This window comes from Triticum aestivum, chromosome 3B (assembly GCF_018294505.1).
Source record: "Triticum aestivum cultivar Chinese Spring chromosome 3B, IWGSC CS RefSeq v2.1, whole genome shotgun sequence".
NCBI lineage: Eukaryota > Viridiplantae > Streptophyta > Magnoliopsida > Poales > Poaceae > Triticum > Triticum aestivum.
Window position 1 is genome coordinate 489470918 of NC_057801.1, and position 72089 is coordinate 489543006.

At 46.4% G+C, this 72089-nt stretch overlaps 2 protein-coding genes across 2 annotated transcripts; one reads left to right on the plus strand and one right to left on the minus strand.

Annotated features, from left to right (window-relative positions):
• Positions 1 to 29083: 29083 nt before the first annotated feature.
• Positions 29084 to 33109, plus strand: LOC123070535 (serine/arginine repetitive matrix protein 5). The gene is made up of 6 exons (XM_044493783.1): positions 29084 to 29727; positions 29828 to 29879; positions 30184 to 30282; positions 32429 to 32493; positions 32602 to 32772; positions 32852 to 33109. The coding sequence occupies exons 1-6, from the start codon at positions 29146 to 29148 to the stop codon at positions 32918 to 32920; spliced, it is 1038 nt and encodes a 345-aa protein (XP_044349718.1). The 5' UTR covers positions 29084 to 29145; the 3' UTR covers positions 32921 to 33109.
• A 176-nt stretch (positions 33110 to 33285) lies between these two features.
• On the minus strand, positions 33286 to 37093 carry LOC123070534 (methionyl-tRNA formyltransferase). Its single transcript, XM_044493782.1, has 10 exons — positions 36884 to 37093; positions 36618 to 36815; positions 36430 to 36532; positions 35670 to 35740; positions 35490 to 35594; positions 34962 to 34995; positions 34639 to 34739; positions 34036 to 34095; positions 33776 to 33973; positions 33286 to 33704 (listed from the first exon to the last, which is right to left on the minus strand). The coding sequence occupies exons 1-10, from the start codon at positions 37004 to 37006 to the stop codon at positions 33612 to 33614; spliced, it is 1086 nt and encodes a 361-aa protein (XP_044349717.1). The 5' UTR covers positions 37007 to 37093; the 3' UTR covers positions 33286 to 33611.
• Positions 37094 to 72089: the final 34996 nt, after the last annotated feature.

Consider the following 72089-nt stretch of genomic DNA (forward strand, 5'->3'; position numbering starts at 1 on the left):
GTGAGACCTCACTGGATATATCGATTGATCGGTTTGTGTGGAAAACTATGAAAGACCTAGCTATATACACACATACATAGAGGAATATCGATCGTTACGCATGCACGCGTGAGAGATAAAGAATGCCCGATATGATGGAGAGGGGGATGTGTGTGGGTGTGTGCCTTCATGGGAGAGCGACCTGAAGAAAAAGATTGCATGCGTGTGATAGATAATGCCGACTGGTAGTGTGTGTGCATGCATGCATGAGAGAAAGTTAGTGGTACAATTATAAAGAGAAGACTACTGTGTGGGTGTAAAAGAATAGGTGAGGTCATAATCAATGTAAAGTTGAATTCAAATATTTGAATAAGAGATTCTGATGTTTGAAACCCATGCATGCATGAATATAACGGAGATCTGCGCGGTGTGGTTTGGAAACGAGCATGTTGTAATGTATACACATTGAACAAGGTCAGCCTGATTTGAATTTGAGATACCGATGACAGACATCATTTGGCCATGTCGCATCCGTGCATGGACACACTATTCTAATTGGAGATGATGGGCGGCTTTCGCATCACATATCTATATCTATACCCCTATATATATATATATATATTATATATTATATTTTTTTTATATTTTGTGCGGGTAACTTTAACTTTGAAAGATGGTCATCGGATGAGGCGAATCCGATGGTCCAAAGATGGCAAATTTGAGCACTACTGGTCGTTGGATATCATCTAGATTCCACCAGATTTCGCCACATGTGTAATCTAGAAGACTCCATGGTTGAACTTAAGAATAATGCACAAACATCAAAACACAAGCACTTCTTATTTGTTCTAGAATCTTCCATATCAGAATTGCCCAAATGTTTTTCTACATGATTTGCCATTATTTGTTTTTACTTTATTTCTTACAACGAACAATTCCATGAATCTTAAAATAGATTAGCTTTCTTATAAAAACTAGATGATTTTGAATGAAATGAACTATAAGAATTAAACGAACATCTACATCATGCATATATGACTCAAAGCTTGCATGCTATAATGTGGTATTTATTCATAATTTGGTTGCCAAATCTCATGCGTGCAATGCACGTGTACCTTACTCTAGTCTAAATGGTGTTTGTGTGTGTGTTGTGCGGTGTTGAGGTGCAAATTGTCTTTTTTTTTGGTACACGTTAAGCTTGTTCTTCCGAAATTTCAAGCCGCGCCTTGTTATGCCGAAAATTCAAGCTAGCGCCTCTGTCTATCGTGCTACAAAACTCCCGCCTCTTCAACCCGCGCCTTGTTAGCCCGAAATATTTAAGATATATCTTTGTCTCATTGTGCTCCGACAACTCCCTCCATCTCAACCCACGCCTTGCTATTCCGAAATTACAACGCGCGCGAAAACTCCCACCTCCTGTGAAATCCCGACATGCGAAATGCCCGTGGTAACCCTGAACCGAAAGAACCGCCTCAAATCGGTGGGGGTACTTTCATAACTTACCCCACATTTCGGACAAGCGCGTCTCTAAGCCATGGTTCCCCACTGCCATCCCATCCGCCCACCCATTCGTACACAGAGGCCACGAAAACCCGCGACGAAACCCCACACCCTGCTACGTCCGCCACCCAGCCGGAGCCTCTTCCCCGACGATGTCGTCCACAGCAACACCTTGACGTCCCTCATCCACCGTACCGGATGAGGATCCGTCGTCGATCTCATCATCCCGTCGGTTCAGCCACCCCGTCCTCCACCTCCAAGGAGCTGCCCTGACGTTCCCCTCATCTTTCGCGCCACCTCCATTCCCACACCGTCGTCTTCACCTGCACCACCGGAAGAGCATCATCATCACTGTTTCCTCGGATGAAGCTGTGGCCTAATAGGCGCCACCAAAGAGGTTGTACACTAATCGCCGCATTTTCTTCTTGATTCGATCTCACAGTGCGGCTGGCGCTCGGTCCCGAGCCGACACGGCGCGGCTCCATCAACGGCGGCGTCGCCGGCCACTTCCTCCACGACATCGCTCCCTCTGCGGCGACGTCCACATTAGTAGGAGCTGCTGCTGCTTTAGCTCTCGCTCGCGCTGCTGCTCTGCTATTGCTTTCGGTCCCCTGCCTAGTCTGCTCTTGCTATTGCTCTTGATCGCATTGCTGCTCTCGCTCTTGCTCTTGCTTGCGATGCTGCTCCGATTTAGCTACACTTCAGTCGACTGAATCCACTTTTGGGTCAATCGATTTTCAGGGGGGGCTCGCCGGGTTGAAGGAAGAACCAGCCGCAGCGGGGAGGGGGCTCACCGGAGAGGTACCCCACTATCTATCTTAGGGTTCAGGATGGGGGCGGTGGTTGCCGGCGGTGGCGGGGCGTTGGCGGGGCGATGGCGTGGGGATCGCCAAAGAAAAAGCTCGGCACGGGGGGCCTAGAGGGATGGCCGTGGCGGTGGCAGACCGACGGTGGGGAGTGTTTTCGGGGCAGGCGGGGCGGCGCACCGCCGGCCGCGGGCGGCGGGGGCTGCTGTTTGGCCGGTGCTGGCTGGCGGCTCAGGGGGGTGGAGGTTGAAGATGAACCGTGGGCCCTTGATTTCGTATCCAACGGCTGCAAAATCGACTTACCAGAGATGAAAAAGTCAGTCGACCAACGTGTAGCCTCACCTTGCTAGTGCGTTCAGTTTCGACAGCAAAATTCAGTTTCGACAGCAAAATTCAGTTTTGATAGTTAAGTTCAGTTTCGACAGTTAAGTTCAGTTTCGACAGTTAAGTTCAGAGATGAGCGGCTGATGTATTTTACATCTAGCACTTTGTGGTTATGTATTTTACGTCATGTATTGGAGATGCTATTAGAATTCCACTCAGGTTAACATTGTTCCTTGTCTCTCTTGTCCCGCTTCAGCCTCGGCGTTGTACAACTCACCGGAGCTGCTCCAACGATGAAACCCTCCATCACAACGGAGCAGTACCTCGGGCTCCATCTCCAGACGCCTAAGATCTTCTTCCCCTCCTCCGCCAGCCAAGCCAGCCGGAGCATCCTCACCGGCCAACCCAATCACGCTGAGATCGACATGGCTTCGCCAAAGAGGTTGTACACTTGTTGCATCTCTTTTTTACTCTACATGTTATATATATTGTCCACTGAGCACTCGTAGTAACATGAAATATGATTATTTTATCCTACTATATGACAAGTAGTGAGGTACGAGGCAACTTAGCTATCCGTGATGGACTCTCTTGAACGCCATCATTATTTATCTCTGCGCGTTTGAGCTGTGCATTTGTCGATGGGCCTCGGAGTTGAGCTAGTATGTCAGTGGCCTGGGTCCAAAGTAATAGAAGTAGCACAAAAACATTTTTTTAGTGTAGGATTTTCCTTGCTCAAGCCTTCCTACTAGAATCACCAGTGCTTGAAAGGAAAAGTGAATGAAAACATAGGAATTGGAAAGTTTCCTATGGTACTACTTTTCATGAATTTGGTGCAAAGGAATGGAGCAAAGGAAAACTATAGGATTTGTTCCTTTAGTGTCTCATTGAAAGAAAAACCGTAGGAATTCTAATTTCCACTTCTCCTCCTTTTCATATTCCTATTCATCAAGCACAAGACTAAGAGATAGTAGCATAATAGCATTATAACCGTACATTTTCTTGTGGTTTGACTTAATCTCACCATGCTTTTTTTTGCATCCTGTGATCTTCCAATTGTTGTGAATCAAACACCTAGATTGGCAGAAATCCTGTGTTTTTAAATTCTCTGTTTTGCACGTGCATTTCTATCCTATTCCTATATATTTCCTATCCCTGCATTGTTAGAATTCTCAAATTCAAACAAGCCCTTACTCAATTACTTCTGTTACAGATATGTGTCAAAGAAAACCTTGTGTGGTTTGTCCTGCTCCTGCGGCGCTGTGTTCCACCCCAGCTCAGCTGCTCCAACGACGGAAGGGTTCACCACAGCAGGGATCCGCTCTCTAGACTGTCTTTCGCTGCCTCAGATCTTCTTCCCCGCTGCCGGTAGCCACGACAACTACATTACCATCATCAACTGAGCAGTGACCTTGAGGACCACACGGGTCCTCAAGAGAGGTCGCACTCTTCCGTGTCTGCTTACGTTATGCGTCGCTTAATATGATGACATGCTACATTATCCTCGTGTTCACCTATTAGACTCCGAGTCAGGTCCAAACTAATGCTGAAACTTGAGTTTTTAAATGGTTGTGGGGTACATATTGGGGCAACAATCAGTACTATTTGTCTACTATCTGGTTAATCTCCGGTGTCTACTATGATTTTCATGTTGGGTGCAAACAAACATTAAAGGAGCCATTATCTGTATTTTTTTAACTAAAGCTATTATCTGCCTGCTATCATTGGTTTTGGGTCTATCCACAGTTTGCTACCATCACTCTGGATTTGTGCATGCACTCCTTACATAATCTCACTATGTTTTATTCCTATGCATGCCAGTTATTGTACACAATGGAACTGATCATGTAGAGCAAAAGAGACGAGCCTTGTGTGGCAATAAAATTTCATGCATACGTCGTTCCATGGTGGGCGCAAAGGGAACCCCCCTCCACCCATTTCGGATCGTAATCAAGAGGAAGATAACTGTTCTGAGGGGGATTCAGAAGGAGAAGACCACTCCTATTTACCCCATGAGGTCTTCGCTCTAACTTGGCATGCTGATGTTGGTAATATCATGCATATGGTGCCTTGCATTGCTTACTGTATACATTAAAGATGTCATCTGCTTAGTTTAGACATGCTTTGTGTCAATGCCATCTATTTAGTTTCTTTATCGTATATGTGAATCATGCAATGCCATCTTGTCTAGCCAGGCATCATATATGTGAATTTTTCAATGCCACCCTGGTTAGCCAGTCATCTTTTATGTGAATTATATCATGGCATAATTTTTTTATTACATGTTAAATTTGTCAAAATTTTAGTACATTCAATTACTCTTCCTGTGCATCAGCCATTCGGCACGGTCATGGAAAAATCTGGAGTGGAAACAAGGTCTTCAGAGCAGACAATGCTGTCTGACGAAGCGCATGTGTTGTTGGTTACCGATAGCTCCTCAGAGGAGGATTCAGAGACAGATGACCAGTCATATTTCCCCCCGAGGTGCATGCCCTAACTTGGCAGGGTTATGTTGCTCATATCGTGCGTATGGTATCTTGCATTGCTATGTCATTTGCTTAGTTTAGACATGCTTTGTGTGAATGCCACCTGTTTAGTGTCTAATTACCATATATGTGAATTATGCAATGCCATATTGTTGCAAGACATTATATATGTGAATTATGCAATGTTATCTTGTTGCAAGGCATTATGTATGTGAATTATGCAATGCCATGTTGTTTAGGCAAGCATCATATATGTGAATTATATCATGTCGTCCTTTTTTGTATTTCTCATTGCTTTTGTTGACAATGTTTGTATATTCAACTGCTCTTCCTATGCATCAGCCATTTGAATTGGTGATGGAGAAATCTGGAGTGAAAACAAGGTCTTTAGAGCAGACAATGCTACCTGCTGAAGCAGGTACCTTGCTGGTTACAGATAGCTCTTCAGAGGAGGATTCAGAGGCAGATGACCAGTCCTATTACCCCCCTGAGGTGTATGCTCAAACTTGGCAGGGTTATATTACTCATATAATGCATATGTTGTATTGCAATGCTTAGTTTTTACATCATATACACAATATCGAATGCCATCTCCTTAGTTGACACATCATATATGCGATTTCCCTCTACTCACTTCCTTAGTATATAAATCATATATTTGAATTATGTCATGCCATGATGTTTACATAGACAACTTGTATCTGAATTATGGCATGCCAACCCATTTTCTAAAGACATAATATAGTTATATCATCTCATCTTGTTTACATAGTCATAATATTTTAAATTATGTCATTCTATCCGTGAATTATATCATGCCATCATGTTTCAGCATGTTTGTGATTTATGGCATGCCAACCACTTTAATAGACACATCGTATAGTTATATCACGTCATCCTGTTTACATAGTCATCATATTTTGAAGTATGTCATTCTATCCTGTTTAGTTAGCCATCATACATTTGAAATTGTGTCATGCTATCCTGTTTAATTAGCCATCATATATGTGAAATTATGTCCTGCTATTCTGTTTGCTTAGACAACATAAATGTGAATTATTTCATGCCCTGTTTTCTTCCCTACTATCCATTGCACCTGTCTATCTTACAATGTCTGTACATTCAATTACTTTTCTTGTTTATCAGCCATTTCAATTGGAGGGAGTGATGGCGGTATCTGTGGGAGTAAAAACACGGTCTTCAGAAAAGATCGTGCTACCTGTCGATGCAGATAGAACCACGATTGTACTTGCCCAAGAACTAGCTGACGAGGATACAGACCCGGGGTAGGGTCATAGGCTCGACCTATAGGTCCTACCCAAGGTCACTACCCTGGAAGATGGAAAGACCAAGAGTCAATAGAAGAGCACCAGTCTCATATGTCGAGTGCAATCCACTCGACGGTCACGCTACTCGACGGTCACTACCTATCGTCACTCGACCATAAGGAAGGTCACTCGACCATATCGAAGACCAGTAGTCGGAAGAGTATGCAACGGCCAGATATTTACTCCTTAGTCTTCATGAGCATTAAGAGTACTTAATGCTGGCGTTACCAGTAATGCCCCTTACTTTATGTACATTAGTTCCCTTGTAATGGAGTGGGGCTGGGGGTCCTGGCGCACTCTATATAAGCCACCCCCTCCTCTGGCACAAGGGTTCGCACCCTCTATAATACAAGAAACATAATCCAATCAACCGCCTCCGGGCACCGAGACGTAGGGCTATTACTTCCTCCGAGAAGGGCCTGAACTCGTAAACCTCGTGTGTACATCTTCGCCATAACTAAGATCTTGCCTCTCCATTCCTACCCCCCTTTCTACTGTCAGACTTAGAACCATGACAGTTGGCGCCCACCTTGGGGCAGGTGTCTTAGCGACTTATTGGTGAAGTCGCAAGTTTTTTCGATCACCATCATGGTTTCCGGCGGCGAGATGGTTCAAGGCCACAAGATCCGTCTCGGCGCGCTCGTTTTCGTCATCGAAGACTCGGTGTGGCTTCAGGAAGCTCCGCTGGACGTTGAGGTGCTCCCCGTCCGAGGGGCGACGCACTTTCGCACGTGCGTTTGCGGCGTCCTTCTCCGGCAGCCGTCGACTCAGTATTAGTCGGCTCCGGTGGTGTTTTCTCTCCCCGCTGTTCGCTGTCGCAAGCGGTCCGGTCGATCATGGCTTCAGCGCTGGGTGAAACACGTGGTGGCTCAGCGCTTGACCACCCATCAAGTCGCGGCAATCGAGCCCGATGAAACCCTCCACGACATGTTTGATCTGTCGACTGGCTCCGTGGAGACTGCATCCGAGTGCGATAGCAGCGATCCTGCAACCGAAGTCCTGATGGTCGATGGTCCTCACAGCCCGCCTGGGTTCCACCGTGAGGGCGACGGCGATGGAGGCGGTAATCCATCGCACGTCCATGAGGAATACCGAGCCGAGCCCCTCTCTTCGCAGCAGAGGGAAGAACTTCGTCGCCGCAACATGGATGCACTCCATACGCCCATCGTTGGAGAAACCCCCGAGGCTCGGGCCTTGGAGGAGGTGCGCCTAGCCAACTTGGCTGAGTGCACTCGACTGGATAACCTTCAGTGCGCCCTTGACGAGCACGCCCAGGAGCGGGTCCATGAATCCAGTCGACGACAGCTTTTCCCACCTCCACCTAAGGTATACCGCACTCCGATTCAGAATCTCACAGCTGCAGCCCGAATAGCAGAGTCGATCCAGCCTTCCCAGTCGGAAGCTAGCAGAGGGCTGATGCAGATCCGGGCCCTGCTCAGGGCAGCAGGAGAGCAGAATACAGCAGTATCTCAGCCACGGAATAGGATTCATAGCAGATCCGTTGCAGCGGACACGGGTCAGTCGGCTCACAGCCCAAGATCGCCTCCGCTGCGTGAAGGCCGTGGGCAGTATGATCATCCACTCGACCGTGACAATCGTCGTTGGGGACCCACGTCTCCTCCGAGGAGTGCATCATATGTGCCTCGGCGGAACGATGATAGGCGCCATCACAGTGGTGAGCGCAGGAATTCAGTCGACCCAAGGGAACCGGGCTTCGACGCGAGGTCTATCCTCGTTCAAGGCCTGGTCGACCGGAACAGAGCACACAGAGAAGACCCTGGCAGAGATCGTCCAAGTGGCAGCCGAGTGCATGTTTCTGGTCCCGAGTGTTTTAGCACAGCCATCAGGGCAGCAGTGATACCTCCCAACTTCAGGCTGGCATCCAGGGTCAATAAGTTCACTGGTGAATCCAAGCCTGAAACTTGGCATGAAGATTATCGAGTGGCTGTGCAGATTGGGGGCGGTAATGACGAGATAGCGATGAAGCATCTCCCACTCATGTTGGAAGGGTTAGCCCGAGCATGGCTAACTTAGTTGGCTTCGAGCAGTATTCACAGTTGGGAAGAGCTATCCCGAGTGTTCGTGAGAACTTTTGAGGGCACGTGCAAGCGACCTGGAGGATTGCCTGAGCTGCAGCACTGCATGCAGAAGCCGAATGAGACTTTGAGGGAGTTCATCCAGAGATGGTCCACTTTGCATCACACCGTCGAGAATGTTTCAAAGCATCAAGCTGTGTGCGCCTTCAAGGAAGGCGTCAAATACAGAGAGTTGGTCTTAAAATTCGGTCGGACTGGGGATATGACTCTGGCTCGAATGATGGAGATAGCCACCTGGTACGCTAACGGGGAAGAAGAGGATCGACTGTGTAGCGGGAAGAGCAAACCAGTCGGCCAAGAGACCGGTGGAGGTAACTCCAGCCGGAAGCAGAAGCGCAAGGCTGAGCCGGCGGCGCCTGGAGAGATTGCGGCAGTGAATCAAGGGAATTTTAAGGGAAAACCTAAGGGGTCCTGGCCCCCTAAGAAGGTGAAGGATAAGGAAGGGAATGATGTGCTGGATTTTCCGTGCCACATCCACACAAAGAAAGATGAGGAAGGTAATCTGATTTACCCAAAGCATACCACCCGGCAGTGTCGACTCCTAATCCAGCAGTTCCGAGAGAAACAACCCAATGAGAAGGAGAAGGAGTCGGACCAAGGTGAAGATGAAGAGGAAGACGATGGTTATCCCAAAGTCAATTCCACTCTGATGATATTTGCTGACGTTGAAAGCAAGAGTCAATTGAAGGTCATCAACAGGGAGGTGAACATGGTCGCTCCTGCGGCAACGACCACCTACCTGAGATGGTCTCAGACAGCCATTATGTTCGACCAGTCTGACCACCCTGCTCGCGTGGCCACCCCTGGGAGGCAAGCTCTGGTGGTCGACCCCATGGTTGGGGGCACTCGACTAACCAAAGTACTGATGGACAGTGGCAGTGGTCTGAACATCCTCTACGCTGAGACCTTGAAGGGGATGGGCATTCCGATGTCCAAGCTTAGCGAGAGCAATATGAGTTTTCATGGTGTTATTCCTGGAAAGAAAGCCGAATCACTCGGCCAAATCGCCCTTGACGTGGTTTTCGGTGACTCAAAGCATTACCGTAAGGAGAAGTTGACATTTGAAGTCGTGGATTTCCAGAGTGCCTATCATGCCATTTTGGGTAGGCCAGCGTATGCACGCTTTATGGCTCGACCATGTTATGTGTACCTCAAACTGAAGATGCCTGGCCCCAAAGGTGTGATCACAGTTACAGGCAATCGACAGAAGGCTGAGGAGTGTTTCCAGAAAGGCTCCAAGATCGCCGATGAACAAATGGCAGCAGATGAGTTCCATGAATATCAGAAGAATGCAGATCCGAGTGATTTTCTCAGAGCCAAGAAACCTGCCACAGATTCTGCATTCCAATCGACTGGTGAGACGAAGCCAATTCATATTCACCCGACGGATCCCAATGCCGCACCAACCCATATATCAATAACACTCGACAGCAAATAGGAAGAAGCACTCGTCCAGTTCCTCCGTGAGAACTGGGACATCTTTGCATGGAAACCTTCTGACATGCCAGGTGTGCCCAGGGGACTGGCCGAGCACCGTTTGTGCCTCGACCCCAAAATAAAACCCGTCAAAGAACACCTTCGGCAGTCTGCCGTGCAGTAGAGGAAAGCAATTGGCGAAGAAGTGGCTCGACTGTTGGCAGTAGAGTTCATCCGTGAAATCTATCACTCCGAGTGGTTAGCCAATGTAGTCATGGTTCCCAAGAAGGATAATTCACTTCGTATGTGCATTGATTTCAAGCATATCAATCGGGCCTGCCCGAAAGATCACTTCCCTCTCCCTCGCATCGATCAGATTGTTGACTCGACTGCGGGGTGTGAGCGCTTGTCTTTCTTAGATGCATATTCTGGATACCATCAGATCCGACTATATGGTCCCGATGAAATAAAAACAACCTTCATCACCCCATTCGGGTGCTTTTGCTATGTCACCATGCCTTTTGGTTTGAAAAATGCCGGAGCCACATTCATGAGAATGATTCAGAAGTGCCTGCTCACTCAAATCAGTCGGAATGTGGAAGCGTACATGGATGACATTGTGGTCAAGTCTCGCAAAGGTTCCGACCTATTGACTGACCTTGCAGAAACCTTTGCCAACCTGAGAAGGTATGATATCAAGCTTAATCCGTCAAAGTGCACGTTCGGAGTTCCAGGAGGAAAGTTACTCAGTTTTCTCGTTTCCGAACGAGGGATCGACGCCAATCTAGAAAAAGTTGATACCATCCTCCGAATGAAATGCCCCGTACGAGTGCATGACGTTCAGAAGCTGACTGGTTGTCTGGCTGCCCTGAGTCGGTTCGTTTCTCATCTCGGTGAAAAGGCCTTGACTCTTTACCGATTGATGAAGAAGTCTGATAAGTTCGAGTGGACAGATGAAGCTGAAGCAGCGTTTGCAGAGCTCAAAACCATGCTTTCCACCCAGCCGGTGCTCGCTGCGCCAATCAGCAAAGAGCCTTTACTGCTCTACATTGTAGCCACTGGACAAGTTTTCAGCACAGTACTCACGGTCGAGCAAGAAGAAGGAAAAGCTTACAAAGTTCAACGCCCAGTCTATTATCTCTCTGAAGTTTTGACTCCATCCAAGCAATGATACCCACATTATCAGAAGCTTGTCTATGGAATTTACATGACCATTAAGAAGGTGGCGCATTCTTTCTCTGACCACTCCATTATAGTCGTCAGCGACGCGCCACTATCTGAAATTCTGAATAACAGAGACACAACTGGTCGAGTGGCAAAATGGGCGATTGAACTCCTTCCATTAGATATCAAGTTCGAGGCAAAGAAGGCCATCAAGTCTCAGGCAATTGCAGATTTCCTTGCCGAGTTGATTGAGCAGCAATTGCCGACTCAAGTTCACTCGGAGCATTGGACTATGTTCTTTGATGGCTCCAAGATGCTGAATGGTTCAGGTGCTGGAGTAGTTTTGGTATCCCCCCCGCGGAGACAAGCTTAGTTACGTTCTCCAGATTCATTTTGATTCCTCCAATACCAAAGCCAAATATGAAGCATCTATACAGGTTGCGTATGGCCATTTCACTCGGCGTCCATCGCCTTATGGTCTACGGCGACTCAGATTTGGTGGTTAACCAAGTGATGAAGGAATGGGATGTCAGGAGCCCAGCCATGACAGGTTATTGCAATGGAGTGAGAAAGTTGGAGAAGAGGTTTGAAGGTTTGGAGCTCCACCATATACCCCGACTGAAAAATCAAGCTGCAGATGAGTTGGCCAAGATAGGCTCAAAGAGAGAAGCCATTCCCCGAAACGTGTTTCTTGAACATATCCATTCGCCTTCGGTTCAGGAAGATCCTTTCACCGAAGAGTCACCGCAGCCCAAGAGTGCCACGGATCCGACTGAAGTTGAAGTCCCAGCCGTGGTCAACTTAATCATGGAGGTTTTGGTCATCACTCCCGACTGAACAGTACTATACATTGCATACATTCTTAGGAAGGAACTCCCAGAGGATGAAGAAGAGGCTCGATAGATCGTCCGGCGGTCTAAAGCCTTTACTGTGATAAAAGGACAGTTGTTTAGAGAGAGTGTAACTGGAGCCTGCCAGAAGTGCATCACGCCCGAAGAAGGCCGAATGATCCTAAACGATATTCACTCGGGGACCTGTGGTCACCATGCGTCCTCTCGGACCATCATAGCCAAAGCATACCGAGCCGGGTTTTATTGGTCGCACGCTAACGAGATGGCAAAGGAAATAGTGGACAAGTGTGAAGGTTGTCAGTTTTATTCCAACATGTCCCACAAACCTGCATCAGCTCTGAAGACTATTCCACTCATCTGGCCTTTCGTTGTTTGGGGTTTGGACATGGTTGGACCTCTTAGGACAGGCAGGAGTGGATTTACACATGTGCTGGTAGCAGTCGACAAGTTCACCAAATGGATCAAAGCCAAACCCATCAAGAGCCTTGAAGCAAGCACAGCCGTGAGTTTCATCAGAGAACTTATATTCAGGTATGGCGTCCCACATAGCATCATCACGGATAACGGATCGAACTTTGATTCTGAAGAGTTCAAAGCTTTTTGCGCCTCCCAAGGCACGAGGGTCGATTACGCTTCGGTCGCCCATCCCTAGTCGAAAATACAGGCGGAATGAGCGAATGGATTGATTCTCAAAGGGTTGAAGCCTCGGTTAATGCGTGACCTCAAGCACGCGGTAGGGGCTTGGGTCGACGTACTCCCATTGGTGCTTTGGGGGTTGAGGACAACCCCCAATTGGTCGACTGGATGGACTCCATTCTTTCTAGTCTACGGAGTCGAAGCCGTTTTGCCGAGAGATTTGCACCACAACGCTCCACGAGTCGAACTCTTCTCAGAAGAAGAAGCGGAGCAAGCTCGACAAGATGCAGTCGACCTCTTGGAGGAGGAAAGAGAGATGGCCTTGATCTGGTCGACCATTTATCAGCAAGACTTGCATTGATTCCATGCCAAGAACGTAAGGGGTCGTGCATTCCAGGAAGGGGACTTGGTCCTCTGAGTGGATCAACAAAAGCCACACAAGCTCGCCCCCGCTTGGGAAGGCCCTTTCGTCATCACCAAAGTGCTCCACAATGGAGCGTATCGTCTCTTCAACATCGAACACAATAAAGATGAGTCACGCGCCTGGAATGTGGATCCGCTCCGCCCTTTCTATTCTTAAATGTTTAGACCGATCAGATGTAATAAGAAATACCTTTTAGTTTGACTATCAAAAGACATAATTTACTCCTTCCGAATAGTTGCTGTTTATTTCTTTTGTGTACATTACCTTAGCCGCAAATCTATTTCGCCTGAGTCGAATCGATAGAAATCCTACCGAGTGATGAGTCTGCCTCTCACTCGGGGGCTTAGCTGCAGCCCAGTGCTCGCCTAAGTGATAAAAATCCTACCGAGTGGTGAGTCTGTCTCTCACTCGGGGGCTTAGCTGCAGCCCAGTGCTCGCCTAAGTGATAAAAATCCTACCGAGTGATGAGTCTGCCTTTCACTCGGGGGCTTAGCTGCAGCCCAGTGCTCGCCTAAGTGATAAAAATCCTACCGAGTGGTGAGTCTGCCTCTCACTCGGGGGCTTAGCTGCAGCCCAATGCTCGCCTAAGTGATAAAAATCCTACCGAGTGGTGAGTCTGCCTCTCACTCGGGGGCTTAGCTGCAGCCCAGTGCTCGCCTAAGTGATAAAAATCCTACCGAGTGAAGAGCAATCCTCTCACTCGGGGGCTTAGCTGCAACCCAGTGCTCGCCTAAGTTTGAAAAAATCCTACCGAGTGAAGAGCAATCCTCTCACTCGGGGGCTTAGCTGCAGCCCAGTGCTCGCCTAAGTTTGAAAAAATCCTACCGAGTGGTGAGCGAACCTCCCGCTCGGAGGCTTAGCTGCAGTCTCGTACTCGCCTAAGTTTCAAAAAATCCTACCGAGTGAAGAGCAATCCTCTCACTCGGGGGCTTAGCTGCAGTCTCGTACTCACCTAAGTTTTGAAAACCTTACCCAATCGGTCGACTAGAATGTCAAGACCATTGCTGAGTACTTTGCTGATGAGCTGATCAATGTTGCGCAAGGATCACCAGATCAGTCGATCGGAACGTCAAGACCATTGCTGAGTGCCTTGCTGATGAGCTGATCAATGCTGCGCAAGGATCATCAGATCAGTTGATCGGAACGTCAAGACCATTGCTGAGTGCCTTTCTGACGAGCTAATCAATGCTACGCAAGGATCACCCGACCGGTCGACTGGAACGTCAAGACCATTGTTGAGTGCCTTGCTGATGAGCTGATCAATGTCGCGCAAGGATCACCCGATCGGTCGACTGGAACGTCAAGACCATTGCTGAGTACCTCGCCGATGAGCTGATCAATGTTGCGCAAGGATCACCAGATCCGTCGATCGGAACGTCAAGACCATTGCTGAGTGCCTTGCTGATGAACTGATCAATGCTGCTCAAGGATCACACGACCGGTCGACTGGAACGTCAAGACCATTGCTGAGTACCTTGGTGATGAGTTGATCAATGCTACTCAAAGATCGCTCGATCAGGCGACTGGCCATTCTTCTCCAGAAGTTGCATTAAGCAAATGGACAATAATTTGAGAGAAGGCGAATTTCATTTGAAGACAGACGCAATATGTGGGGTGATAAATCCGAAGTTTCTTAACCGCAAAATAAAGTGCTCGAGCATCAGGCCCGAAGGAGTTTTAACGATTACAAATCCACTCGGCATTCCGAGGCAAATAAAAGTGGTGACATAATGTTTTTTAATCACTTGGCGGGAGAAAGACTGGCCGGGTCGCAGAAGCTGTCAAGGTCGATGCTGTCGGCGATGCGAGTGGCTGCCTCAAGGAAAGTGTCCATGAAGTCCTGGAAGGAGTGCTTCTTGGTGTTCGCCACTTTGAGAGTTGCTAGCTTGTCTTCCTTGGCCTCCTTGCAGTGCACTAGGACCAAAGACAAGGCGACGTCAGCCCCACAACACAGAGAAGATTTCTACCACTCTTGCACTCGGTCTGCGATCTGGTTTAGCCGAGTCATCAAGGACTCGAGGTCTTGAGACATTTCCGCCTCAAGCCAGAGCTCGGCGTCCACTTGGACCATCACCACCTTTAGCCGAGCCAGATAGTCGACTACACCATCCAAGCGCGATTCCAGTCGAAGCAAGTTCATCGCGACTTCATCTTTCATGGGGCAGTTGATGGGGTCGAGACCTATCTCGACCCGTCCAGTTTCAGCATCGAAGTCCTGACAGAGTTCTGTTTCATCACAATGAACAATGAGTCGACAGTATTGCAAATCCCAGTCGATGACAGTTATTTAACTGAATAGACATACCTTCAAGCTTCAGGACAAGCTTTGCCGCAAGTTGTTCTAAATGAGACTGTAGCTTGCCGATCTTGGTCCTGAGGCCCTCAACTTCAGCGGTCAAGTTCTCCTTGACCTTCCTCAGTTGCTCGACTTCACGATTAGCGTCCGACACAGTCATCTTCAATGTCCCGTTCTCATCCTCCAACTTGCCAACTGAAGCCAGCTTCTCGTCCGCAAGCTTCGTCTTCTCGTGCGCTTCCTTTTGAGCAGCTGCCAGGTCTAGATCCTTCTGCTCCAAAGCTTCCTTCATCCTCTCTAAAGAAACAACACTCTTCAGACGAGACTGAAGTTGGCGATTTTCACTACCCACATATGCTTGTGTGAATTCACTCGGTTCAAAGAGACTGAAAGAAAAGCCAGCGCCAAGTGTGAAGCTACAAAGCAGACAAAATGACCGAGTGATTACCTCCCATGATGGTTGTTTCTTCTTGAGCTTTCTTCAGATTCTTCTTCGCAAGTTCGAGATCAAGTTCAACACTGATATGCTTCTTCTTTAATTCGGTGAGCCGAGATCCAAGATCACAAGACCTCTGCAGCCAGAAGGACAAACATGTCAGTCGACACATACAAGTGAAGGAAAAGATTTACTCTAAGACTACTGCCGAATCAAATATTCAATAGTAGTCTTGGGGACTACACCCAGTGAGTGCACTTAGCGTGCCCCCACTGGATCAGATCAATACTCAGTGAAGAGTTAAAAAAAGAAGAGACAGAATGATCAACACTCATCAGACCTCAGTCGACTGCCAGCAGCCGACCATGGTCTTGGTGACTACACCCAGTGGGTGCACTCGACGTGCCCCCACTGATTCGGAAAGTGCAAAATCAGAGATTTCTTGAGTTCTAAATGAAGGAACACCCACTGGGTGATCAGATATAAAGCAACGTTCAAAAGTTCGGTCCGAAGTTTACTGACCTGGACATTGGTCTGAAGGGCAGTGCTGGCATTGTAGGCTATCTGACTAGCTTCATGCATCACTTTCACCTGCTCCATGAAAAGATTCGCCTGGCGAAGAGCTTCCCTAGCGGCACTCGGCGAGTCGTCCGGAGTTTGATATGTAGCAAAGAGGAATGGCTCCATAGGGGTCAAAGTAGTGGCCGGGTCAGACGAGTGGAGTTGCACCGGTGCAGCATGCGTCTATGCAGTCGACCCCGACGGACGATCAGTCCTCAACGGGTTAGCAAATGTGACGTTAGTCCGAGCTATCGCCTCGGGTGCCGGTGTCGACTAAGGGATTTGGACTTCAAGTCTCCTTCTGCTCGAACCTCCACTCTTCTTCTTCCTCTCTCGTAGAGGCACTTCTTCTTCCTCGTCATCAGGGAGCACAACGATATCTTGCGGAGCTACATAAGAAGAGAAGTATCAAATTTTCAGTCAATCGACCACCCACTTAGTTAAACAGAACTGGGTTGAATGAACTTACCAGCTCGTGAGGTGGCTTCTTCGTCTTCTGGTGCCTTGTCAACGTCCATGTCAGTGGCAGCAGAGGCGGGGCTGGAAGGACACAAGAATTAGTCAGTCGGACCGAGACAACCTTCAGTCGACTTATAGAAACGCAAACAGGATACCCACCCTGAGGCAATGGGGACGTCCATCTTGATTCGCAGCAACGTCTTTCGGGTCTTGGAGGGGGCGACTTTAGGCTGCTTAGCTACCTTCTCCGTCAGCTCCGGAGTCGACGTCCGAGTGCACTTCTGGGTGGTGGCACTTGGAGCCGCACTCTTCACACGACCGCCAGATGGATCGTGTTGCTGCTTGGATCGATGCTCAGAGCGCGGCGGCGAGTCGACCTCTTCCTTCTCGTCCGACTCCTTGCTCTCTTCCTCCTCCTCCTCTTCCGGGGACTCCCATTCGCCACTCTCCTCCGCACTGTCCTCCCCCTCCTGGTCCTGCGCCAAAGCATGTTCGCCGTTGGGCATTGAGTACATCTTAGTGAATACCTGCAAAACAAATTGGTCAAAACAAGAGTCAGCCAACGCCCAGCGCAGTCGGGACGCAAGCGGAAAACAGTCGGAACAGAGAATGTACCTTGTCCGGTGGGTTGTCACTTCCGAAAGGGATGGTTCGCCTGGATCCTCTAGGGTTATCTTGATTGCCCGTGATACCCTTCAACCACAAGGCCACGGTGTCGAGTGGCACTTCTTCTGGATGGACCCAAGTGGTGTCGCCCGATCCAGAATACAACCACATCGGGTGATCACGGGCCTGGAGAGGCTGGATACGCCGAGCGAGGAACACCTCCAGCAAGTCCAGGCCAGTGACACCATCATTGATGAGCTGGACCACTCGGTCCACTAACATCCTCGTCTCCATGGTCTCAACAGCAGTAACCTTCAGTGGAGCAGGAGTCTGGACACGGTCGAATGAAAAAGGAGGAATACCGGTCGACTGACCTGGAGTCGCAACATCCTGGCAGTAGAACCAGGACGATTACCAACCCCTAACGGATTCAGGGAGGGTCACCGCAGGGAAAGCACTCCTATTCTTCTTTTGGATACCTAAGCCTCCGCACATCTGGATAACGTGGGTTTTCGAGTCACTCAACTTCGCCTTTTTAGCCGACTGGAAACGAATGGTGAAGATATGTTTGAAGAGACCCCAGTGCGGTCGACACCCTAAGAAGTTCTCGCACATCGACACAAATGCAGCTAGATACGTGATGGTATTGGGGGAAAAGTGATGGAGTTGTGCCCCGAAGAAGTTCAAAAACCCACGGAAGAAAGGGTGCAGAGGAAGCGAGAAGCCCCGGTCGACATGAGTGGCGAGCAAGACACACTCACCCGGTCGAGGTTGTGGCTATGTCTCTCCCTTCGCCAGCCTTGCCGCCCCCACTACAATCAGCTCGGACTCCTCCAGCTCGGTCAGATCCTCCTATCGGATCGAAGAGCGGATCCAATGGCCTTGGATCCAGCCCAGCGGCAACCCCGAGCGCAATGACGATCCGCAGCTTGGTTTCTTGCCCTTCGCCTCCCCGGTCGCCTTCTTGGCGTGCTCTAGCGCCGCCGTCTTGTCCTCCACCATGGTGGGAAAGCGGCAGTGTCGGAGGCGAAGGCGCTTGGCGCGACGGAGGAGCAGAGAAGAAAGAAGAAGAGGCAGGCGTGCACAGTGCAAGCACCCCGGCCCCGTCGCCTTATAAATGTTTACTTCCGAGTGACTGATGCGTGGGGCCGGGCAATCCCGTCAAATCTTGCTACAGTTGCGCGCAGCGAACATGGCGAAAAAGGTGGCGCGATAATCAAGGTGTCGCTGCTTATCTGGGGCCCCCTTTTTTCGGCGCCCTCCTACCCGCGCGCACCCCCAAAATTTCGTATCCCGTGGAATCCGGGATTCCGCGCGGGCAATCGCGTCCGAGATCTCGCACTCCCACACGACACTCGACACATGAGGCCACCAGTTCAATCGACAACTTTCTGAATGGATCAAGGCAACCGAGTCGACTCCGAAGTACCAACGCAGGCGTTCGGTCTAGCAGGAAACACTCGCGGAGACACAAAGGCACAGGACAGGTCCAACATTGTCTTACTTTCCTCTCACACCTTAATCCATTCGGGGGCTACTGACGAGGATACAGACCCGGGGTAGGGTCATAGGCTCGACCTATACGTCCTACCCAAGGTCACTACCCTAGAATATGGAAAGACCAAGAGTCAACAGAAGAGCACCAGTCTCATACGTCGAGTGCAATCCACTCGATGGTCACGCCACTCGACGGTCACTACCTATCATCACTCGACCACAAGGAAGGTCACTCGACCATATCAAAGACCAGTAGTCAGAAGAGTACGCAACGCCCAGATATTTACTCCTTAGTCTTCATGAGCATTAAGAGTACTTAATGCTGGCGTTACCAGTAACGCCCCTTACTTTATGTACATTAGTTCCCTTGTAATGGAGTGGGGCTGGGGTCCTGGCGCACTCTATATAAGCCAACCCCCTCCTCTAGCACAAGGGTTCGCACCCTCTATAATACAACACACATAATCCAATCGACCGCCTCCGGGCACCGAGACGTAGGGCTATTACTTCCTTCGAGAAGGGCCTGAACTCGTAAACCTCGTGTGTACATCTTCACCATAGCTAAGATCTTGCCTCTCCATTCCTACCCCCCTTTTTACTGTCGGGTGAATACGAACTGGCTTTGTCTCACCAGTCGATTGGAATGCAGAATCCATGGCAGGTTTCTTGGCTCTGAGCATATCACTCGGATATGCGTTCTTCTGATATTCTTGGAACTCAACTGCTGCCATTTGTCCATCGGCGATCTTGGAACCTTTCTGGAAACACTCCTTAGCCTTCTGTCGATTGCCTGTAACTGTGATCACACGTTTGGGGCCAGGCATCTTCAGTTTGAGGTACACATAACATGGTCGAGCCATAAAGCGTGCATATGCTGGCCTACCCAAAATGGCATGATAGGCACTCTGGAAATCCATGACTTCAAATGTCAACTTCTCCTTACGGTAATGCTTTAAGTCACCGAAAACCACGTCAAGGGCGATTTGGCCGAGTGATTCGGCTTTCTTTCCAGGAATAACACCATGAAAACTCATATTGCTCTTGCTAAGCTTGGACATCGGAATGCCCATCCCCTTCAAGGTCTCAGCGTAGAGGATGTTCAGACCACTGCCACCGTCCATTAGTACTTTGGTCAGTCGAGTGCCCCCAACCACAGGGTCGACCACCAGAGCTTGCCTCCCAGGGGTGGCCACGCGAGCAGGGTGGTCAGACTGGTCGAACGTAATGGCTGTCTGAGACCATGTCAGGTAGGTGGTTGTTGCCGCAGGAGCGACCATGTTCACCTCCCTGTTGATGACCTTCAATCGACTCTTGCTTTCAACGTCAGCGAATATCATCAGAGTGGAATTGACTTTGGGATAACCATCATCTTCCTCTTCATCTTCACCTTGGTCCGACTCCTTCTCCTTCTCATTGGGTTGTTTCTCTCAGAACTGCTGGATTAGGAGTCGACACTGCTGGGTGGTATGCTTTGGGTAAATCAGATTACCTTCCTCGTCTTTCTTCGTGTGGATGTGGCACGGCAAATCTAGCACATCATTCCCTTCCTTATCCTTCACCTTCTTAGGGGGCCAGGGCCCCTTAGGTTTTCCCTTAAACTTCCCTTGATTCACTACCGCAATCTCTCCGGGCGCCGTCGGCTCGGCCTTGCACTTCTACTTCCGGCTGGAGTTACCTCCACCAGTCTCTTGGCCGACTGGTTTGCTCTTCCCGCTACGGAGTCGATCCTCTTCTTCCCCGTTAGCGTACCGGGTGGCTATCTCCATCATTCGAGCCAGAGTCATATCCCCAGTCCAACCGAATTTCAAGACACACCATATATGCGAGTGCCCTCTACTCACTTCCTTAGTATATAAATCATATATTTGAATTATCTCATGCCATGATGTTTACATAGACAACTTGTATCTGAATTATGGCATGCCAACCCATTTTCTAAAGACATAATATAGTTATATCATCTCATCCTATTTACATAGTCATCATATTTTAAATTATGTCATTCTATCCGTGAATTATATCATGCCATCATGTTTCGGCATGTTTGTGATTTATGGCATGCCAACCACTTTAATAGACACATCGTATAGTTATATCATGTCATCCTGTTTACATAGTCATCATATTTTGAAGTATGTCATTCTATCTTGTTTAGTTAGCCATCATACATGTGAAATTGTGTCATGCTATCCTGTTTAATTAGCCATCATATATGTGAAATTATGTCCTGCTATTCTGTTTGCTTAGACAACATAAATGTGAATTATTTCATGCCCTGTTTTCTTCCCTACTATCCATTGCACCTGTCTATCTTACAATGTCTGTACATTCAATTACTTTTCTTGTTTATCAGCCATTTCAATTGGAGGGAGTGATGGCGGTATCTGTGGGAGTACAAACATGGTCTTCAGAAAAGATCATGCTACCTGTCGATGCAGATAGAACCACGGTTGTACTTGCCCAAGAACCAGCCCCACCACACATAACCCACACTCATGCAGATTGTACCCCTACCCAGTTGGACAGAGAACCAGCTACACTCCTTCTAACCCCAACCCCAGGAGATAGACACCAAGTTCCCGTTGACACAACACCGTCTCCACCACAGAGCACCCAAACACGAGCAGTTAGTAAGGCAACTGCAGTGCCCAAATCACGAGGACCACCACTCCGAACCCGAAGTCAACGCTTAAAGCAAAAGAAGAATTGTTCTCAGGTTAGGTTCCGTAGCTATGGTTCATACTATGCTCTTGCATCACTGTATTTACTGATACCAACTAATTTCAAATTTGAAGGATGCAATTGAAACTCCAATGGCGCAACAGGTATGTTTTAAACCTGTTTCTTCAACGTGTTTGGCTGTTTGCTGTTGTAACTTGCTCTATGTTGATTTCAGTTTCAATTGAATAAATAATTATGTTCTCATGCCATGCACATTACAAGTGTTGTTATTGCTGTGTAGTTTCCCACACTTATATTCTGTCTATGCTGCTTTGTCTTAAATAGATATGATTCGAACTGTATCTATCTTGATTTGGCAACATAAACTAGAATGATATAGACCATATAGTGACCATACTACATAGATATATGTTTGTTTCATGATGTTATCCTGTCCACCTTACTACTGAACTGGTTTACCAAAATGAGTTTCATATACTACATTGTAAACCTGATATGTGTTTATTTGTTTCTCTTTTAGAACACAGATAAAATATTGGAGAAGAGTACCCTGTTATGCAATGGTAAAGGAAGTAATGCAGATAAGGTTTAAGATAGTGAGACATCCCTGTTGGTCTCCAAGAAAGCTGAAAAAAACTATACTGAAGACACCAAGACAACCCCAAAGTCCTGTCTTGATGTAGTGTTCGAGTTACTGGCTACCACTGCTGGCACCAGCTCTTCGAACTCATTGCCTGAATCAGTTCGGCTTCTTGAGTCTCAACTTCAAGTTGAAAGACATCGATCAGATGTTATGCGACAGGAAGCTGAAGGACTGAGGAAGTCCCTGCAGAATTCAGATGCATACTTTCTGGTGCAACAACAAGCGCTGGAGGACTTAAGCGCCAAACAAGAGAAAGTTAATAAGCTTGCTAAGCATCTTGCCAGCATTACGGGTACCCAGGATATTGTTTCTTGAGCTCTTCTGAAGTGGTTTCAGTTCTGGACTTGTTTTGCTGCGGCGTTTATATGCTGTTGTGTTCCCTATATTTACACTGGTGGCGAACTTTGATGCCCAGTGGATGTAATATGTGTAATAGCCGTGATAGCCTAGTGTAAGTTGCTTGCTTATTTATTTCCTTGTTGTCTTGTTTATTTGTTTGCTTGTAGTCAGTGCAGTTCTTTTTCTGCGGTTTGCTAGTGGCTGCAATAACCTATTTTTTAAAACTAGGCCACAATAACCATGGGCTAATATTTACTGTAGTGACACTGGGCCTCCTACGGGCCGTAGAAACAGTGGGCCTTCTACGGGCCGTAGAAATAGTGGGCCTTCTATGGGCCATAGAAACAATGGGCCTTATACGGGCCGTAGAAACAATGGGCCTTCTACGGGCCATATCATCAATGGGCCTTATACGGGCCGTATGATCGATTGGCCAAACATGGGCCAAATAGACCGCATTCTGGCCGTAAACGGGCTAGAGTTGGAATCGTCCGTTCATGGGCTGACCATAATGGGCCATCGTTAATAGGCCGTATTTGATGACGCTATGAAAACGGCCCAACGTATTAACGGACCACAAACGGGCTGACTGTAACCACGGGCTGAATTTGGCCCACAAGCAGAAAATGACAGTAACGGGCCGTAAGTAAACGAATGCTGGAAATGAGCCCAAGAATAAATGGGCTCTGAGAAGGCCGAAAGATAACATGGGCTAGAAACGGCCCAACGGAATAACGAGCCGTTAATGGGTATAAAGTGATACAATGTTCTTTACGGGCCAGTTTCACCACGAGCCGTTAATGGGTGTAAAGTGATACACTGTTCATTACGGGCCAGTTTCACCACGAGCCATTAATAGGTCAAGAGTTACATAGGGCCTCATATGGGCCGAAAGACGTCATGGGCCATACATGGGCCAGAAGTGAAAACAGACTAGAATCATATTGGTGGGCCAGATGACGCTACTGGGCCTAATTCGAATAGGGCGTAACGGGCCTTGGGTTAGCGGGTTGTAAATGGGCTATATGCGAACAGGCCGTTAACAGGCTTTCCATGGGCCGGCCCGCCACCTTTTGACCAAGTCAAACGGGCCGGACTTTTCACAGGAATGGGCCTCTGTTGAGCCGTGCCACATGTCGACGTATCATAGGCGCCTTATGTCCAATGAGTGGATGACATCTGTCCCAGCGATGATCCGACACGTGTTTCCTCCAGCCAATGATGATTTTACACGTGGAAAATCCCCATTGGTCGGGGCTGTTAACGGGTTATCGGATCCAAAACCCGACCCGATAGATTAACGGCGTTCCGTTACGGTGGATGCCATGTGTCGGTCACCCTTGACGAAAGCACTTCTGTGACGCGCGATTTATCGTCATGGAAGTGGACACTTCCGTGATGATAATTTTGGTAATGTCATGGAACACTTCTACGACAACACATGTATGACTATCTTGATTCTGTCATAAAATCATCATGGATGTACATGCATGACGGAAAACGCGACCTACTGTGACAAACACGTATCATCACGAAAGTGTATTTTTTTGTAGTGAGAACGATTAAAGAGACGCTTGAAAGGAACACCACCCTAGAGAGCAGCGGACGGTTGAAGGTTGATGAGATAGGTGGAGGTGAAGATAGCCCGGGCCCAAAAATGAGGTGGAAGAGAAGTGGCGATCATCAACGCACGGGCCGTCTCAAGAAGGTGGCGATGCTTTCGCTCAGCCATGCCATTCTGAGCATGAGCACCAGGACAAGAAAACTGAGGAAGAGTGCCCTACTCAGCAAGAACACCACACAACATCTTGAAAATATACTCACCAGGGGAGTCAGCACGGGACACACGGATAGGCAAAGAGAACTGAGTGTGAACCATGGCAGCAAAACGCTTATAGATGGAAAGAACCTCACTGCGAGAAGTCATAAAATAAAGTCAAGTGTAACGAGAGATATCATCTATGAAAATAATATAGTATCGATGGCCCCCTTTCAAAGCGAAGGGAGCCGGACCCCATACATCAGAATGGACTAAATCAAAAGGACATTGAGACACCGATTCACTAGTAGGATAAGGTAACTGAATCTGTTTTCCTAGTCTACAATCATGACACTCTAAAGAGACATCTCCTGAGACAGACCCCAGAAGACCTCGACGAACTAATGACGACAAGCGAGACCCACAAAGACGACCAAGTCGATGATGCCACTGCTAGAAGGAGCCGGTAGCTGAAGCGACAGAAGCAGATGGACTGGCGATAGTGGTAGCAGCGGAATGAACATGAAGCCAGTCTAGCTCCCAAAGACCCCGAGAGTCATGGCGGCGAGGGCCAGCCCCAACCAAAGTGTGCGTTCGACGATCCTGAATAGAACAAGAGTCAACGTCAAGGATGACGCGACAACCAGAATCAGTAAGTTGACCAAAAAAAATATTCATGGTAAGTCGAGGAACATGAGCAACATCAGGAACAAAGTAAGAGGGTGTGGTAAGATTGCCTCGACTAGCAACAGAAAGAGGAGTACCATCAGCAGTGAGTACATGAACAGGAAAATCAAGCAATTTAAGAGAGGACAAATGAAGAATGAGAAGACATATGAAAAGAAGCTCCGGAGTCCAGAACCCACGAGGATGTACCTGACTGTGTAGAGGGTGGTTGCTCAGTGCGGGAAGCATCAGTCAGAGAACCTGCAGTACCCGTCGAAGGAGAACCCGAACCTGTAGACACTTAAGTCGCAGAATATCCTGCTCAGTCAAGGTTGTGGCTGAAGATGTCGAAGTAGAAGAAGAAGTCCCTGAAGCTGACGATCGTGCCTTACGCAGGTGTTTCTTCTTCTGGAAGCACTGATACTCAACATGACCATCCATATTGCAATAGCCGTAGTGAGGACGAGACCTACCCTGGCCACCCTTAGGAGTAGGCAAGAGCAGAGGAGCACTGGAGCGGGATGGAGTCGGTGCAGCAGGCGACATAACAGGAACTCGAGCAGCGAGCACAGAGGGAACCTCAAGTAGACCAGCACCACATAGGCGAGTCTCCTCAGCACGAATATCAGAAAGCGCCTCCATGAGGGAGATACGACCACAAGCAAACAACTGAGCACGCCGGGGCTCAAACTCCTTACGGAGCCGAGATAAGAACTCGTAGACACAATGAAACTCCAAATCAACCCGCACAGCCTGGCAACACTGACAAGTACGGCAACCAGCTATGTAGAGAGAATCAAGCTGACGCCAAATAGCAGAACTCTGAGCATAGAAATAGTCAACACTGGAGTCACCCTGCTGAAGAGCATGTTCCTGCCGGACCACAGACAGATATAAGGCATCACCAGAGGGCTGATAGCGCTGACGGAGACGGGTCCACATCTCAGATACAGTAGGGAGCCCCAAGAACTCAGAGGCAAACTGAGGCAGAACACTAGCAGTGAGAACAACTACGACACGGACATCCTCATCAAGCCATTGAGTGTAAGCAGAAAGAGCCTCATGATAAGTCTAAAAGAGCCTCCTCATAAGTCGAAACATGCGCATCATAAACATGGACGGTAGCGTCATGTGCAAGCTTAGCTGCATCCTTCGCAGGTTGATCAGCATCGGCAACAAGAACCGGTGGCGTCAGCGGAGTAGGGGCCACAGGTGGAACCGGACACGGTGGACAACGAACCTCAAGAGAAAGAACGCCCCAAAGACGAATGCCACGCATATGAATGCGCATGAAGCCAACAAACTCGATGTAGTTAGTGCCACCAAAAATCACGGACAACGAGGAACTGCGACATAGCCTGACGGTATAGACATTTTTTTTGCAATCACCGGGCAGACAGCAGTACAGACAGAGGGTCCTGACGATCATCCACAGTCAGCGCTCGCGGCGGCGGCAGCAGATGGATGGGACGAGAGCCAGCAGCAGGGGCCGAATCCCGCAAGGGTGGCAGAGACCAGCAGCAGGGGCAAAATCCGGCGAGGGATGGCCGGATCGGACGCAAGCGACGAAGACCACCTGGTGGCCGGTTCCGGTGAGAGGCGGACGGACCGCACGAGGGCGACGAAGACTAGCGACTAGCGGCCGGATCCGACGAGGGGCGGCGAAAAATGAGGCCGGTTGCGGAAGATCGATCGCGGACGGAGGCTCCTGTGCTGACTTGATTTGGATCGATCGCGGGCAGGACCTGTAGCTGGCGTGATCTGGACGGGAGGGAGTTGAACGACAGCGGGATTGCAGGGAAGGAGAGGAGCGCCTGGGATTGACCGGCTGCTACGGTGGAGAGAAAAAGGCAGCGACGACGGCCATGGAGATCAATAGCACGAGTTGCAGCGTGCAAAAAGTTGACCTAGCTCTAATAGCATGTTAGGAAATATGCAACTTGTATTTTCAGGAGGCCATAGGCCAGTATATATACATGTATAGATGTGGAATATACACAGGACACCCCTTATACAATAGGATAAATACGAAAGGTTACATGGCTATATATATAATACTCTAACATAGATGAGATTGGCCTCAGAATAGCTGCTTTCGTCGTTCAGGCCCCTTTTTCATTCAGACACCTTTTTCAGGGTTTGAATGAGGTGATCCCTCTGTTTCTTTGCCTGCGGTACATGTATGTACTGGACTTATAGTGTGGGTCAAAAGGAAGTGGAGTTTCTCAGCCCGAGCTCAAATGAGATGGGGTGAACAGTAAAAAATATTTTTAAAATCTGTTTTTTTTTTTGACAAATGTTCTAAGAGCTTGCAAACTTTCATCATAGAAACCCCGCGAAAAAAAGAACAGTAAAAAATATTTTAAAATTTTGATTTATTTTTTTGACAAATGTTCTAAGAGCTTGCAAACTTTCATCATGAAAACACATTCCTGGAAGGCGTGCCAAAAAGATTGACACTCTGAAAATGAACACGATCAAAGTTTTGCCTAAAATTTCTAGGTAAAGTAACATGATGTCTGTGAGTGAAACTTTACATTTTTGGAAATAATTGATATGGCAGGTTTATCGGTTAACCAAATATCCTCCAGGAATTCCAAAAAAAACATATATCCTCCGGAACCTAGTTTTCTTTTACCATAATGAACTATTCTCTTACAATAGCTATACAATACTTTTTTTTTTGCTAGAATAGTTCGAGGGTGCACGCCGATCCGTCAAGGACAAGCAATAACACAAGTACAAGCACAAGAGTGAAATTTGTTAACGTGAATCCGTCCCGGGCATGACTATGAATGCTCCTCATGTACCACTAAATCAACATAGTACAATCGGCGATAAACCTGTCGATGCCGTTAGACTATGCTCCGACAACCCGCCATGGCCAGTGCGGCCACCCTTGCCATGGGCGCTTGGATCGTCCTCTGGTGATCTGTCTTAGTCTACAACTTATGCCTAGTCACTTGGTTACCCGCGGTACTCTTATATTAGTCTCGGGTTACACATGTTCGACTCAAACAACTAACCTTTCGCTAATTACAAATCCAACCATAGCACAATTCACATACATAATATTTGACACATAATTTTAACATTTTGCGGTGGTGATACTATGCCTTTAACCTCTAGTAATCCATTCAAAAGCGAGAGTTTCTAGGTGATGATTCACATAATCACATTGAGCAACAAGTCCACCCTTTGTTCGTAAATATTAAGATGCTTTGACAGTTCAATTTAAACTGCTAAAACATTTTATATTTAGCAACAGAGGTATTACTTTGCTTGAATTACAGGAGTATTTTTTATGTAATAACACCTCAAAGTATACCATGTCTGAAGCCGTATGTAGCAGGTACCTAAACTCTTCCTCTTGCTTTAGCAACCTTGATTAACGTAATATGGTTAAGCTAACTAAAAGAACAAGGGCCGCTTCCTTTCATCGCTCGGTGTCTCGATGATGCCGGCGATAATCTTGATCATCTCCTCCCGCTCGCGGATGCGCGTCCGCGGCGTCCGACTGCTCCGCCGTCAGCAGCAGCTCCTCCACTCGGCCCTCGTGCTCCTCCTCCGCAGCCCGCAGCTCGGCCACGGCCTTCCCCGTGCGCTCCTCGGCTGCCCGCCTCCTCGCCTCGGCCGCCTCCCTCTCCGTCTCCGCCGCGGCCAGGGCACGCTCCAGGGCCTTCACCTCCTCCTCTAGGTTCTCAACCGCCTCCGCCTCCGACGCCACGGCCTCCTTGACGGCCAGCAACCTGCCCCGCATCTGCGCCTCCTCTTCTGACACCGCGCCGCCGAGGACGGCCAGCACCGACGACCAGCACGACGACATGGCTGATCGACGGGCGTGTTCTCGTGTCGATCCGCTCTTGCACCGGAGATGCCACCAGTAAGATAACAAAACTTATTTACGTCCTGTGTACAAGGGAGGTGGCTACCTGATTTATTCCTGGTCCGGTGTCCCGATCCTACTCCTCTCCTTCTCCCTGACCTTTGTTCGACTCGGAGACGAGAGCGGGCCGCGGCCGCGAAGCGCGAGCTGGGCTTTGAGTCTTCGAAAAGCAAAGAGTAAACCCAGCCCACTGTATGGGCCCAAGCCCTATCGCCTTTAGTTTTGAGCCCAGCCCAAGCATCTCTCTAGGAGAAGAAAAGAACAAAGAGTAAACCCAGCCCTCTCGCCGGCGTCCGACCAGCGGGATGGAGGAAGAGAAGGCGGCGGCGTACTACGACGAGCTCAACCGCAAGGGCGAGGGCGCCCGCCGCTTCAAGCAGGGTCTCGGCTTCTCCTCCGACGACCCCCAACCTGCCTCCTTCTCATCCAAGCCCAGCAGCACCTCCTCCTCCTCGTTCCTCTCCGGCTTCGTCCGTGCCGGCGCCAGCCCCACCCCCACCAGGCCGTCTCTGCCTCCCGAGGCCCCGTCCCGCCAGCGCCGTCGTTCTCGCTCGCCGTCCCCATCCCGTCCTCGGCCGCGGTCGAGGTCCCCCTCTCGCTCGCGCCGGCGCCGGTCAAGGTCTAGGTCCCGGTCGAGGGAGCGGAGGCGCCGGTCGAGGTCGAGGGAGAGGGGTGACCGCAGGGCGTCGCACCACCGGTCTAGGTCGAGGTCGCGCTCGCCGTCTCGCCGGAGTGGCAGGATCTCACATGCCGAGGGCCAGCGTGACAGGCATGGGGATCGGCGGCGCGACGACGGCGGCCAGAGCCGTCATAGCTCGAAGGGGCGCGGCGGTACGGATGGCGGTAAAGTGGATTATTCAAGGCTCATTGAAGGATACGATAGAATGGTTGGTTCCATCTTTCAATTACTGCCTCGTAACTTAATACTACTGTGCAATTGTTTACCTGTGGTATTTTTGGAGTGATGAGCTGTTGATGTTCTTGCAGACTCCTGCTGAGAGAGTCAAAGCAAAAATGAAGCTTCAGCTTGCAGAGACAGGTATTGCCACATTCTTTTTTCCTGTTTATGGGCATTCCATGGATTATGCCCAATAGAGCGAGTACAGTGCATGATCCTGCAGTAGTGCTTCATATGTCGATTGTGAAATAAATCAACTATTGCACGCATGAGTAAAATGCTATTCAAATACATTAGGGAAACCCCTTTGTTATATTCATCTAGTAATTCGTAGTTCAGCGCACACACAGTTATTCTGTAGGTTGTGTACGATCTTCGTGCCTTATGGCTGGTTTTTTTTTCCATTGTTCTGAAGATTATATTGTTTATTTTCAATGTTTGACAGCTTCGAAGGATTCCACCCTTGGGACTGCCACTGTGAGTTGGGGGAGGTTTGAATTCAACAAAGATGCTCCACTTGATGAAGATGACAATGATGTTGAAGGTCAGGCTTCTTATGGCTGCCTTTGAATTCAATAAGGATTCCTGTCTTTTTTAGTGAATTGATTATCCCCTCTATATGTAGCGAGTTCTTGTACCATTTTAGACACCCACCTATGGATCCAATATTAGTTTTTGAAAGTTCATATTGGCTGGGTACTTGAATATGAAGCTCTGGTAGGAGCCTAGGATTTTGTAATCCTAGTTTAGGGTGTAGCCCTATGAAGCACCGATAAGGCGAAACCGATACGGCGGCACAGGATACGGCAATTTCTAGATACAGCAATGCGACGAGTATATATAAATAATTAATAAAAAGACATGTAATAAAAACAAACATAATAAAATGTGTGAGATGAGATCAAAATGTCGGCCCCTTGGTTGCCTGATTGCCTCCAGGCCTCTTTTCTTTTCTACTCCCTCTGTCCCAAAAATATAAGAACGTTTTTTGCACTAGCATAGTATCAAAAACGTTCTTATATTTTGGGACGGAGGGAGTAGTCTTCAATGACCATCCAGGTCCTCTACTCCTCATGGTGTATGCAAAATAGAAAATAAGTCACATAATATTAGACTTGATAATTTGAGATAGACAAGCATGAAAAGTGGAAACATAAACATTAGCAAAGCAATTGCAACCAGTAACATAAACAAGCTGTAGGCACTAGGCAGTAGCAGGCTAGCAGCAAAGCAATAGCAAGCACCAAGCAGCCAAGCTGTAGCAAGCACCAAGCAGCAACATCAGCAAGCTGTAAGCAGTAGCAGCAACACAGCAACATCAGCGAGCAACGTCAATGTACATATTCTACTAGCAGCCACAAGCCAGCCACGCAGAGCCGAATTCGTACTCCAGCTTGGAGTAACAACTAACAAGCAGTAGCAAGTAATAGATAAATGGATAGATCAACTAGAGAGGAGCAGAATTCGCCGGAGCTACTTACTTGCTGGCGGGTGGCGACTGATGGCGGCGACAGAGAAAACTGATTCAGCCGAGGCAGCAGCTTGATGAGTCAACAGGGCAGCGAGCTGATTCCAGGCGGCGGCAGCGGTGGCGGCCACTACAGGCGGCGAGTGCCATTATGCGGCGGCGGTGAGGAAAGTCCAGACGGCGGCGGCGAGGAAAGTCCAGACGGCGGCGGCGAGGCGAGTCCAGGCAGGTGGCGGCGGCGGCTCGCTCATGTGCGTCTCCCCCGTCGTGCGAACAGAGTGAAAAAGAGAGGGGGGGACAGATGCTAGGTTTGGTACTGGGCTTCTACTGAGATGGACGTTTTCCCCCGTATCATGGACAGTGAACAGCCCGTATCGGTGTTTTTGCATATATTTTTTAATAAAAAATATGATACTCCGGCGATATGCGCAGCGTATCGTGACCGTGTCAGCCATATCGGCGCCGTTCCGGACGGGAACACGCCAGTTTCCTCGTATCGGTGCTTCAGAGGTGTAGCCCACATTGCAAGTCCCTAGGATATAGCAAATTTCCCACATGAAAAGTTAATTATGTTTACACACCCTAGCCAAATTTCTCATCAGCACATTTTTTTTTATCGATTTACCTTTTATTACCTGTGTTGCAAGATGCACTCTGCTCTAGGAAGGCACTATGGATAATTATCACAATATGTATAATTCCATCTGAGAAAGTGTATAGTTTGCCATCTTCGGTTACAATTTGCACACACAGTGAAGAGACCAAATGGTGTACTTAGTTGTTCTTGTTCTATTGTTCTATCATGGTTTTATTGATGTAAAGTTGAGAATGGGTTTGGATCACACCTACTCCCTCGGTTCCTAAATATTTTTCTTTCTAGAGATTTCAACAAGTGACTACATACGGAGCAAAATGAGTGAATCTACAAATATGTCTATATACATCCGTATGTGGTAGTCCATTTGAAATCCCTAAAAAGACAAATATTTAGGAAAGGAGGGAGTAGAATATAGTATGTCTGCTATAGAGTTGATGCCGCTACACTTGGTTAATATACAGGTTTGGAGCACCCAGAATATGAGAATACAGTATACTGTGTATTAACGATAATTTACAACAGCTAGTGCAATACGTCAACTATTCGACCAACACCTTTATTTGGCATGTCAAAATTTGTTGTCTGATGACCCATAATTAATCTGTCCCTGCTCTCCTTTTTTAGTTGCTAATGATGACGCTACACTTGTTAAGCACATAGGGAAGAGCTTCCGACTTTCTACGGTGGAGGTACTTGTGCTATAAAATAGTGAATTTACAATGCTATATTATATATTTTTTCCAACTTGTTCCTAACCAGCCGTTTCTTGTATATGCCTCGTCGTTTGCATGTCATAGTCAAAGAATGAGAGCATAGTCAGAGATGCACATGATGAGGCTATGTTTGGTGTACCTATGTCTTCAAATGTTGATACGGAAACATCTGAGGATGAGCTTAAAACCAATGGCGAAGGCAAGAAAGCTGAAGATGTTGAAGCTCAACCTAGCAGTTCCCTCATTAGCGATGAAGTAATCCCCCTAGCTCTTCCATGCATTTTGTTTATTTCGGCGTGTGCCAAAAGATACTAATGAAACAAAGTTCTGTTAGGTTATGGCAATGCAAAAGATGTCATGGAGAGAAAGGATGGAGAAGCTGCGGCAGAATTCAAATACATGAAGTTAGTCCTTGCTAAAAATGCTGAACACTGTATACTTCAACATCTGCTGTTCTACTCATACACACATTGTATTTATCAGTTGTAACATCTGGCAGCATTCTGTTCAGGTCGATGTTTTGCGTACTAATTCAATGTAAGATTTGTTGAGCAAACTTACCGTTGAAAGTTGTCCCTGTTGTGATTCTAAATAGGTGAATGGTTACTGCAGTTTTACCAGAAAACATACTAATTGAACTGAATACAACAGTGCCGTTTGGAGCTGTCTGTTTTGTTATCGGCTTCTTGAATGTATGCTTTGCCATTGTCACCCCTCATTGCTTCTACTGTCAGTCTGTGAAACCTAACAATCACAGCCAAATCATGATTGAATTCTCGAATGGTGAAACCAACTTATTCTGTCTCCATCATTCAAGGTAACATTGTCCTTTTACTAGAACTGGAAATAATACAGACACGCATGACAATCTGGAAAATTATTGATTTGTCAAAAAAAAAAGTGAAGGCACAAAATCTAAATAATTTTCCTTACAAAAATTAAGACCATCTTTTTGCCCCCCTGCAGATTTCTCTAAGGATAAATGTCAACAGCCCTTTAACCCTGCAAGATGCATCTAAACTGAGCACGGCATATGGCCGTCTTGGCATTTGCATCCTTTGCACATGTGCTGCAAAATGAATGCAGATTTCCCTCTATGTTGATTTTAACAGCTTCTGACCACGCAAACCATTCCAGAAGTCCCGAGCCGTGGTTACCTTCTTTCCAGGTAGCTGAAGCTCCAAGACCTAATATGCACATGACAACAGACAAATTTGAGAAGGCCATGAGCAAAACAAGCAGAATGTCATTGTTATACCTCAAGCCAAGTTGACCCACTGCAAGGAACGAGCAGCGAGTTCCCTGAGAATAGTATTTCGTTTTCGTCTCCAACTTTGTCACATGACGTGGAAACATTTGTACTGATAACCTTGATGTCTAGAACATCGGGTTCGCCATTTTGGTTCAGAAGTTGCAATTTTGCGCGGGTTCCTGGCCATCCTGCAAATGCTCGCACCTACCAGAGTTGGTTGGCAATAGCTTCCATGAGTACATTAATTAAAGAATCAGAAAACTCACCTTGTTATGAAGAACTTTAGCTTCTTCGTCAAATGTCAGCCAGGACTCGTCTGAATTCATCTGGAAACAGATGTTTTCATAATAAATTAGTTGGCTTGAAGTGCCAATAGATCAGGGTTTTCAGTCTCAGCAAGTGCATTATTGGAACAAATTAAAAAGAATGCTAGTTGCAACCATATAAATACTAATATAAGGAGAAATATGCCCTAACAGAACTTCAGTACACATCGTATAGTTACAGATGAACTTTAGAAACACAGGGTGGAGTATAATGATCAGGTGAATGCAACATATGGGCTTGCAATTCCCCCTGCACTTGGAAGCAAACAGTGAATTTGATAAGGATTTTCGCAAGTCATCGCATATGAACTAAACTGTAGCAGGACGTTTCACAAAGCTCATGCAACTTGTTTATTATTTATTTCGGTCAATGATGATTAACTTTATAGCATCACGCTTGATGTTAGATTTTTTTTTCCTAGTGAATTTTGACAAAGACTGGTACCGAGGAATTCTATACCCATCTGCATATCAAAATACTTAATTGAGTTGCATCAATTAAATAAGAAAAATATCTTTGTAGCCACTCCTGTCCATTACTACCTTGGGCGCCAGCGTAGCTTTGGAGTCATCTTGTGGCTTTGCCTTTTGCTTAGCTGAACCATCAAGAACGGATGGTAGTTCATCCAGCAGTAGCTTGGACCCTATTAATACAACTTCAAAATTACCAAGTCCGAATAGCTCAAAATTATCCTAAAATGTCGTTAAAATATTCGACCTGTTTCTCTGTGAATTGTAAAGCGTAATGAACTAATCAAGTCTATCTAGGAGAGGTATACCAGTAGGAAGACCAACTCCATGTAATGACCATGGAAGAGATATATACATATCTTTAGTGATGGAATATGATCAGTTTGAGTTTATACCTATATTGAATAGTATAGCAAGCAGCTCTGGTGCCTACAAACAAAATGATAAAAAATTTATCAAACGAGACATTATGTAAAGCTGATAATCAAACAGCACAGCATCATCTGAAATTTAAATTATCTTCAGCTTCTAACATGAACTAACCCAACCCTTGCACAAAAGCATCATCCAGTAAATTAGCAAACAAATAACACATCATGCCAGTTTAAATATGGTGCTCCCATGAAAAGTTTCCAATGTTGATCAGTCCTCACGAACAGACAGGCACCACACTAAAAGTATGATAGTGCATTCGAACTATTTTCATTCAACGAGCATCTATTTTCATTACCAAGAAACGAATCCCGAAATGATGGTTATAGTTTATAATGAATAGCAAGCGAGAAGCCTCAATTTTTCTAACTATTAGCATCAGCACAAAATGATTTCAGTAAACATATGACAGTGTCAAAGACTTGCATAACTGCTTTTGCATAGCAGTCAAGATGGTCCCTCAAACTGGCACAAGAACAAATATTATCTACCTTGATGAATTCATCGACAGAAAACCTTTCGCAAGCAATCACTGGACCTGCATCCAAGGCACGGACAGTATATGCAAGGGAAACACCTGTTTCTGCAACACCATCCTACAGACATAGTTGATAACTTGGTATATGTCATAATTTGACTGGCTCAGAACTGTAACAGGTGCATCATACAACCTGCAATGCCCTCTGCACAGGAGCTGCACCGCGATATAGAGGCAACAAACTTGGGTGTATATTAATTGTACCTGGTATACAAGGAGACGTGACAAATGATCAGGGTTCAAAGTTTCCAAACAACATTTTTGTAGCAAAATTCATTGTACCACATATTGTTTTCTGGCAGGGTATGGTTAGTAACACTGGTTCCCCTAAGCTTGACTGGTACCGGCTGGAAGTTCGGTTTGTGGGGAACCAGAGCAGAATCAGATCTAGCATGAATCATCGGACAAAGCTTGATTTGAAATTATTTGTAAACGTATTGACTAATAATGGTTGTGTATGGACATCGACTGATCGGTGGCAACTCTCCGATACCATTAGTTCTCCTAGTCCTATGAATGATGATGCTAGCATGCAATGAGCTGATATGAGTGGATATTTGGGGAATGGGTGGATTCCATAACTATTGCAACCACTAAAAAAATGGTTAATGTGCGGTATCAATACCGTATGAAATAGTCACAAAAAGACCTGATTTGGTTTTGAGACACTGCAACAAAACTACCAAAGTCAAGCAAACATGTATAGTGAACTAAGTAGAAAAGTACAAGAACAAAATCTCATTAAACAATAGTCGCTAGCCAATGTTGCTGGATTCCTAGTGAACTAGCATTACTGTTTGAACGTGAGGTAATTATTGTTCATCATGCAGCACAGCAATTGAACTAAAACAAAGGCAATGCTGGCAACTTGACAGACAGATTTCTGGACTTACCGCACGGTGGAATATCAAGAAACCTCTGTGGCAAAATGTTCCCGTAAGCAGCAGTGACGCAAAGTTCTGGTCTCACCCCCTTCAAGTCAGACAGAAAGGACTCCTGCATTGCAAGACAAACCACTATGAGCTGCACCACAATAGCCTCGATGTGGAGAAGACTAGGAGAACGGTTCTGAAGAAAGCACCTCCCCAGCGCGCTCGGGGGTGAAGATGAGGTCGCCAGGGAACCCACGCTCGAGCGCGAGCTGCGCGACGGCCGACGGCAACAGCTTCCTCCCCCTGTTCTTGGCGGCCGGCGGCTGCGTCACGACGGCAGCGACCTGGAATGCGGAATCGGGGGAGCTGGACGCGGCCAACAACGTGTCCAGGACCGAGGCAGCCACCTAAGGTGCGATCCGAATCCTCGAATGAGACACTGGACTAGACGCTGGGAGTTTGCGGGAGGTCGTACCTGGGGAGATCCCAAGAAGACGATGTTCTTCTTCTTGGTGCTGGCGGCGGCGGATGTGGCCGAGGCAGATTTGGCGGCGCAGCAGAAGAAGCGGCGCAGCAGCGGCGGCGAGCAGCGCGCCATGATTCCTTGGAAATTTGGGATAGGGATTTGGGGCTGAAGGAACAGAAAACGGTGACGCTAAATCCTCATGCTCTCATTGGAGACTGGAGGGCCAAGATTGAATTCAGTTTATTTAACTTTATTTAATAAAAATGTTAGCCTATGTTCCAAAAAAAAGATGTTAGTCTATTTGATTCCCTTGATTCAAAGGATCACTTATGAGTTTTGGAGGATAGACTGTCATGATTTTTCTACGTGGACTATTTGCTTTGTAGGATTAAATTCTTTTTTCAACGATTTCTTTTGCAACTGTGTTTCAAAAGAAAAATACAACTACTTAGCCATCTACAACCAGACTTTGCAAATCCATCCCCTAAACATACACAGGAGCGTTTGGACACGTTGAGGGAGTCCCGGATTAAGGGGTCCTCGGACATCCGGGCTATATGCATATGTCGGACTGTTAGGCTATGAAGATACAAGATAGAAGACTTTGTCCCGTGTCCGGATGAGACTCTCCTTTGCGTGGAAGGCAAGCTTGGCAGTTAGGATATGAAGATTTCTTTCTCTGTAACCGACTCTGTGTAACTCTAGCCTCCTCCGGTGTCTATATAAACCGGAGGGTTTAGTCCATAGGACAAGGACAATCATAATCATAGGCTAGCTTCTAGGGTTTAGCCTCTACGATCTCGTGGTAGATCAACTCTTGTAATACTCATATCATCAAGATCAATCAAGCAGGAAGTAGGGTATTACCTCCATCGAGAGGGCCCGAATCTGGGTAAACATTGTGTCCCCCGCCTCCTGTTACCTTTAGCCTTAGACGCACAGTTCGGAACCCCCTACCTGAGATCCGCCGGTTTTGACACCGACATTAGTGCTTTCATTGAGAGTTCCACTGTGTCGTCACTGTAAGCCTTGATGGCTCCTTCAATCATCTACAATAACGCAGTCCAGAGTGAAGTTTTTGTCCCCGGACAGATTTTCGTATTCAGCGGCTTCGCACTGCGGGCCAACTCGCTTGGCCATCTGGAGCAGATCGACAGCTACGCCCCTGACCATCAGGTCAGGTTTGGAAGCTTGAACTACACCGCCGACATCCGTGGAGACTTGATCTTCGACGGATTCGAGCCCATGACAGCCGCGCCCTGCCGCCACGATGAATGTGACATAAATCTGTCATCAGACTGTGTGCAGGAGATAGCGCCTGTAATCGCTCTGGACCTAGATCTAGAGCAGAGCGCGCCATCCAAGGACGGGAAGCTCAACCTCGCCACGGAGGCCGCAGACTCAGCGGCGCTAGAGCCAAACACGGATCTGACCTCCAACGAGGCCTGTGTCATCGGAACCTCAGACTCGTCTCCGGCCATAGGCTCCGAACCGCGTGTATCCGCACCCATCGACCGGGCGCCGATCTTAGAGTTCAACTCCGCGGACATCTTCCAACACTCACCCCTAGGTGATGTGATGTGTTAAACTCATTAAAGTCTCTCTCCTTGTCAGGAGATTCTTGGCTGAACTATGTCCGACTTGAGTGGGAAGCGGACGACGAAGAACTTCGTTACCCATCCACCACCCACTTGATAGCCACTATCGACGATTTGACCGACATGCTTGATTTCGACTCCGAAGACATCGACGGTATGGACGACGATGTCGGAGAAGAACATAAACCACCGCCCACAGGGCGCTGGACAGCCACCTCCTAATACGACATATATATGGTGGATACACCCAAAGGAGATCATGGCGATGACAAAAAGGATCCAGTTGAGGATAAGCCTCCTAAGAAGCACCCAAAACACCGACGTCAGCAGTGCCGCTCTAAATCACGCCATGGTAAAAATAGCGATACTGGCACAAGAGGGAATAACACCCCGGACGACGCCGAAGACAATGAAGAAACCGCGGACCCAGCAATGGAGCAGGACGAGCAGGGTGACGGCAAACACAGTCCGGGGCCCCTGTCTGATCATAACGATGCCGAAGACTCCAATTATCAACTTGCCCCCGAAGAGGAGACCAGTCTGGATGACGATGCATTCATCATCCCGGAAAAACAATTGGAACAAGAACACCTCCACCAGAGACTTCTCGCCACCGCCAGGAGCTTGAAGAAGCATAAGCAACGGCTTAAAGCCGCATAGGATACGCTCAATGATAAATGGAAGAAGTGCTCGACACTGAGGAAAAATACGGCGGCAATCACCAAACAAAGAGCTACCCCAAACGCAAACTGCTGCCCGAATTTGATGACGATGCTATTGCGCCCATACCGCCGAATAACAATATGGCCGATCAACCAGGCCGACCACCTCGTAGTCGAGACAGGGCGGCTAATAACGCCGCATAGAAAACTGCACCCCCTCCCCATAAAGGAAAGGAGGTCGCAACCCAAAACCAGAAACACGATTTACGTGAAGACCTGGACAAAAAGGCTAGCAGAACCAGGTCCATTTACGGATCCAGGGAACATGTTCCCGCATAGGATCAGGGCCATCAAACCAAATATGTCGGTCACTTACCAGTTCAGAACCAACACCGAACACTACAACAGTCGGACCCACGCCACGACACAGCCAAATGCAGGGGTGCTGCGCACCCCTTGTGCTTCACCGAGGAGGTGCTGGATCATGAATTTCCAGAAGGGTTTAAACCCGTGAATATCGAGGCATACGACAGAACGACAGACTCTACGGTCTGGATAGAAGACTTTATTCTTCACATCCACATGGCTCGCCGAGACGATCTCCACGCCATCAAATACCTGCCCCTCAAGCTAAAAGGACCAGCTCGGCAATGGCTGAAAAGCCTCCCCAAAAATTCCATTGGAAGCTGGGAAGAACTTGAGGACGCTTTCAGGGCCAATTTCCAAGGGACCTATGTCCGACCTCCGGATGCAGACGATCTAAGTCACATAACCCAACAACCCGGAGAGTCAGCCCGTAAGCTTTGGAACCGATTTCTCACTAAGAAGAACCAAATCGTCGACTGTCCGGACGCCGAAGCCTTAGCAACTTTCAAACATAGTGTCCAGGACGAATGGCTAGCCAGACAGCTAGTCCAGGAAAAGCCAAAGACAATGGCAACCCTAACTACACTCATGACCTGCTTTTGCGCGGGAGAGGACAGCTGGTTGGCCCGTAGCAGCACAAGCGATCCTGGCACATCCGAAGTCAGGGATGGCAATGGAAAGCCACAACACAATAAAAATAGACGTTGAAACAATGAAGAAACCCAAACAACACAACGGTAAACACTGGATTTAGGGGCTCTAGACCCGGTCAACGGAAAAGGTCACTTAAAGGCAGCAGAGATGGTCCATCTAGCCTAGATAAAATTCTAGAAAGGTCCTGCCAGATTCATGGCCCCTGACAAACCAGCCAATCATACCAACATAGAATGTTGGGTCTTCAAGCAAGCCGGCAAGCTCAACGCCGAACACAAAGGGAAGGGACCGCAAAGCAAAGACGAGGATGAATCTCACCAGCCAAATATGGGGGGACAGAAGAAATTTCCACCGGAGGTCAAAACAATGAACATGATCTATGTCACTCATATCCCAAATAGGGAGTGCAAACGCGCATTCCGAGACGTGTATGCTATAGAGCCTGTCGCCCCTAAATTCAACCAATGGTCGGCCTGTCCGATCACCTTCGATCGCAGGGATCATCCGACTAGTATCCGTCACGGGGGCTCGGCTGCCTTAGTGCTCGACCCAATAATTGACGGATACCACCTCACACAAGTCCTCATGGACGGCGGCAGTAGTCTCAATCTGATATATCAGGACACTGTCCGTAAGATGGGGATAGACTCGTCAAGAATCAAGCAAAGCAGCACTACCTTTAAAGGAGTAATACCAGGTGTAGAGGCCTGCTGCACGGGCACTCTAACATTGGACGTCGTCTTCGGCTCTCCCGATAACTTACGAAGCAAAGAGCTAATCTTCGACATTGCTCCATTCCGAAGTGGCTATCATGCACTACTCGGACGAACGACCTTCGCCCGTTTCAATGCAGTCCCGCATTATGCTTATTTTAAACTCAAGATGCCTGGACAACGTGGCGTTATCACGGTGAGGAGAAATTGATACGTTCCAAGCTATTATATTACCTATTTTGGATGTTTATGGGCTTTACTTTACACTTTTATATCATTTTTGGGACTAACCTACTAACCGGAGGCCCAGCCCGAATTGCTGTTTTTTTGCCTATTTCAGTGTTTCGAAGAAAAGGAGTATCAAACGGAGTCCAAATGGAATCAAACCTTTGGGAGAGATCTTTTTGGAACAAATGCCAACTAGGAGACTTGGAGTGGATGTCAAGAAACAAACGAGGCGGCCACGAGGGTGCCCGGTGCGCCCCCCACCCTCGTGGGACCCTCGTTGCTCCACGGACGTACCTTCTTTGCCTATATATACTCCCGTACCCTGAAAACATTGAGGAGCACCACGAAAACCTAATTCCACCACCGTAACCTTCTGTATCCGTGAGATCCCATCTTGGAGCCTTCGCCGGCACTCCGCTGGAGGGGGAATCGACCATGGAGGGCCTCTACATCATCTCCAAGGCCTCTCTGATGAGTTGTGAGTAGTTTACCAAAGACCTTCGGGTCCATAGTTATTAGCTAGATGGCTTCTTCTCTCTCTTTGAATCTCAATACAAAGTTCTCCTCGATCTTCTTGGAGATCTATTCGATGTAACTCTTCTTGCGGTGTGTTTGTCGAGATCCGATGAATTGTGAGTTTATGATCAAGTTTATCTATGAGAAATATTTGAATCTCCTCTGAATTCTTTTATGTGTGATTAAGTTATCTTTGCAAGTCTCTTCGAATTATCAGTTTGGTTTGGCCTACTAGATTGATCTTTCTTGCAATGGGAGAAGTGCTTAGCTTTGGGTTCAATCTTGTGGTGTCCTTTCCCAGTGACAGCAGGGGCAGCAAGGCACATATAGTATTGTTGCCATCGAGGATAAAAATATGGGGTTTACATCATATTGCATGAGTTTATCCCTCTACATCATGTCATCTTTCTTAATGCGTTACTCTGTTCTTCTTGAACTTAATACTCTAGATGCAGGCAGGAGTCGGTCGATGTGTGGAGTAGTAGTAGTAGATGCAGAATCGTTTCGATCTACTTGTCACAGGCGTGATGCCTATATACATGATCATGCCTAGATAATCTCATAACTATGCACTTTTCTATCAATTGCTCGACAGTAATTTGTTCACCCACCATAATACTTATGCTATCTCGAGAGAAGCCACTAGTGAAACCTATGCCCCCCCTGGGTCTATCTTTTATCATATAAGTTTTCCATCTACTTTTATTTGCATCTTTTACTTTCCAATCTATATCATAAAAATACCAAAAATATTTATCTTATCTTACTATCTCTATCAGATCTCACTTTTGCAGGTTACCATGAAGGGATTGACAACCCCTTTATTGCATTGGTTGTGAGGTTCTTGTTTGTTTGTGTAGGTGCGTGGGACTTTTGAGGAGCCTCCTACTGGATTGATACCTTGGTTCTAAAAAACCGAGGGAAATACTTATGCTACTTTGCTGCATCACCCTTTCCTCTTCAAGGAAAACCAACGCGGTGCTCAAGAGGTAGCAAGAAGGATTTCTGGCGCCGTTGCCGGGGAGGTCTTCGCTCAAGTCAAGACATACCAAGTGCCCATCACAAACTCATCTCCCTCGCATTACATTATTTGCCATTTGCCTCTCGTTTTCCTCTCCCCCACTTCACCCTTGCCGTTTTATTCTCCCTTTCTTTCCCGTTCTCCTCTCTCTTTCGCTTGTCTTTTGTGTGCTCGTCACTATGGCTAGTTCTCTATCTACTCCTTTGTCTCCCGAGTTTGAAGTTCTTCACTTCAAGCAAAGGCAAGGAGAAAACTTGAAAGATGCTTGGTTTAGGATGATGGAATCTTATCGTAACTGCACTTTAGAGGTGAATTTTAGAATTGTTCTTCGCAATTTTTATGTTGGACTAAATATGTCCCATAGACAACTCTTGGATTGTATTGCTAAAGGCAATTTTATCGAGATTGATCCCAGTATTGCGCATGGAGTCATAGAGGGAATAGGGGGAACACTACCTCTAAAAGGGGGATCACATCATACCCCAGAGGAGACACAAGTTTTTGAAAAAAATTGCGAAGTATTTTTTTTACAAAAGTCCCTTGAACCTCTTAAGGTTGTTAGCGGAAATCTTCACCGCATGAATATGTTGATTACCCTTTGTAATAAGCGGTTGGATTCTTTAGATCTAAAAATTCCCGAGTATGAGGGGAAACGTAAAGAACCTCCTGGATTCGAACAAGACTCCGCTAAAAAATTAAAAACTAAAGATGGCACTATGTAGATCTATTCTCGCTTTTATGCCTAGCTAGGGGCGTTAAACGATAGCGCTAGTCGGGAGGCAACCCAATTTTATTTTTGTTTATTACTTTTTGCTTCTGTTTAGTAATAAATATTTCATCTAGCTTCTGTTTAAATGTGTTTTCATGTTTTAATAAGCGTTTGTGCCAAGTAGAACCTATAGGATAACCTACGGTGATAGTTAATTTGATTCTGCTGAAAAACAGAAACTTTTGCGCGCACGAAAATAATTTTAGTAAATCATAGAAACGTTACAGATTTTTTTTTGCTGTAGATCAATAGACAAATTGCCCAGGACTTCCTATTTTGGTAGGATTTTTTGAGTTCCATAAGTGTTCGAAAGTTACAGATTGCTACAGATTGTTCTGTTTTGGACAGATTCTGTTTTTTGTGTGTTGTTTGCTTATTTTGATGCATCTATGGCTAGTATCGGGGGGTATGAACCATAGAGAAGTTGGAATACAGTAGGTTTAACACAAATATAAATAAAAAATGAGTTAATTACAGTACCTTATGTGGTGGCTTTTCTTTCTTGCACTAACGGAGCTTATGAGATTTCCTGTTGAGTTTTGTGTTGTGAAGTTTTCAAGTTTTGGGTAAAGATTTGATGGACTATGGAATAAGGAGTGGCAAGAGCCTAAGCTTGGGGATGCCCATGGAACCCCAAGATATTCAAGGATAACCAAAATCCTAAGCTTGGGGATGCCCCGAAAGGCATCCCCTCTTTCGTCTTCGTCTATCGGTAACTTTACTTGGAGCTATATTTTTATTCGCCACATGATATGTGTTTTGCTTGGAGCATCATGTATGATATGAGTCTTTGCTTTTTAAATTACCAAAATCATCCTTGTTGTACACACCTTTTTGGAGAAATCCACATGATTTGGAATTTATTAGCATACTCTATGTGCTTCACTTATATCTTTTGAGCTAGATAGTTTTGCTCTAGTACTTCACTTATATCTTTTAGAGCACGGCGGTGGCTTTATTTGTAGAAATTGTTGATATCACATGCTTCACTTATATTATTTTGAGAGTCTTTTAGAACAGCATGGTATTTGCTATGGTTATAAAATTGGTCCTAGAATGATGGGCATCCAAGTTGGGTATAATAAAAACTATCATAGGAAGTGAATTAGACGCTATGATCAATTTGATGCTTGATAATTGTTTTGAGATATAGAGGTGGTGATATTAGAGTCATGCTAGTTGGGTAATTGTGAATTTAAAGAATACTTGTGTTGAAGTTGGCAAGTCCCGTAGCATGCACGTATGGTAACCGTTGTGTAACAAATTTGAAACATGAGGTGTTCTTAGATTGTCATCCTTATGAGTGGCGGTCTGGGACGAGCGATGATCTTTTCCTACCAATCTATCCCCCTAGGAGCATGCACGTAGTGCTTGGTTTTTGATGACTTGTAGATTTTTTCAATAAGTATATGAGTTCTTTATGACTAATGTTGAGTCCATGGATTATACACACTTTTACCTTTCCATCATTGCTAGCCTCTTCCGTACCGTGCATTACCCTTTCTCACCTTGAGAGTTGGTGCAAACTTCGCCGGTGCATCCAAACCCCGTGATATGATACGCTCTATCACACATAAACCTCCTTATATCTTCCTCAAAACAACCACCATACCTACCTATTATGGCATTTCCATAGCCATTCCGAGATATATTGCCATGCACTTTCCACCATTCTGTTCATCATGACACGCATCATCATTGTCATATTGCCTTGCATGATCTTGTAGTTGACATCATATTGTGGCAAAGCCACAATCATAATTTTTCATACATGTCACTCTTGATTCATTGCCCATTCCGGTACACCGTCGGAGGCATTCATATGGAGTCATATCTTGTTCTAGTTCTGAGTTGTAAATAAACAGAAGTGTGATGATCATCATTGTTAGAGCATTGTCCCTAAAAAAAGGCCAAAAAAGGCCAAAAAAGAAAGGCCCCCCAAAAAGGGGACAATGCTACTATCTTTTTCCACACTTGTGCTTCAAAGTAGCACCATGTTCTTCATATAGAGAGTCTCATTTGTTGTCACTTTCATATACTAGTGAGAATTTTTCATTATAGAACTTGGTTTGTATATTCCAACGATGGGCTTCCTTAAAATGCCCTAGGTCTTCATGAGCAAGCAAGTTGGATGCACACCCACTACTTTCTTTTGTTGTGCTTTCATACATTTATAGCTCTAGTGCATCAGTTGCATGGCAATCACTACTCCTCATGTTGACATCAATTGATGGGCATCTCCATAGCCCGTTGATTAGCCTCGTTAACATGAGACTTTCTTCTTTTTTGTCTTCTCCACACAACCTCCATCATCATATTCTATTCCACCCATAGTGCTATATCCATGGCTCACGCTCATGTATTGTGTGAAAGTTGAAAAAAGTTTGAGATTGCTAAAGTATGAAACAATTGCTTGGCTTGTCATCGGGGGTGTGCAAGATGAGAGCATTCTTGTGTGACGAAAATGGAGCATGACAAAACTATATGATTTTGTAGGGATGAACTTTCTTTAGCCATGTTATTTTGAGAAGACATGATTGCTTTGTTAGTATGCTTGAAGTATTACTATTTCTTATATCAATATGAACTTTTATTTTGAATCATTTGGATTTGAACATTCATGCCACAATAAATAAAATTGCATTAAGCATTATGCTAGGTAGCATTCCACATCAAAAATTCTGTTTTTATCATTTACCTACTCGAGGACGAGCAGGAATTAAGCTTGGGGATGCTTGATACGTCTCCAACGTATCTATAATTTTTGATTGTTCCATGCTATTATATTACCTGTTTTGGATGTTTACGGGCTTTACTTTACACTTTTATATAATTTTTGGGACTAACCTACTAACCGGAGGCCCAACCCGAATTGCTGTTTTTGCCTATTTCAGTGTTTCGAAGAAAAGGAGTATCAGACGGAGTCCAAACGGAATGAAAACTTCGGGAGCGATCTTTTTGGAACAAATGCCAACCAGGAGACTTGGAGTGGACGTCAAGCAACAAACGAGACGGCCACGAGGGTGCCCGGTACGCCCCCTGGGGGTGGGCATGCCCCCCATCCTTGTGGGCCCCTTGTTGCTCCACCGATGTACCTCCTTCGCCTATATATACTCCCATACCTTGAAAATAACGAGGAGCACCACGAAAACCTAATTCCACCACCGCAACCTTATGTATCCGCGAGATCCCATCTTGGAGCCTTTGCCGGTGCTCCGTTGGAGGGGGAATCGACCATGGAGGGCCTCTACATCATCTCCAAGGCCTCTCCGATGAGTGGTGAGTAGTTTACCACAGACCTTCGGGTCCATAGTTATTAGCTAGATGGCTTCTTCTCTCTCTTTGAATCTCAATACAAAGTTCTCCTCGATCTTCTTGGAGATCTATTCGATGTAACTCTATTTGCGGTATGTTTGTCGAGATCCGATGAATTATGAGTTTATGATCAAGTTTATCTATGAGAAATATTTGAATCTCCTCTGAATTATTTTATGTGTGATTAAGTTATCTTTGCAAGTCTCTTTGAATTATCAGTTTGGTTTGGCCTACTAGATTGATCTTTCTTGCAATGGGAGGAGTGCTTAGCTTTGGGTTCAATCTTGCTATTTCCTTTCCCAGTGACAGCAGGGGCAACAAGGCACGTATTGTATTGTTTCCATCGAGGATAAAAAGATGGGGGTTACATCATATTTCATGAGTTTATCCCTCTACATCATGTCATCTTTCTTAATGCGTTACTCTGTTCTTCTTGAACTTAATACTCTAGATGCAGGCAGGAGTCGGTCGATGTGTGGAGTAATAGTAGTAGATGCAGAATCGTTTCGATCTACTTGTCACGGACGTGATGCCTATATACATGATCATGCCTAGATAATCTCATAACTATGCACTTTTCTATCAATTGCTCGACAGTAATTTGTTCACCCACGGTAATACTTATGCTATCTTGAGAGAAGCCACTAGTGAAACCTATGGCCCCCGGGTCTATCTTTTATCATATAAGTTTTCCATCTACTTTTATTTTCATCTTTTACTTTCCAATCTATATCATAAAAATACCAAAAATATTTATCTTATCTTATTATCTCTATCAGATCTCACTTTTGCAAGTTACCGTGAAGGGATTGACAACCCCTTTATTGCGTTGGTTGCGAGGTTCTTGTTTGTTTGTGTAGGTGCGTGGGACTTTTGAGGAGCCTCCTACTGGATTGATACCTTGGTTCTCAAAAACCGAGGGAAATACTTACGCTACTTTACTGCATCACCCTTTCCTCTTCAAGGAAAACCAACGCAGTGCTCAAGAGGTAGCAGAAATACAGAGCGTTCTCTTCGTACAGAAGAATACGCGGCGGCTCTAGTAGCCGAAGCACGAATCGGTTTTTTCAAGCCGAGCAGCTCATCGGTCCTCAAGACCACGGACACAGCCAAACGTGTTCGGCGCACACCTACGTGTAACAGCTCAGATAAACCTGAGCTTGTTTAGCAGCCCTGCCCCCATAGATCGCCCCATAAGAAGATTGTACATGTTTTCCCGTATACATAAATATACACTCAAAATTCCTTGGGCGGGGCTGGGGGCACCCTGCATGTTAGAAGTCTATAGTCCGACTTGACCCTATGCGGACTCAAGAAGCTACAGTTCACGGTTCATCAAAACCACCAAATTATACCCACGACCATACCAGATTCTTTCACCCGGTTCTTCTTTTTTACAAATAGGCCATCATGATATACCCTTCAAGGACACTACACAATGGAGAAAAAGGCGCAGACGTGCAGCAGGGCCCCGTTTCAAGGTTTTTGTTTAGATTAAGACCATGTATAAACCTTTTTTCTTATTATTATCTCTTGTTGTTTCATACCCACCTGGCATATAAAACACCCAGGAAAGATATCGGCAGTATTTGCGAACTTACTATTCGCCGTACTAAACTGGATGTTCTAGAAGCAGCAGCAGTGTGCTTTGAGAACTATGCTCTCACCACAGGCGCTCTCTCATCACGCCGGGTCGTAGCACATGCCTTGAATTCAGGGTTCATTACCGGGGGCTGTAGCCAGCCCGGTATATATTGAAAAGTCCGAATACCTTCGAGAGTGCTCGGCGTCGCGAGTTTCGGCCTTATATGCATCAGCTCAGAATCATATCTTTGGTCAATAGTTGGGTTTGCCCAGCTCCTGTGCTTGCTACCTTACGTTCACTATATCGGCTAAGGTGGTAAAGGGAGAACTACTGCGATTGTGCCCTGGTTCATCCGGACGAGCACCTCAGTTGAGAAAGCCGAAAACTGAATGTCATGATAAGGCGAGAGCTGGTCAACCACTCAATGACTCAGCAGAATTTTCGCGATTCCCCCGCATTAACGAAGGACCGGTTTCCCGGTCACGTATGTAAACGCACCGTATTCGGATAAACGCGGACATACCGGGGGCTATATAGTAGCCCCACCGTTAAACTCCTATGGCTAAGTGAAAGTGTTAAAGCTCTATAGTCCGATTGCCTAGTTCGCCGCACTAACACCTCCTTAATGGACCAGGACGTTGGGTCAAGTGTGTTCAAGTGCTTTTCCGAACACCCCCGCATTATACGCGAGGGGGCTGAAGCCGACGACTGCAAACTTTCAGGTTATATACATATATACATAAATGGCCGCACAGGAGGCACTAAAATACTTTACGGGCAAAAGTATAAACACAGCCTTCAGTATCATAAGCATTGTTTTTACAACTCGGATACATGTTACTCGAACATAATATTTTTCGAGCACTGCCCCTCTATCAAGCGGGCACCCTCTAAGACTTCTTCAAAATAGTGTTCTGGTGTGTCCTGACCCTCGGGTGGACCCCCTGTTGCAATATCGGTGGCCTTCATCTTCGCCCAATACGTCTTCACACGGGCAAGGGCCATCCGTGCACCTTCTATGCATGTTGACCGCTTGACAGCGTCGATATGCGACACCGCACAAACAAGTTGTTGTACTAAACCAAAATAACTATTGGCAGTTGGTCCCTCGGGCCACAGCCGGTCCATGACAACCTTCATGGCAAGTCCGGATATCATGTGGAGCTCGGCCCATTCGGCCATCTGCTCATTCAACAGCAGCAGACGCCTTGGCATGCTAAACTGCGACCAAAAATGACGTCCCACTTCATGGCCTTCTTGGGCTTGGAAAAACTTCGTCATATTAGAAGCACTCTTCGACAAGTCCAAATATGCGTCCGGAGAACTCCACATTTGATCAAGCGGGGCATACTTCGGATCGCCGAACTTAGTTCATAATAAAAAGGGCTTCCCAGCCACGATCTCCCCGGCTTGCCGGATCTCCTCCCGTGCTGCTCTGGCCTCTGACGGGTTTCCTTTGCCGCTTGTAAGGCCTTCTCAAGGTCAGCTGTTTTCTCTTTGGTCTCTTTCTCGAGAAGTGCATATTGGCTAGCGGCATCCCTTAGCTCAAGCGCCATGTTGGATATTCTCTCCTCACTCAGGCGATGAGCAGCCTGTTCGGCTTTTAATTCACCAACTGCCTTCTCAGTGGCCATGTTGCTTATCTTGGCTTGCTCCTTGGCCCGGGCAAGCTCATCCTGAAGGGTCTCCGCGGCGGCAGCACCATGCAGTCAAGCACATTATAAATTCCAACATCATGCTCCTATTTATACTCATGACTACCCAAAAGACATACCTTGCGCCTCGTCAAGCCGTTTGTTCACGAGCATGATGTCATCATCCGCTACATCAAGTTGCCGCTTCAGTTTGGCAAATTCGGCAGCCCGGGCAGTGGTCGGGGCTGCAGTCGCCTGTGTACAAATTAGCAGAATTATTACCTGAGCTTATTTATCTTTTGATCCTCTGATCACTCCGTTCGGAGGGCAACCAGAGTCTCAGGGGCTACTATCTATACATAGTACACCTTGCGTTTATGGTACAATTAAAAAAATGTCACATTGTGTACCTCAAAGCCTCTTAGCGGGCTCATCAAGGCTTCATTCAAACCGCTTTTTGCGAACGAAATTCTCTCAATCACCATACCCATTAAGGTACGATGTTCCTCTGAGATAGGCGCTTGCTGCAGAAGACCGGTCCATATGTCCGGCTGTATATCGGATAGTCCGGGGTTTTTGTTGTCGGTCTCTCTAGGAGCCGAACACCCCAGACCTTGGGCAGGCGAAGAGTCTCTTCTGGCCTTGTCCTCCTTCGCGGATCGAGAGAGATCCTCCGGGACGACACCTCGGGGTCATCCGCTGAAAGTGCAACTATCCCTGGGTGGCTTTGGTAATTCCTAACAACATATATCTCATTGAGCTAATGCTATTTCAAGATAAATATTTCAGGAAAGCTCAATGATTGGCATGGCATGGATGAGAAAAGTGGATCCCTCAAAATGCTAAGGACAAAAGGATTGGCTCAAGCTCAAAGCACAAGACTCTACATTTTCTATTTTAGTGATCCAAGATCACATTGAGTCTATAGGAAAAGCCAATGCTATCAAGGAGGGATGAGGTGTTACTTAATGAGGTTCTTGCTTAAAATGCTTAGTGATATGCTCCAAAGCCCTAACTACTTTCTGATATCCACATATGACCCAAACCAAAAGTCCAACTCGCCCCCACCGATTCTTTCTATCCGGCGCCACCGAGTTCAGATGTCATAGCCACTGCCACAAACCCTAGTCTTTTCGGTCTCACCGATAGGGATCTCGGTCTCACCGAGATGGGATTGTAATCTCTTTGTTTCCCTTCGTAATGTTTCGGTCCAACCGAGATGAGCGATTGGTCCCACCGAGATTGCAATGCAAACTCTCTGTTTCCCTTTGTTATGTTTTGGTCTAACCGAGATGAGCGAATCGGTCCCACCGAGTTTGCCTGGCCAACTCTCTGGTTAGCTTATTACCAAAATCGGTCCCACCAAGTTTGTGTAATCGGTCTCACCAAGATTACGTTCTGCCCTAACACTAACCACATCGGTCCCACCGAGTTGACATGTCGGTCCCACCGAAAATCCTAACGGTCACATTATTTGCTATATCGGTCCGACCGAGTTTCACGATTCGGTCCCACCGAGATTGGTAAGTTGTGTAACGGTTAGATTTTGTGTGGAGGCTATATATACCCCTCCACCCACTCTTCATTCATGGAGAGATCCATCAGAACATGCCTACACTTCCAACATACATTTTCTGAGAGAGAACCACCTACACTTGTGTTGAGGTCAACATATTCCATTCCTACCATATGAATCTTGATCTCTAGCCTTCCCCAAGTTGCTTTCCACTCAAATCTTCTTTCCACCAGATCCAAATCCTATGAGAGAGAGTTGAGTGTTGGGGAGACTATCATTTGAAGCACAAGAGCAAGGAGTTCATCATCAACGCACCATTTGTTACTTCTTGGAGAGTGGTGTCTCCTAGATTGGCTAGGTGTCACTTGGGAGCCTCCGACAAGATTGTGGAGTTGAACCAAGGAGTTTGTAAGGGCAAGGAGATCGCCTACTTCGTGAAGATCTACCCTAGTGAGGCAAGTCCTTCGCAGGCAACGGACATGGTGGGATAGACAAGGTTGCTTCTTTGTGGACCCTTCGTGGGTGGAGCCCTCCGTGGACTCGTGTAGCCATTACCCTTCGTGGGTTGAAGTCTCCATCAACGTGGATGTACGATATCACCACCTATCAGAACCACGACAAAAACATTTGTGTCTCCAATTGCGTTTGCCTCCTCAAACTCCTCCCCTTTACCTTCATTGCAATTGTTTTACATTCCGCTGCTATACTCTTAGAATTGCATGTGTAGGTTGATTGCTTGAGTTGTGCTAAGTTGCTAAAATCTGCCAAGAACTAAAATTGGGAAAAGGCAAATTTTTTATTTGGTCAAGTAGTCTAATCACCCCCCTCTAGACATACTTTCGATCCTACATCTACCTTATGGGGCGGGGAAGTATGAGGCGACATTTCGCTCTCCATCATCTCCGGAAGAAGATTGTAACGCCCCGAGACCGACGCTCCAGAAGACTTCCATATATTCCGGGTTTTGCCATGTGTTTCATTTGTGTCTGCCCCTTTTATTTTTGCATTGCATCATGTCATCATGCCATCATATCATTAATTTTTAAAACCTCAACTAAATAAATTGCAGATCGTTGATCTATTTAAATCGAGGGATATTCACATGGTGATTTCTCTTTAGAACATATTCAAAGTCTCCTACTATTATTAGGGAGCTATAATAAATATTTCATTTTTTGGAAATCACCATAACACACTTGCAAAATATCCAATGCCTTTGTTGTCTTAATTCTTGATCTCCAACTTTGCCATTTATTCTTTCATCATTTTCCGGAGCTCCACCAAAAATCCGAACATTTTTGGACCTTCCTTTTATCAAGTCCTAGTTCAAAACCATTTGAATTAAATTCAAATGAGTTTGAATTTAAATCTTGCAATCATGGCCTTTCTATTTTTCTTGGATCAAACTCATTTTTGTGAGTCCATGAAATTAACCCCATGCCCAAACTCCTTAACCTTTTCTTGACAACTTTTCATTCCTTGCATATTTTTCCTGTTATGGAAAATAAGTGAGAGGGATAGAGGCTGGCTCTAGCCGACCTCTTGGACCTCCCAGGCCCAGCCTCCAAGGCCCATCTGCAGCCCAGCCGGCGCCCCACCGACCGAACCCTAGCCCCGCTAGCCCGACTCCCTCCTCTCGATCCTCTCCTCCTCGTTTTCCTTCCGCCGCCAGCGCCCGACCTCGTCGCCCTCTCTCCCGATCGATCCACTCCCTCCTCTCGATCTCACCCTCTCCCTCTCGTCCTCCCATGCACGAGAGGAGCGCCTCGCCCGATCCCCTTCACAGCCATTCGGCCCGCGCCTCCTCGTCACCCGCGTCGCCTCCGCACCTCTAGCCGGCCACCGGAGCCCGCTTGCTGCCGCCGGGCTTGGCCTCGCCGCGCTGCCCCAGGACGTCGATCTCCTGCCGTCTCCGGCGCCGCAGCACCGGAGCTGCTCCTTCCCCGCGACCCCGAGCCCCAAGCGCCGCCTCGTCTCCTCTGCTACGCCCGCACCTCGCCTGCGACTTCACCGCGCCGTGACCTCCATCGCGCCTCCGTGCTTCGTCCGGACGCCGCGCCGCCATGCTCCAGCGCGCCTCGAGCCTCCTCCTGTGCGCCTCCACCTTGGATCGAGGCCTCGACCTCGCCCGCCTCTGCCCCGAGCGAAGTTTCTCCCGCAGCCAGCCGTACCTCCCCGTCGGCGACGAGCAGTAGCTCCAGCGGGACTTCCCTGCGTTGCCCGGAGGTTCCTCGCTGCCTCTGCCTTCATGCACCTGCAAAGCTTGTTGCTGTTCAACCCGAAGTCCGCCAAGTACCTCGACGAACACCTTTGTTACCGCCTCACAAGACGTTCCCTGGTTACGCCAAGACCCGGACCAACAAGTACCACGACGTCCGTCGATCGCCAAGTACCCCTATACGTGGATTCGCCAAGTACTACGACCACCGCGTTCCATTTCGTTACTGTCAAGGCCGAGAGGACGCCAAGTACCATGAAGACGAGGACCCGTGTACAACTACCGTCGACCTGAACAACTACGAAAACGTGTACAACTATCGTCGCCACGTGAACAACGACTTCCACTACGCCGTGTACGACTACTTCCCACGACGACCCGTGAACGTCTACCTCCACTACGGCCCGTGAACGACTACTTCCCTCGACGACTCGAACCTCTCCGAAAACGCACGCTTCGAAGGTATAACACCGAGACGACGCCCGTGACTTAATGCATGTGTTGAATGAGATGCATCGTTTGCTCCGTGATCGAATCGTCCTTGCGATGCCCCTCTTTTGCCGTGCCACCGTCCCGTGGGAACCCGGAAGTCGGGATCACCCCACCATCTTGCATGACTCGCTCACTTCCTTTTGCACCGGTATCTCTGTAAGCTACCGGAACTGATATGTTGCCGTGGCATCATTTTCCGTTTCATCGCCGTGGCACCCTTTTTGTTCCGCCATGGTGACCAAATGCTTCATAACATGCTCATGTCAACATTTTCATAAAATTGCATAAAACCTGTATATGTCATCCGCATCATGATAACAACATTTAAAATGTTTAAACTTGTTGTTGCATTAAATTGCTAAATGCATATGGGGATTTACCGGATTTGTTGTTTTTATATCCGGCCCCATTTAAATTGCTTAGATGGTATAGTTTATATTATGCTTCACCTCTTGCCATATTTAACAACAGTTAATATTGTTGGGTAGCTTAAACGAGAGATAACTAAATAATTGATGTGGTGTTCCGTCAACATGCACCTCGTTGCATATTGAGCTCCACTTAACTTGTAGTATTGTTTGTTGCACTTTGCCATGCCATGCCTCATTAAGCCGGACATGCATCATACTTGTTTGTGCATCATGACTTGTTTATGCTTGTGTGTTTACTATGTTGTTTGTTTCTTTCCGGGTTGCTTCTCTCGTTAGCTTCGGTTTCGTTCCGGAGTTGTGAGGATTCATTCGACTTCGTCCGTTTGTCTTCTTCATGGACTCTTTCTTCTTCCTTGCGGGATCTCAGGCAAGATGATCATACCCTCGAAATCACTACTATCTTTGCTATGCTAGTTTGCTCGCTCTTTTGCCATGCCAATGCTACGATGCCTACCATTTGCTTGTCAGCCTCCCAAATTGCCATGTCAAACCTCTAACCCACCATGTCCTAGCAAACCGTTGATTGGCTATGTTACCGCTTTGCTCAGCCCCTCTTATAGCGTTGTTAGTTGCAGGTGAAGATTGAAGTTTGTTCCTTGTTGGAACATGGAGATGTTGTTCCTTGTTGGAACATGTTTACTTGTTGGGATATCACAATATATCTTACTTAATTAATGCATCTATATACTTGGTAAAGGGTGGAAGGCTCGGCCTTATGCCTGATGTTTTGTTCCACTCTTGCCACCCTAGTTTCCGTCATATCAGTGTTATGTTCCTGGATTTTGCGTTCCTTACGCGGTTGGGCTATAATGGGAACCCCTTGACAGTTCGCCTTAAGTAAAGCTTCTCCAGCAATGCCCAACATTGGTTTTACCATTTGCCACCTAGCCTTTTCTTTCCCTTGGGTTCTGCAGACTCAAGGGTCATCATTTTTTAACCCCCCCGGGCCAGTGCTCCTCTGAGTGTTGGTCCGAACTAGAGTCCCGTGCAGCGCCCCCTCGGGGAAACTCGAGGTTTGGTTTTAGTTGTATGGAGCGCTCATCTGAGTGTGCCCTGAGAAAGAGATTTGTGCAGCTCCTATCGGGATTTGTCGGCACATTCGGGCGGTGTTGCTGGATTAGTTTTACCCTGTCAAAATGTCTTGTTGTACCGGGATAGCGAGTCTGATCGGAACGTCTCGGGTGGAGGTCTATTCCTTTGTTGACCGTGAGAGCTTGTCATGGGCTAAGTTGGGACACCCCTGCAGGGATTTGAACTTTCGAAAGCCGTGCCCGCGGTTATGGGCAGATGGGAATTTGTTAACATCCGGTTGTAGAAAACCCGAAGTTGACCTTAATTAAAATACATCAACCGCGTGTGTAACCGTGATGGTCTCTTCTCGGCGGAGTCCGGGAAGTGAACACGGTGTTGGAGTTATGTTTGACGTAAGTAGTTTCAGGATCACTTCTTGATCATAGTTTCTCGACCGTGCTTTGCCTTCTCTTCTCGCTCTCATTTGCGTATGTTAGCCACCATATATGCTAGTCGCTTGCTGCAGCTCCACCTCATTACTCCATCCTTCCTATAAGCTTAAATAGTCTTGATCTCGCGGGTGCGAGATTGCTGAGTCCCCGTGGCTCACAGATACTTCCAAAACCAGTTTGCAGGTGCCTATGTTACCGAACAGGTGACGCAACCAAGCTCAAGGAGGAGCTCGATGAAGATCTTGCCCTTTGTTGTTTCGTTCTAGTTGATCAGTAGTGGAGCCTAGTTGGGGTCGATCAGGGACCTTTGTCGCATTTGGGGTTCTTCTTTTATTTTGGTTCCGTAGTCGGACCTTGATTGTATCTGTATGATGTAATGCTTTATTCATGTAATTGTGTGAAGTGGCGATTGTAAGCCAACTATGTATCTCTTTCCCCTATTTATTACATGGGTTGTGTGAAGATTACCTCACTTGCGACATTGCTTTCAATGCGGTTATGCCTCTAAGTCGTGCTTCGACACGTGGGAGATATAGCCGCATTGAGGGCGTTATAAGTTGGTAATCAGAGCCTTCCACGACCTTAGGAGCCCCATTGCTTGATCGTTTTTAGCGGCCGAGTTGTGTCTAGAAAAATGTTTTGAGTCATTTAGGAATTATATATCGGAGAGTTAGGAATTCTTTTTATTTCCCAGTCTCCCCATCGCTCTGGTAAGGCATCCTGACGTAGAGTTTTGACTCTTCTCTTCTCAAATTTCACTAATTTTTTTTAGGATCACGCGGGTATCTTGGAATCGTTCCGATGGTTTTATGACGAGAACATTGTCTTGGTGCCTCCTGTCAGGGGTTTAGTGGAAGTGTCCCAGAGAGTTGAGCTCTGAGGTGTTGTCGCCATAATTTTATCGTTGCAGTTCTGGAATACCTGAGTTTAGTACACCGACATCGAAAATCTCTTTTATGCAGTTGTTGGTGAGATAACCCCGATAACCCAGTACTGAGGTGAGTACGGGAGTATTGCCATAACTTGTATAACGGATGCTTTTCGAAGGTTGAGGTAGACGATTTCCGAAGGTTTCTTGGTTATGTGTTGAAGGATGGATACAGCTGGATGTAGGATTTGCTAGTTTTGGGTGAGATATTATGCTTCCCCTGTATCCCCAACACCTGATTGCATAACCGGAAAATTTCGGGAGTTTCATAGGTGGGAATTCAAGTAGCTCTTAGGATATCTTTCTGACGGATGTATGATATGAAATTGGAGTTCGACGTGTAGTGGTCCGCCTATTCACGGTTGGTTTTACAGTAGTCTTGTTGTGTCTTAAAGAACCCTTGGCTATGCTGGTTCGGGGACACTTCGTATGTCATGTGCACTGCCTTGTACATGATGGTGCTGTACACTCGAGCCCGTGTAGGCCCCACCACGAAAACTTCGGACGAAATCTCTATCATATGTTTGCTCCGGCTTATTCTGCAAGCCAACCCTTTGTTTTTGTTTTGAGTTGTGGTATTCGAGTTGCTTCAGTGTCAAGTGTTGATTCCCTACCTTTCTTAAATGGTGTTCTCATACTCCGATGTAAATACCAATCCTTCATGATCATTGATGTTGTTATGTTAATCCTTTTCAACCGGCGTGTTTTCTCTCCAAGTGGTTCCGATCATTTCAACATTCACAAGATCAAGTATCAGTTCTTCTCAACGTTGTTTGTGTCATCCATCTCCAAGTTGCCTTTGTTTTTCCCACCCTCCCTCCCTTTGTTTTTCTCCAAGGACCCAGATTCTTATTCAAGTATCCATTTTATTGGTGGAAATCTCTCCATTCTTTTCCCGTCAATATTCTTATCCGGTGATTCTCACGTATATTCTAACGGAGCTTCAAGTTCATCACTCTTCACTCGTTTTCTTCTTCGGTGGTTTAAATTCAAGCGTTATTGATCATATCTTTCTCCTCGTTTTAAATACATTCTCATACCGGTGCACCTCATAATAATTCACTTCCCGCTATTCAATTATTCCGGAGTGCTCAAGATATCTCGAAGATTCGTGTTTCCACTCTACTTTCGTTCAAGTTCTTTCGAGGATGTTCCCTCATTCAAGCCATTTAACTCAACCGGTGCAGCCTCTCTTTTAAATCGTTCAACGGTGTATCCTTTTAGTGGGCCCTAACCCACAGGTCTTTTTCCAGGATCTTACCTGACTCTCCCAACTTTCCCGAAGTTATTCTCAAATTCATTGCAAAGTTTGACGTAAGAATGAATTATCATCAGTCAAATGTCTTTCTCCAAGATCTTTCCAATTCTTTCATTTTTGGTTCAACCTTTCAAATTGTCATTCCGGAGTGCCTCAACAATTCATGGTGGTGTTTCTCGTTGTCATTCTCGAATTTTGAAGACCGAAGAAGAGTTCCTCTTAAATCTTGCCCGTTCTTCCAGAGATTCATGGTTCTAGCGTTATGCCATCCTCTCATAATTGTTTTCGATTGTGAGAATTCTTTTCAACTATCCGGAGCAAATTCAAGAGTCTTCTCAATTTCTTATCCGGAATCCATCTTTTCAAATATTATTCATTCTCAGTTTTTAGCTCACGTTCTTCAATTTTACCGATGCTTCGTGCAAGTGATCTTTAATCAGCTCGTGATCTCTGCGCTCTCATGTATCTAAATCCTCTCAAGCATCCTCGTTCATTTGCAAATTCTTTCGGTGATTCGTTATCTTTTATTCGTTCTTTTCAATTCTTCCTGTGGTTCGTTCAAGAGTTTTCTTCCTTCGTGTATCATATCTATGTATTTGTTATTTCAATTCTACCGGTGGTTTGTTGAAGACCTTCTCAAGTTTTGATATATCTCTTTTAATCCTTTCTACGAGAATAAGTAGTATGCCAAATCCGTTGATTGTCATCAATTTAATTGGTGAAGGATAAGCATAACATAATTCTTATTCTTGTTCATCCAAGTGATTAATTCTTTATTCCGGAGGCCCTTCAAATTCTCGGTTTCATTTGTTTCATCTTCTCTTTTTCCCAGAGTTCCAAGCTCTAATTATCACGGAGATTCATTTAAATCATTGCAAGTCTTCACCTTGTGTTTCCATCTTCTCTTGCCTTCCGTTTGAGCATTCTTTTGTTTAACGGAGTTCTTCGGGAAGGTTCTACATGTTGGTTCATAAAGGATTTAATTTCTTCTTGAAGTGTTCATCAAGATTCTTTTCTAAGAAACTCAAGCTTTCTTCATATTGTAATCCGGAGTGCATTCTTTCTATCATATTATTGGAGGTGGTATTATGCCATTCTTGATAATTTGAGTTCATGTTTCATGATTCACTTGTTGTAAGGATGAGATATTTTAAATCCATCATTTTCTTCATTGGAATTATCTTGGGTTATATTTCACCTAAAGCTTTCCTTTAAGAATTGTCGCTCTCATGGTGTTTATCAATGATCCAATTTCTTCATTTACCCTTTCCGGTGCGATATACTTTCTCGTCTCCTTGTTCATATCAATACAATTCTTTTCCCGTGAGTGGCAGGTTGTCACCTCATATTTTGAGATGTACTCCATAAGACCATATCAAGTTTATTCTTTCGTTGTTGGCTTTCCAATAACTCCGTTCGACCCTTCTCCTTAAGATGCCTTTTCAAACTCTTTTGTGGCAGAAGTTGGCATTTTCTTCAACATTATTTTATTTCAATTATCAATCTTCTATTTCTTTCTCCCGGAGGCAGTGTATTGTGATTTCATCAAGTATCTTCTCATCTTATCAAGTTCTTATTCAATTCTTTTTCTTTTCAATCGGAGTGCTGCCCGAAGTTGTTCTCCCTTGTTCCTCTTTTCTAACGGAGTGTTTTCAGCTTCGTCACCTCCATTGTATTCTTTTCTCGAAATGGATTAACCTTTCAAGGTTCTTTGGATTCACTCGTTTGTCAAAGAAGCAACTTAGTTTTACCTCTTCTCTTTCTCTTCTGTTTTCCCTCCGGTGCCATTCTAGATCTCGGGACGAGATCCTCTCATAGTTGTGGAGTGTTGTAACGCCCCGAGACCGACGCTCCAGAAGACTTCCATATATTCCGGGTTTCGCCATGTGTTTCATTTGTGTCTGCCCCTTTTATTTTTGCATTGCATCATGTCATCATGCCATCATGTCATTAATTTTTAAAACCTCAACTAAATAAATTGCATAGATTGTTGATCTATTTAAATCGAGGGATATTCACATGGTGATTTCTCTTTAAAACATATTCAAAGTCTCCTACTATTATTAGGGAGCTATAATAAATATTTCATTTTTTGGAAATCACCATAACACACTTGCAAAATATCCAATGCCTTTGTTGTCTTAATTCTTGATCTCCAACTTTGCCATTTATTCTTTCATCATTTTCCGGAGCTCCACCAAAAATCCGAACATTTTTGGACCTTCCTTTTATCAAGTCCTAGTTCAAAACCATTTGAATTAATTTCAAATGAGTTTGAATTTAAATCTTGCAATCATGGCCTTTCTATTTTTCTTGGATCAAACTCATTTTTGTGAGTCCATGAAATTAACCCCATGCCCAAACTCCTTAACCTTTTCTTCACAACTTTTCATTCCTTGCATATTTTTCCTGTTATGGAAAATAAGTGAGAGGGACAGAGGCTGGCTCTAGCCGACCTCTTGGACCTCCCAGGCCCAGCCTCCAAGGCCCATCTGCAGCCCAGCCGGCGCCCCACCGACCGAACCCTAGCCCCGCTAGCCCGACTCCCTCCTCTTGATCCTCTCCTCCTCGTTTTCCTTCCGCCGCCAGCGCCCGACCTCGTCGCCCTCTCTCCCGATCGATCCACTCCCTCCTCTCGATCTCACCCTCTCCCTCTCGTCCTCCCACGCACGAGAGGAGTGCCTCGCCCGATCCCCTTCACAGCCATTCGGCCCGTGCCTCCTCGTCACCCGCGTCGCCTCCGCACCTCCAGCCGGCCACCGGAGCCCGCTTGCTGCCGCCGGGCTTGGCCTCGCCGCGCTGCCCCAGGACGTCGATCTCCTGCCGTCTCCGGCGCCGCAGCACCGGAGCTGCTCCTTCCCCGCGACCCCGAGCCCCAAGCGCCGCCTCGTCTCCTCTGCTACGCCCGCACCTCGCCTGCGACTTCACCGCGCCGCGACCTCCATCGCGCCTCCGTGCTTCGTCCGGCCGCCGCGCCGCCATGCTCCAGCGCGCCTCGAGCCTCCTCCTGTGCGCCTCCACCTTGGATCGAGGCCTCGACCTCGCCCGCCTCTGCCCCAAGCGAAGTTTCTCCCGCAGCCAGCCGTACCTCCCCGTCGGCGACGAGCAGTAGCTCCAGCAGGACTTCCCTGCGTTGCCCGGAGGTTCCTCGCTGCCTCTGCCTTCATGCACCTGCAAAGCTTGTTGCTGTTCGACCCGAAGTCCGCCAAGTACCTCGATGAACACCTTTGTTACCGCCTCACAAGACGTTCCCTGGTTATGCCAAGACCCGGACCAACAAGTACCACGACGTCCGTCGATCGCCAAGTACCCCTATACGTGGATTCGCCAAGTACTACGACCACCGCGTTCCATTTCGTTACTATCAAGGCCGAGAGGACGCCAAGTACCATGAAGACGAGGACCCGTGTACAACTACCGTCGACCTGAACAACTACGAAAACGTGTACAACTACCGTCGCCACGTGAACAACGACTTCCACTACGCCGTGTACGACTACTTCCCACGACGACCCGTGAACGTCTACCTCCACTACGGCCCGTGAACGACTACTTCCCTCGACGACTCGAACCGCTCCGAAAACGCACGCTTCGAAGGTATAACGCCGAGACGACGCCCGTGACTTAATGCATGTGTTGAATGAGATGCATCGTTTGCTCCGTGATCGAATCGTCCTTGCGATGCCCCTCTTGTGCCGTGCCACCGTCCCGTGGGAACCCGGAAGTCGGGATCACCCCACCATCTTGCATGACTCGCTCACTTCCTTTTGCACCGGTATCTCTGTAAGCTACCGGAACTGATATGTTGCCGTGGCATCATTTTCCGTTTCATCGCCGTGGCACCCTTTTTGTTCCGCCATGGTGACCAAATGCTTCATAACATGCTCATGTCAACATTTTCATAAAATTGCATAAAACCTGTATATGTCATCCGCATCATGATAACAACATTTAAAATGTTTAAACTTGTTGTTGCATTAAATTGCTAAATGCATATGGGAATTTACCGGATTTGTTGTTTTTATATCCGGCCCCATTTAAATTGTTTAGATGGTATAGTTTATATTATGCTTCACCTCTTGCCATATTTAACAACAGTTAATATTGTTGGGTAGCTTAAACGAGAGATAACTAAATAATTGATGTGGTGTTCCGTCAACATGCACCTCGTTGCATATTGAGCTCCACTTAACTTGTAGTATTGTTTGTTGCACTTTGCCATGCCATGCCTCATTAAGCCGGACATGCATCATACTTGTTTGTGCATCATGACTTGTTTATGCTTGTGTGTTTACTATGTTGTTTGTTTCTTTCCGGGTTGCTTCTCTCGTTAGCTTCGGTTTCGTTCCGGAGTTGTGAGGATTCGTTCGACTTCGTCCGTTTGACTTCTTCATGGACTCTTTCTTCTTCCTTGCGGGATCTCAGGCAAGATGATCATACCCTCGAAATCACTACTATCTTTGCTATGCTAGTTTGCTCGCTCTTTTGCCATGCCAATGCTACGATGCCTACCATTTGCTTGTCAGCCTCCCAAATTGCCATGTCAAACCTCTAACCCACCATGTCCTAGCAAACCGTTGATTGGCTATGTTACCGCTTTGCTCAGCCCCTCTTATAGCGTTGTTAGTTGCAGGTGAAGATTGAAGTTTGTTCCTTGTTGGAACATGGAGATGTTGTTCCTTGTTGGAACATGTTTACTTGTTGGGATATCACAATATATCTTACTTAATTAATGCATCTATATACTTGGTAAAGGGTGGAAGGCTCGGCCTTATGCCTGGTGTTTTGTTCCACTCTTGCCACCCTAGTTTCTGTCATATCGGTGTTATGTTCCCGGATTTTGCGTTCCTTACGCGGTTGGGCTATAATGGGAACCCCTTGACAGTTCGCCTTAAGTAAAGCTTCTCCAGCAATGCCCAACATTGGTTTTACCATTTGCCACCTAGCCTTTTCTTTCCCTTGGGTTCTGCAGACTCAAGGGTCATCATTTTTTAACCCCCCCGGGCCAGTGCTCCTCTGAGTGTTGGTCCGAACTAGAGTCCTGTGCAGCGCCCCCTCGGGGAAACTGGAGGTTTGGTTTTAGTTGTATGGAGCGCTCATCTGAGTGTGCCCTGAGAAAGAGATATGTGCAGCTCCTATCGGGATTTGTCGGCACATTCGGGCGGTGTTGCTGGATTAGTTTTACCCTGTCGAAATGTCTTGTTGTACCGGGATAGCGAGTCTGATCGGAACGTCTCGGGTGGAGGTCTATTCCTTTGTTGACCGTGAGAGCTTGTCATGGGCTAAGTTGGGACACCCCTGCAGGGATTTGAACTTTCGAAAGTCGTGCCCGCGGTTATGGGCAGATGGGAATTTGTTAACATCCGGTTGTAGAAAACCCGAAGTTGACCTTAATTAAAATACATCAACCGCGTGTGTAACCGTGATGGTCTCTTCTCGGCGGAGTCCGGGAAGTGAACACGGTGTTGGAGTTATGTTTGACGTAAGTAGTTTCAGGATCACTTCTTGATTATAGTTTCTCGACCGTGCTTTGCCTTCTCTTCTCGCTCTCATTTGCGTATGTTAGCCACCATATATGCTAGTCGCTTGCTGCAGCTCCACCTCATTACTCCATCCTTCCTATAAGCTTAAATAGTCTTGATCTCGCGGGTGCGAGATTGCTGAGTCCCCGTGGCTCACATATACTTCCAAAACCAGTTTGCAGGTGCCTATGTTACCGAACAGGTGACGCAACCAAGCTCAAGGAGGAGCTCGATGAAGATCTTGCCCTTTGTGTTGTTTCGTTCTAGTTGATCAGTAGTGGAGCCCAGTTGGGGTCGATCAGGGACCTTTGTCGCATTTGGGGTTCTTCTTTTATTTTGGTTCCGTAGTCGGACCTTGATTGTATCTGTATGATGTAATGCTTTATTCATGTAATTGTGTGAAGTGGCGATTGTAAGCCAACTATGTATCTCTTTCCCCTATGTATTACATGGGTTGTGTGAAGATTACCTCACTTGCGACATTGCTTTCAATGCGGTTATGCCTCTAAGTCGTGCTTCGACACGTGGGAGATATAGCCGCATTGAGGGCGTTATAAAGATCCCCCGAGGATGAAGATTGTTGAGGGAGGCTATAGGCCGAACTGCAAAGCATACATTTCTGATATTACCCTCACAAACAAGAAAAGAACGGGGTATGCTTATTAAAACACCTTTGTTCACTTACAGTTCGGCTAGAGGTTGGCCCCCTTGTGGGCACTGTGCGGCAATATCGCCTCCCGAATTTGAGCCCCTGATAGGGATTTCTTCCCTCGCTTGGAGGCCTCTGCCTTTGGGTCTTCGGGGGCGACTCTCTTCTTCTCGTGGGGGGAGGGAATGTTAGATTCTCCTCCCCGTTCATCCTCCGACACAGGAGTTCCGATCTCCTCGGATACGGTGTGTGATGCACCTCCAGTATGAAGGCCACTTTGGGCCTCTCCACTCCTCTCCTTTTCTTCCCTCAACGGCACTTGATAAGGTGCCGGAACCAGCATCCTGGTTAATACTGGGTCCGCTGAGTTTTCGGGAAGAGGGGTCGAACACTTGATCCTCTCCGCCTTCTTTACCCAGCCCTGGCCGAGTATGGTTTTCTTAGTTTTGTTATGGGAAACTTGGACTAAAAACGTGTTTGGAAATTGAGTGCTTACCGGGGAATCTAGATGGTTGCAGTCAAGGCCTGCGTCCTCTGTGGTGTCCGTACACCTTTTTCGTGACCCGAAGAATAATTCATACATCCATTCGAGCATTGTGCCAAAGAAGCACCGAATGGTTCGCGGTCCTTCCGGATTGAACTCCCACATACGGAGAGGTCGGCGCTGGCATGGAAAGACCCGATGGACTAATATAACTTGGATTACCTTGATGAGATTGATGTCCTTCTTAATAAGGTCTCCAATGCAGCTTTGTAGTATTTGAACTTCATCTAGCGATCCCCAATCCAGCCCCTTGTTGATCCACAATGCAAGTTGTGGTGGAGGGCCGGATCAGAAGGCGGGTGGAGCCACCCACTTTGTACCACGAGGCTCCGTGATATAAAACCACTCCCGTTGCCATAGGTCAGAAGCTGTAGTGAAGGAACCCTTTGGCCAGACGATATCGGCCAATTTGCTTATTAAAGCACCTCCGCACTCCACATGTCTCCTGTCTATTATCTTCGGCTTTACATTGAAGGTCTTGAGCCATAAGACGAAGTGTGGAGAGATACGGAGGAAGGTCTCACATACAATAATGAATGATGAGATGTAAAGGAAGGAGTCCGGAACTAGATCATGGAAATCTAGTCCGTAGTAAAACATGAGCCCTCAAACAAAGGGATGAAGGGATAAACCTAGCCCCGGAGGAAGTGAGGGATAAATACGACCCTCTCATGAGGTCTAGGAGTAGGGATAATGTTCCCTTGTGCAGGAAGCCCGTGAAGGATCTCCGCGGTCAAATAACTCGCCTCCCTGAGCTTCATGATACCCTCCTCGGTGACAGAAGAAGCCGTCCACCAGCCTTGAAAGCTAGATCCAGACATGGCCTGAGGTTTGAAGCGACTGGTTAAACCTTGGGTGTTGGAACTCGAGGTGGGAGGAGGAGGGGAGTAGTGTAGAGGGGAAAGGCGGGTCTCGACCTCCTTATAAAGATGACAAATATTAAACGTCCTCTACGTGGCCTTAAAACATGCCTATTCCCAAGGAATCATACCAATGGGACAGTTGGGTTACCCACGCCCGTGTTGATGAGAATCCCGCAATAAGGGGACATGATCTCCGCTTCGACAAGACGTGCCAATAAAACCGCCTCGCTAAGCGTGGAACAGCAGGTTGGAAAAACGATTCAAAATAATGGCCGGACGATGATGTAATGTCGTGTTGCAAAAGCTGTCAACGGATTGTATTCGTGAAAACATTATGCTTTCCGCGGTGGTATATGGAATTTGTTTTGCAGAGCCGGACACGATTCTTATGTTCAAGATCTACTTTGGAGTGTTCGGAGAAGGAACCCGCCTTGCAATGCCGAAGACAATCTGCGCGCCGGACTCATCATCATTGAAGCCTGGTTCAGGGGCTACTGAGGGAGTCCCGGATTAAGGGGTCCTTGGACAGCCGGACTATATGCATATGCCAGACTGTTAGGCTATGAAGATACAAGATAGAAGACTTCGTCCCATGTCCGGATGGGACTCTCCTTTGCGTGGAAGGCAAGCTTGGCGGTTAGGATACGAAGATTCCTTTCTCTGTAACCGACTCTGTGTAACCCTAGCCCCCTCCAATGTCTATATAAACCGGAGGGTTTAGTCCATAGGACAAGGACAATCATAATCATAGGCTAGCTTCTAGGGTTTAGCCTCTACCATCTCGTGGTAGATCAACTCTTGTAATACTCATATCATCAAGATCAATCAAGCAGGAAGTAGGGTATTACCTCCATCGAGAGGGCCTGAACCTGGGTAAACATTGTGTCCCCCGCCTCCTGTTACCATTAGCCTTAGACACACAGTTTGGGACCCCCTACCTGAGAACCGCCAGTTTTGACACCGGCACACGTGCTGATAGTGTCGGACGAACACTCATTTCTCCTCTGAACAACCACACCCATCATATCCAAACTCTCATTTTCTTGCAAAATCATGCACGTTCATCATATAACACAAATACATCATCAATTCAACAATTCGACAAAGCAAAATAAACCATAATTTAACAATTCAACACATGCCATTTTTTTCCAACAATTCATACATAGATATGTGATACACGAATGAATCAAACGTCTTCATTGTTGCGCTCGTTAATTCTCTTCTTCATGTTGATGAACCACTTCTTATCTACCTTATTCAAGAGGCTAGCATCCTACAATATGACTCTCTCTCTCTCTCTCCCTCTCTCTCTCTCTTCCTTACATTGTTGTCTCATTTTCAAGCTCTCCTTTTGCACATTTCTCTTGCTTCTCCAAGTTGAGATAGTCGGGACGCTCACGAACTCTGCTGAGGCATCATCCATGGCAGTGGTGGGGGATGGGGTACTCAGTGTCGACATCTAGGACGGGTGAATTGGAATCAGACGATGGACAAGGAGGGCAGCACAGACAGGGAGCAAGGGTGGAGGAGGGAGATGGCTCAAACATGGGAAAGGGGACTGAGGCGGAGGCGGTCGATTTGGTGGACTTGGTCAATTTGGAGCGGAGTTGAGATAGGATGGCCTGGGCGTCCCTATATTCGCCCCACATATGACTTGTGTTATAGGGGGTGTCGGACAACATGGACATTTGGGTTGGCCATGCGGGGTCCGATTGAATGACTTTTTCTAGACCGGACAATGATTGGGTTGTCCGCTCGGATGCTTGAGGGGAGTTTGAGGGGTCCAGTTGTATATGTCTTAGATCTCTTGGTAAAAAGTTCTTGCATTTCTAGGTGTAGTCAAAAGATTTTTCACACCATAATTTGTTGGGAAACGTAGAAGAAAACAAGCAAAAAATCGTCCTACGAACACCCAGGAACAATATGAAGATGCGTGTCGGGTTTGGATAAACGATCGTTACCGACTCCGAAGTGCAGTAGAAGTAGATGAGTCGGTGTAGATCGTACTTTGAGTCCCTCGAACATTGATGACGATCCTGCGAACCGCCCTCGGACGATCCATCGAATGGAAGATTGAAAGCATGGTCTCTCTACTTGGTTGCAAGCGTACGGTCTTCATGATCCGGCAACGCTTTGCCATCTAGAGCTAATCGTCACCAGAGAATTAGAGGGAGGAGATTAGAACCACATGGGGATTCTAATTGTGAGGATTAGAGGTGGATAGGGCTAGCTCTAATTAGTCAACTAGGGCCTACTAGAACTAGAACTAGATCAACTAGAGGAGGCTCCAAAACTTGTGTCATCGTAGGGTGAAAATGCTTTGTGTATATAGGTTTAGGGGAGAGGAGGGGGCAGGCAGGCAGCCACAAAGGGGGAAAAGGAGTCCCCCTTGGTGCGCTGGCCTAGGGCAGGAGTTGGACTCCCACCCCTAGTAGGATTCGACCTCCCATAGTGGGAAGGGCGGCGCCTCCCTATTGGGCCCTTGTGGCCCAATTCCTTATCCACCTCGAGGCCTTATTAGGCCCATTGAGATTAAATTAAATATATATTTGTTATGAACATTTTTAGAGCATTATATATATAATTTAACATCCCTGGAAACATTTTCCACCTATGTATAATTAATCGTTAATACATGGTATTACCCGATATTCACCGAAACCTTTCTGGCGGCACCGAAATGCTTTCGGAACCTATTGGAACTATTCCGAACATTAATGAAACAATTCCACAAATATATTCTCATTACCCACGTACCACTAACACTCAGCAGATTGTGATTACCTTAATCTTGTGACCCTGTAGGTTTAGTAAATCATAGACATGAATGAAACCCCTTCATTCAATGACCGATAGCGGAACCGTGGACATCCATATCAGTCCCTATGATTACACAAATGATATTCAAGTGAACCTTTGGTTATCATGTGATGTTCCCTTTGCTTCGCGATACTTTACAAAACCCGGTGTGCATTGGTATCTTCTTGAGTCATCACCATGCCCACTATACCGTTGCTCTCGTTACCAGTTTTGTTCTTCTTTCTCGTTAACATGTTCTGGCATCCCTGTGACATAGTCACCTGTGTCTGGCCAGACAATGATGGATGTTGTCACACCGGGAGATCCTTAAGAATATCTCTCCATCTCGGAGGAGCAAATCCCACTCTTGAGCTATCCGTTCACTTGTCAAACTTTTCGGTGAACCTTAAAGTTGTCGTTATGATCACCTTGTTACAGATGACGTTTGAGCAACCCCAAAGCCCACCATCTAGTAGAAAGTGACCAAGACACTCTCATGGTCTAAGGAACTAAAACACATGCTAACACTTCATGTTATAATAGATGATTTCAGACGATATAATCACAAAGTATAATAGAACAAGTATTGGGTCGATTCAATATGATCGTTCTTCTAACACCATACCCTCAATGTTGTTTTAGGACTATCGTTACACTTAATGATATCCCAAGATCTGGAAAACGTGGTCACCAAAAACATTTGAGCCAGTCTTAGAGGTGAGACCGGGAACCTATGGTTAACCATTTATCATTTCACACGTGTGATGACCCACAAGTATAGGGGATCACAATAGTTTTCGAGGGTAGAGTATTCAACCCAAATTTATTGATTCGACACAAGGGGAGCTAAAAAATATTTGCAAGTATTAGCAGTTGAGTTGTCAATTCAACCACACCTGGAGAATTAAATATCTGCAGCAGAGTGATTAGTAGCACAATAATATGGTAATTTTCATAGCAGTGGTAACAATAATAGAAGTAGCGGTAACAGTGATAGTAGTAGTTTGTAGCAATAGTAACAGCAGCAACAACTATAGTAACTTAGCAAAGATCAATATGTGAAAGGCTCGTAGGCATTGGATCGGTGATGGATAATTATGTTGGATGGCATTCATCATGTAACAGTTATAACCTATGGCGACACAGAACTAGCTCCAATTCATCAATGTAATGTAGGCTTATATTTCGTATATAGTCATATGTGCTTATGATAAGAACTTGTATGCCATCTTTTGTCCTGCCCTCCTGTGGCAGCGGAGTCCATAAGTAAACTAAGGGATATTAAGGCCTCGTTTTAATAGAGAACCGGAACAAAGCATTAACACATAGCAAATACATGAACTCCTCAAACTACGATAATCACTGGAAAGAATCCCAATTATTGTCACCTTGGGGTATGCGGATCATAACACGTAATAGGTGTATACAACTTCAATATAGGATCAAGAACACAAATATATTCATGAAAACATAAAGGGTTCAGATCTGAAATCATGGCACTCAGGCCCTAGTGACAAGCATTAAGCATAGCAAAGTCACAGCAACATCAATCTCAAAACATAGTGGATACTAGGGATCAAGCCCTAACAAAACTAACTCAATTACATGATAAATCTTATCCAACCCATCATCGTCCAACAAGCCTACGAAGCAATTACTCACTCCCGGCGGTGAGCATCATGAAATTGGTGACGGAGGAAGATTGATGATGACGATGGAGTCGAATCCCCCTCCTTGGAGCCCAAAACAGACTCCAGATCAGCCCTCCTGATGAAGAACATGAGGTGGCGATGGCTCCATATCGTAAAACGGGATGATTCATTCTCCCTGATTTTTTTCTAGACGAATAGGTACTTATGGAGTTGGAGATAGGGTTGCGGGAGCTGCTAGGGGCCCACAAGCCTACCAGGCGCGCCCTGGGGGGGGGGGCGCCCCCTGGGATTGTGGTGCCCTGATGTCGCCCCTCTAGTATTTCTCTTCAACGGTATTTTATATATTTTTTGAAATAATTCTCCATAAATTTTCAGCTCCTCCGAGAACTTTTTTTTCTGCACATAAAATAACACCACGGCAATTCTGCTGAAAACAACGTCAGTCCGAGTTAGTTTCATTCAAATCATGCAAATTAGAGTCCAAACCAAGAGCAAAAGTATTTGGAAAAGTAGATACGTTTGTGACGTATCAACTCCCCCAAGCTTAACTCATTGCTTGTCCTCAAGTAATTTAGTTGATAAACTAAAAGTGATAAAGAAAAACTTTTACAAACTCTTTTTGTTCTTGTTGTTGTAAATATACTTAGCTAATGTTCAAGTTTTCAGAAAGGATTATGAACTAACCATATTCATGATAACATTTAGGTCTCACATTTACTCATATCAATGACATAACTAACTAGCGAGCAATAATAAGATATCTCGGATGCCGACAATTTGTCAAAATAGTCATGATATAATATGATAATATGGTATCTCGCTAGCCCTTTCTGAGACCGCAAAACATAAACGCAGAGCACCCCTGAAGTTCAAGCAACGACTAAACATTGTAATTCATGGTAAAAGAGATACAGTCATGTCACACTCAACATTAACTATACTCAATGCATAAGAATGACAATAGTGTTCTCCAACTGGTGCTTGAATGAGAGGGTGATGATTCAATAATAGAAGTAAAATAACATAAAAGTAAATGGATAGGCCCTTCATAGAGGGAAGCAGGGATTTGCAGAGGTGCCAGAGCTCGAAGCTTAAAAAAAGATAAATATAATTTTGGGAGGTATGCCTTTCCTGTCAACGTCATGAGCGGGAGTTTTCAATACTTCCATGCTAAACACATTAGCGACAGTTCCCAAGCGAAAAAGTAAAGTTTACTCCCTCTCCACCAACAAACACAAGCCATGGCTAACCAAATCCTTGGATGCCCTCCATACCAACAACTTTCTGGGGGTGTTTGTTTCATTATCATTATTATTTTAATCATGGGACTCGGCATCCCGATTACCAGCCCCTCTTGTGCAATGGCAAGTGAATAAATACTCATTGTGAGAATGACCCGCTTAGCATGAAAGATACTGAACGCCCCCTGTCGCTCCATGAGCGGTACAGGCACACAAAACATATGTTAATTTGAACATTTAGAGACGGCACATGCAAATTTACTCGGAACGGCTGGGTAATACCGTATATAGGTAGATATAGTGGAATCATCTAGAAAACTTTGTAGAATTAGATCAACTGAGGAGGCTCCAAAACTTGCTTCTCCACCTCTTGGCCTTATTAGGCCCATTGATATTAAATTAAATATATGTATTCGTTCTAAATATTTTCAGAGCATTATATATATAATTTAACATTCCCGGAAACATTTTTCACCTATATCTTTACCTAATAATAAAGGGGCTATTACTTCTTCCTCCTTAATTTCCGTCCGTATAGCAAGTGGGATCAAACTCACAACCTGCATGTCGCACAA

Coding starts and splice junctions, on each gene's coding strand:
- LOC123070534 (XM_044493782.1), bottom strand. CDS start 37,006: ATGGCGCGCTGCTCGCCGCCGCTGCTGCGCCGCTTCTTCTGCTGCGCC. Junction 35,741..36,429: donor TCTTGATATTCCACCGTGCG/GTAAGTCCAGAA, acceptor CTTGTATACCAG/GTACAATTAATATACACCCA. Junction 34,096..34,638: donor AAGCTACGCTGGCGCCCAAG/GTAGTAATGGAC, acceptor ATCTGTTTCCAG/ATGAATTCAGACGAGTCCTG.
- LOC123070535 (XM_044493783.1), top strand. CDS start 29,146: ATGGAGGAAGAGAAGGCGGCGGCGTACTACGACGAGCTCAACCGCAAG. Junction 29,880..30,183: donor GCTTCAGCTTGCAGAGACAG/GTATTGCCACAT, acceptor AATGTTTGACAG/CTTCGAAGGATTCCACCCTT. Junction 30,283..32,428: donor AGATGACAATGATGTTGAAG/GTCAGGCTTCTT, acceptor CTCCTTTTTTAG/TTGCTAATGATGACGCTACA.